This window comes from Colossoma macropomum, unplaced genomic scaffold, assembly GCF_904425465.1.
Source record: "Colossoma macropomum unplaced genomic scaffold, Colossoma_macropomum, whole genome shotgun sequence".
NCBI classification, from domain to species: domain Eukaryota; kingdom Metazoa; phylum Chordata; class Actinopteri; order Characiformes; family Serrasalmidae; genus Colossoma; species Colossoma macropomum.
Window position 1 is genome coordinate 1 of NW_023495988.1, and position 57,266 is coordinate 57,266.

General features: G+C 38.3%; 2 protein-coding genes across 3 annotated transcripts; one reads left to right on the plus strand and one right to left on the minus strand.

The window, feature by feature from the left end:
- Nucleotides 1–23,053: 23,053 nt before the first annotated feature.
- On the plus strand, nucleotides 23,054–35,821 carry si:cabz01074946.1. Of its 2 annotated transcripts, XM_036564429.1 has the most exons (5): nucleotides 23,055–23,331; nucleotides 26,536–26,841; nucleotides 27,022–27,300; nucleotides 32,654–32,760; nucleotides 35,530–35,821. In XM_036564429.1, the coding sequence occupies exons 1-5, from the start codon at nucleotides 23,277–23,279 to the stop codon at nucleotides 35,593–35,595; spliced, it is 813 nt and encodes a 270-aa protein (XP_036420322.1). In that variant the 5' UTR covers nucleotides 23,055–23,276; the 3' UTR covers nucleotides 35,596–35,821. The 2 variants fall into 2 exon arrangements, with proteins under 2 accessions (XP_036420321.1, XP_036420322.1); XM_036564428.1 differs by lacking the exon at nucleotides 35,530–35,821 and having other exon boundaries at nucleotides 23,054–23,331; nucleotides 32,654–33,022.
- A 2,656-nt stretch (nucleotides 35,822–38,477) lies between these two features.
- LOC118803895 (SLAM family member 8) lies at nucleotides 38,478–49,027 on the minus strand (the record flags this gene model as incomplete). The annotated part of the gene is given in 5 exon segments (XM_036564427.1): nucleotides 38,478–39,121; nucleotides 44,688–44,759; nucleotides 46,576–46,643; nucleotides 48,478–48,597; nucleotides 48,764–49,027. Coding segments are annotated over 5 exon segments (611 nt in total), but the record flags the coding sequence as incomplete, so codon positions are not given.
- Between the last annotated feature and the right edge of the window lie 8,239 nt (nucleotides 49,028–57,266).

A 57,266-nucleotide genomic window follows, 5' to 3' on the forward strand; every position in this document is an offset into this window, starting at 1 on the left:
ACAATTAAGCAACAAACAAGTCACAAACACACACCATCTGTATGCGTAGTCTGTTTGTGCGGAAAGTAATAAGTAAAAATGTTCAAATGGCTTGAGCGTCTCCTACAGCTGTCAAACTCGTTGCTTAGCAACGGTGTCTTAGCGGAGTGATACAGTGTTTGTCAAATTACAGAGCCGGTTTATGAGGAGTCTGGCCACTTACTATTCCCCGCGTAATATCAAAAATTGATTGATTGGCGAGCGGAGCAGCTCACTATAACTCGAGTTTAAAAGCTCTTAAAAATATAACAGCACTGTTAAAATGTTTTATGCGGTTCAGTGTTCAAGAAATGATCCCATTCTTTTACATAAAAAATCCCTCCCAGAGGTTTTATTTATGGTAATACCTGTAATTATGCGCTATGGTAGAAGATTTTGATAAAGTAGCACAGCTCGTTAGAGCACCGACACAGCCCGCCTTAGTTTCGTGTAGCTTAGTGACATCAAATTGATGCACAGTAGCTTTAGCTCGCATGTATCAATATTAGTATTAAGGCTCTTTAACAACCTCGTAATTTCGGAGGATCCAGTGGTATTCGGGAGAAGAATGTTCACAGGACAAAACGTATCGGGTTCTGCACATTTTTATTGAACACGGTGCGATAGAGGCGATTTTCCGAAAACCCTATTCATTCCGGCCATAGAGAAATGGGGCTTAGACCCGGAGTTCCTAATATGGGCATAACGAGGACTACAGAATGACGCACGACTACAGTGGTCTATTGAAAAATATACACCCATTTTGAATTGGATGCCAGCAGCACGTTCTAAAAAAAAGTTGGGAGGGGGCATGTTTACCACTGTGCTGCATCACCTCTTCTATTAACAACAGTGTTTGGGAACTGAGGAGACACTTCTGTAGTTTTAAAAGTGAATTTTTTCCACTTCTTGTTTGATGTAGGATTTCAGCTGTTCAACAGTTGGAGGTCTCCTTTGTCATATGTTTCATTTCATAATGCCCCCAATGTTTTCAGTGGGTGACAGGTCAGGACTGCAGGCAGGCCAGATTAGCATCTGAACTCAACTTAATACAGAGCCATGCTGTTGTAGTATGTGCAGAAAGTGGTTTGACTCTGTCTTGCTGAAATAAGCAAGGCCTTCTCTGAAAAAAGATGTGGTCTGGATGACAGCATATGTTGACAGAATAGCCTTAACCTGTTCAGCATTAATGGTGCCTTCACAGATGTGCAAGTCACCCATACTATGTGCACTAATGCACCCCTGTACCATCACAAATGCTGGCTTTTGAACTGTGTGCTGATAACAAGCCGGTTGGTCTTCAGCCCAGAGGACACAGTGTCCATGATTTCCAAAAAGAATTTCAGATTTTGATTCACCGGACCACAGGACACTTTTCCACTTCCACTCAGTCCATCCTAAATGAGTTAAGGCTCAGAGAAGCATCTTCTGGTTTCTTCTTTGCATGGTAGAGTTTCAACTTACATTTGTGGATGCAGCGATGAACTGTGATCACAGGTTTTGGAAGTGTTTCTGAGCCCATGCAGTGATTTTCACTGCAGAATCATGTCTGTTTTTAATGCAGTGCGGCCTGAGCGCCAGAAGATCAAGGCCAGGGTATACTGGTTTTCGGCCTAATCCGTTTCTTCAGATTCTCTGAATCTTTTAATATCATGCACCGTAGATGATGAAATTTCCAAGTTCTTTGCTATTTTACATTGAGAAATGTTATTCTTGAATTGTTGCACTGTTTGCCTGTGCAGTGGTGACCCCCTCCTCATCTTTACTTCTGAAAGACTCAGCCTCTCTGGGATGCTTTTTTATACCCAGTCATGTTCCTGACCTGTTGACAATTAACCACCAGGTGGTTTAATAAAGTTTTCAAAAACCAATACAATTTTTCAACATTTGATGTGTTTTTATACTGTTTTCAATTAAATATAGGCTTTAAATTATTTGCACATCATTGCATTTTTTAATTTACATTTTGTACAGCGTCCCAACAGGTTTGTACGGGAAAAAGTGACAAGAATCTTGTTTTCAAAAATATAGTTGATATTTTATGAATTAGATAGAACATACGTGTGTGTGTGTGTGTGTGTGTGTGTGTGTGTTAATTTATGCAAAGGTTTGCGTCCCCCTGGACAAATGATGTTTTGTTGAAATATATATCGTCGCTATACACAGAACCTCTCCTAGACGGAGAAGGAAACAACATTCAAGGGTTTTCTTGAGTCTTCTTGAGTTTTCAAATTACGCAAAACATTCTTGAATTCTTTTCATATAACTTTGTCCTTTTGCTTGAAGTGTACCTCTTGTTGATTTACTTTGTAACTAGTTTTGAGTGTTTGTGGGTGGGTGGTATAAGTGTCAGTATTTCCTTTGCATGTCACGCTGTCTGTCATGAGGAAGCATGTGGTCCACTAGGCCTCGATTTGCTTCCCCATAATGATGCTCTTATCAGATACCATTCAGTGTACATATGAGAAAGAAACAGATGGTGTAAATTGTTATTTATATATTGCTACTGTCGGAACAAAACCTCATATCTCCAAAATGTTAACTTTACAGGAGAAGGAAAAAAACTACTTTACTTTAAATAAAATCAATGGAACCAGACTTTTTTCCAAATCATTTTGCTTTAGTCCATTCATCATGAAATTTACACACAACGTAAAGGGTAACAGGTGTTTTCAAATTATGTCAAAAACTGAAAAACATCAAAAATGGAGATTTTCTTTCGTCAGCAGCTATATACATATATATATATATATATATATATATATATATATATATATATATATATATATATATATATATATATACAGTGGTGTGAAAAAGTGTTTGCCCCCTTCCTGATTTCTTATTCTTTTGCATGTTTGTCACACTTAAATGTTTCAGATCACCAAACAAATTTAAACATTAGACAAAGATAACACAAGTAAACACAAAATGCAGTTTATAAATGAAGGTGTTTATTATTAAGGGTAAAAGAAATCCAAACCTACAGGGCCCTGTGTGAAAAAGTGATTGCCCCCTAAACCTAATAACTGGTTGGGCCACCCTTAGCAGCAACAACTGCAATCAAGCGTTTGCGATAACTGCCAATGAGTCTTTTACAGCACTGTGGAGGAATTTTGGCCACTCATCTTTGCAGAATTGTTGTAATTCAGCCACATTGGATGGTTTCCGAGCCTGAACCACCTTTTTAAGGTCATGCCACAGCATCTCAATTGGATTCGGGTCAGGACTTTGACTAGGCCACTCCAAAGTCTTAATTTTGTTTTTCTTAAGCCATTCAGAGGTGGACTTGCTGGTGTGTTTTGGATCATTGTCCTGCTGCAGAACCCAAGTGCGTTTCAGCTTGAGGTCACGAACAGATGGCCGGACATTATCCTTCAGGATTTTTTGGTAGACAGCAGAATTCATGGTTCCATTTACCACAGCAAGTCTTCCAGGTCCTGAAGCAGCAAAACAGCCCCAGACCATCACACTACCACCACCATATTTTACTGTTGGTATGATGTTCCTTTTCTGAAATGCTGTGTTACTTCTATGCCAGATGTAATGGGACATACACCTTCCAAAAAGTTCAACTTTTGTTTCATCAGTCCACAGAATATTCTCCCAAAAGTCTTGGGGATCATCAAGATGTTTTCTGGCAAAACCGAGACAAGCCTTTATGTTCTTTTTGCTCAGCAGTGGTTTTCATCTTGGAACTCTGTCATGCAGGCCATTTTTGCCCAGTCTCTTTCTTATGGTGGAGTCATGAATACTGACCTTAACTGAGGCAAGTGAGGCCTGCAGTTCTTTGGATGTTGTTGTGGGGTCTTTTGTGACCTCTTGGATGGGTCGTCGCTGCGCCCCTGGGCCACTCCTGGGAAGGTTCACCGCTGTTCCATGTTTTTCGTCATTTGTGGATAATGGCACTCACTGTGGTTCGAGTCCCAAAGCTTTAGAAATGGCTTTATAACCTTTTCCAGACTGATAGATCTCAATTACTTTGTTTTTCATTTGTTCCTGAATTTCTTTGGATCGCAGCATGATGTCTAGCTTTTGAGGATCTTTTGATCTACTTCACTTTGTCAGGCAGGTCCTTTTTAAGTTATTTCTTGATTGAGAACAGGTGTGGCAGTAATCAGGCCTGGGTGTGGCTAGGAAAATTGAACAGATTTCCAAAGATGTGATAAACCACAGTTAATTTATGTTTTAAGGGGGGGGGCAATCAGTTGTTCACAAGTGATTGTTGTTTGGTGAAACATTTAAGTGTGACAAACATGCAAAAGAATAAGAAATCAGGAAGGGGGCAACACTTTTTCACACCACTATATATATATATATATATATATATATATATATATATATATATATATATATACACACACCTCTTCTTTTAACAAGACTCTGTACGCGTTTGGGAACTGAGGAGACCAACTACTGTAGTTTTGAAAGTGAAATGTTTTCCCATGTTGCCAAACATGTATATATAGTTCAGCATTAATGGTGCCTTCACAGATGTGCACATCACCCATGCCATGTGCACTAATGTTACTACTAACTGCTACTACTGTATATGTACATACACTGATCAGGCATAACATTATGAAACATTCCTTGTTTCTACAATCTAGTCCAGATTGATGTGAAAAAACTGGGAAGGTTTTCTCTTACTCACTTGCTGAGTGAAGGCCCTTGTATCTGATTTTAGTCGTCCCCTTACCATAAATTACAACATACACTGATCAGGCATAACATTATGACCACCTCCTTGTTTCTACGCTCATTGTCCATTTTATCAGCCCCACTTACTATATAGGTGCACTTTGTAGTTCTACAGTTACAGACTGTAGTCCATCTGTTTCTCTGCATACTTTGTTAGCCTCCTTTTACCCTGTTCTTCAGTGGTCAGGACTCCCAAGGACCCTCACATAGCAGGTACTGTTTGGGTGGTGGATAATTCTCAGCACTGCAGTAACACTGACGTGGTGGTGTGTTAGTGTGTGTTGTGCTGGCCTGAGTGGATCAGACACAGCAGTGCTGCTGGAGTTTCTAAACACCTCAGTGCCACTGCTGGACTGAGAATAGTCCACCAACCAAAAATATCCAGCCAACAGCGTCCTGTGGGCAGCGTCCTGTGACCACTGATGAAGGACTAGAGGATGACCAACACAAACTGTGCAGCAGCAGATGAGCTATCGTCTCTGACTTCACATCTACAAGGTGGGCTGACAAGGTAGGAGTGTCTAATAGAGTGGACAGTGAGTGGACACAGTGTTTAAAAACTCCAGCAGCACTGCTGTGTCTGATCCACTCGTGCCAGCACAACACACACTAACACACCAACAACACGTCAGTGTTACTGCAGTGCTGAGAATGATCCACCACCCAAATAGTACCTGCTCTGTGAGGGTCCATGGTGGTCCTGACCACTGAAGAACAGGGTAAAAGGAGGCTAACAAAGTATGCAGAGAAACAGATGGACTACAGTCTGTAACTGTAGAACTACAAAGTGCACCTATATAGTAAGTGGAGCTGATAAAATGGGCAATGAGTGTAGAAACAAGGAGGTGGTCATAATGTTATGCCTGATCTGTGTATGTTGTAATTTATGGTAAGGGGACGACTAAAATCAGATACAAGGGCCTTCACTCAGCAAGTGAGTAAGAGAAAACCTTCCCAGTTTTTTCACATCAATCTGGACTAGATTGCCAGACCCTGCAGCTGACAAGCATCCCCCCTAACATGATGCAAACTCCTCCCAAAACTGTGGCTCCTCCTCCTGCTTTTCTACATATAGGGAAAAAGGTACATGGTCGATGATCACGATGACTAATACAGGAGAATAATTATTCTTGACAGCCATCTTCTTGGAAACTTGAAGTGTTCATGTCACTTGTTTTCTCTGGAGTGCTGGCAGTTTGCCTGACCTGTTCTGAGTGGCATTTTGGGCGTTTTTGCCTTTTTGGACTCATTGGAGCCTCAAGGGATGCCCTGCGAAGGCCTCTATGTCTCTCTGCGCTGGAGCATCACCCCAAACTCTCTGGTATGATTTCAGCATTTACTGTGCTTTTGAGAAGCAGGGCTAGTAGCACTTTAAGACTTAGTTTCTTATACAGAGCTAATTTGCATGTTGTGTCCTTTTCATACATCGGTGTGAATTCACTTTCTGTTGTGGTTGTTAGTTTAATTCTGCCATTTTGGGTTAAGTAAGGTTATGACTGGATGTGGTGTCACCCACTACCACAGGGGTGCACAACTTCAGCACGGTTAGGTAGTTCCTCTACTCAAGCACAGCCACTAAACCTGCCCGTTAACAAATGAGTTCAGTCACGTGTTTCAGAGCAGGTAAATCACCAAACTCTGCTGGACAGTGCCGCTCCAGGTCTGGAGATGTCCATCCCTGCACTAGTAGTTTTTTACTGATGTTTTTATTTTTTTTTTAACTCATAGTTGTAATTGCAGCTTCACTTTTCTCTATTGGAGGTCTCTGATACCACAGTAATGTCCCAGAACATCAAGAGAATGTAAAGAATGCCATTTAATGTGGATTACAGTAGAGTCTTAGACACATCTAATGTACGATAAGGAGGAGGAGGATGATTCCAGTATGCTCAATCTCCCCAAGTCCATCCTCTCCAAAAAGATGTCTGGCTTCAAGTCTACTCCCTGGGTGAAGGTAAGCTACTGTCTGCTTCCTTATACACACTCAGGCAAGGACCGCTGCTGACCAGACATTCTGCTGACCGCAGGCCATGTCTCCAAAACACCTGTACAAGGTGATGGACCCACGGGAAGCAGCTCAGGCCATCTTTGCTCCGATGGCCCGGGCCATGCAAAAGTACCTGCGCACCACATGGCAGCAGCCCTACCACAGCATGGAGAGCATCATTGCTCATCTGCAGTTCTGCATCACTCACAACATGACACCCAAGGTGAGGGACTAAACCCGTTTAGCCTTTTAAAGCAACAGTACAGCAAAAAATCTGATTTATACTGTTGTAGTTAATCAGCCAAGACATGCTTGGTTTTTGTTTTTGAGGCTAATGTAGCGAAACAGCAATTGAAGCTTATTTCCCACCAATTAGCATTTTGCACACTGCATCACAAACTGGCCACAAACCTCACTGGGTTGCTGTGTAGACTTGCATATGTGGTTTCTGGCTGTGAAACTGGACAAAAGTTCAGACAAATTCCGCTCAGACAAAAGTTTAAACAGGGCTTCAAGATGTCTGCTTCTACTCTTTAGCTACGCAACTTAAAGACTTTAAGGCTACAGATGGCATCAGTGTTGATGGGTATTGATACTGGGCAGATATCAGCAGAAAATGCTTAATTGAATATCTGAAGAAGAAAGAGTGAACCTGATCTAATCTTGTAATAACTTGTTTTATTCATTTCCTGATTTTTATTTATTATTATTATTATTATTATCTAAATCTATATGGGCAACTCTAGCACATTTCCAGTACTTTCCAGTACTTTCTATTAGTCAAAGTTGTAAATTTGTACACTAAAAAATCTGTTGTCTATTTAAATAAACTAAATCAAATGAAGTAATGTTATTTACTTTACAAATTATGCCTCCTTTGTATCAATTGATACTCAAGGTTTCCACTTCTGTATTATTCATCTCTAATAGAGGCAGAAAGCTGCACTGGGTTTTTCCACTTTTGAATATTTTCCCCTTTTGCCTGTCACTTTTCAATATAAGTGTCACTGTATGGCTTATGTAGCAAAAGACTAATACAGTGCAAGTGCTGTTTGCAAAGGGACTTAATGTTCAGTGTTTGTGACCTGATATTCTTATAACATGTGATGCAATTCCCTGTCTTGAGCTAACTGATATGCTTTTTGATTTAAGGCATTCTTGTAGCGGTACCTGACGCCTGGCCAGACCATATAGTACCAAAGGGAGGATGACAGGGGTTGCCAATGGACCCTGGTGAATGCGGAGCCTGTGACATCAGCGCTGCATCAGGGCCTTGTGTTCACGTTTTGCCGGCTTCATTTTACCCTTCCTCAACCTGGGAGAAGAGTTCATCGACCCGAAGAGCCACAAATTTGTCATGAGGCTGCAGTCTGAAACGTCAGTGTAGGGAGAGGTAACAAAAAAAGCTGAACATGCAAATGACAGAAATAGAGAACAATAGTGAATGCCCATCCCTCAGAGACTGTTTGTTTTGAACTGAACGGTTCTTTCTACATTTCTGACTGAAAAGACTGTTGGCATTCCCACCTCTACATAATTCCTACAGCTGCAGGCAGGCAGTGCTACACTGTGTGTACAGTTTGTATCAGTCTCTTCTGGCTCCAGTTCTGGAGGGCCACATCACTGCTCTGAAACACCATATATGTCTCTTTCAGATAACAGTCAAAACCTTTGTGTTGAACTCTGAGTAAAAGGAAGTGAAACTGTGCAGTGCTGAAGCACTTTAACACTACAGTGGAGAAGTGACGGTTTACGTAAATCACTTTTATGGAAGAGTCCTCGCCCAGGAAGATGTATTTGGTCAGAGCTGTAACAACGGTCACTTTTCTGTAGAAGTTGACTGAGAGATTTCATGGAAACCCGAACGATGTTTCTTTGATGAGGGAGGAATTTCCTCTTTTATAACATATGTGACCACTATCAAGTACAGCAACTGTAAAAGCATGGAGCAAGAGTGACCACCAGCCTGGCATGGATCGATTAAAGGGGAATTCCACCAGTTTCTCAAAAATTCTGCATAATTTATTTGAGATGTAAACATAGTCATTCAGAGTGATTTGATTTAAGATGGTTAATTGTAGAGAAGCTTAAAGACTCAGATATCTTTACAGGAGTGGTGACAGGAACCAGGGATTGCAATGCTTACAACACTAATACAGCTAATTTATTCAATATTCAAAGTAACCACTGAACATGTGTCTTTTGAATTTTTATATGTAGTGTTTATAAGGTGACAAACACTAATGTTGCTCCACGTTGGCTGTCCGATTGCAAGTATCAGGTGACGGCTGCTTCAGAGACCTCAGTACAAATCATTAACCTTGTCGACACTACTAGAATTTTGAGAAAAGAACTGGACCACTACACATCTCTGCACAGAGAGGTTATTGCTTATTTACAATCAGCCTTTCTCTCCATATCATTTCCTCCTAAATGTATGTAAATAGGGACCCAGATTGCAAGGGCTCATGTGAAAGCATATCCTTTATTCTTTGTGAAAAGGTTTTGCCTTGATCTTTGGATCTCTCTCTTGAATGTTTTGAAGCAGTTCACACAAAAATGCTGATGTTGCTGTTAAAGAAGAAAAAGTTAGTGAGGGTCTGTTAGCATTATACAAGTGAGATTGTGCTAACTAGGCTGTATTAGCTTTTATTTCTGTTAATGTTCCAGGGTGAACTAAATCTTGGCTGTTTTGTGTTCTGCAACTAATTTTTCTAAAAAAATTCAAGGGGCATTTTTAATGTTTGTTCTTTTACATTGCGTTCAATAATAATAATAATAATAATAATAATAAAAAATTTGGTTCATATACCAGCAAAGGTGCCTGTTCTCTAAATCACGCATTTCATCAGAATGAGGACGTGGGAAACCAGTTGCCTATTTTTATGTTGAAGTGTAACGTGTGTCAGAAAAAGGATGCAAAACCAGAACGGTTTCAAATTGAGTGTATGCCAAAACATTTCATTCCAATCATAAAGCAGATCCACTTCCAGACCTCATGTTCCCTTCATGCACTCATGTAGCGTATGGTATGATATTTCAGTCAGTTGTGATGAGCCTTGGGCACCAGGGGGCGTGCTAACACTCACTCCCGTAGCACTGATGGAGCTTTGCCTTAGAATATATGTGAATACCATAGTTCAGACCCTGGTCTCCATAAGGAGAAGTGGTTTCAGACACTTCTGAAGTCATTCTTTGTTTTGGCAGCTTTGAGTCACTGTAGGTTTTTCCTCTGTGCAGAACTCTAATCCTCATGATTGTTTTTTAAACCTGCATCCTAACCTGCCACACCAGAGACAATAAAATACTGGATCTTTTTTATGCCAACACCAAGGAGGCATATAACTCATCACCCTTCCCTCCCCTTGGAAGATCAGATCACTACCTGGTTCAGCTTCTGCCTGTGTACAAACTGCATGTGCCCAGGGAGTCAGCTGTCACCTGCACAGTGAAGAAATGGTCTGAGGAGACTGAAGAGGCTCTAAAAGACTGTTTTGCCATAACAGTGTGGGAAGAACTGTATGATCCTTATGGAGAGGACATTGACGGTCTCACATGCTGTATATGCGTAGGGAACACTGCCCCCACCAAAACAGTTTGATGTTTCTCCGATAACAAACCTTGGATCAACCATGATATAAAGGCTCTCCTGAGGGAGACAAAGAGGGCCTTTAGATCATGAGACAAGGAGGGGCTGAGAGCTGTGCAGAGGGAGCTGAGAAGGAAAATACAGGAGGGGAAAGCCAGCTACAGGAAGAAGATGGAGTAACAGCTGCAGAATAACATCAGTAGGGTCTGGAAAAGAATCTTAAAATTTAAATCTCTGGCCACAAGAAGCCTGACTCCCAGGCTGTAGGGGACCAAAAGTGGGTGAATGATTTTTCAATAGATTTGATCTGCTACAGTTATCTCTGCTGCAACTCCCCTCTTCTGCATTACCAGTGCACTGCCCTGTCCCGTCTCCCAAAATGACCCCCTCTTCACAACTCTCATTTCACAGCCACCCTCACTGATTTCTCTGCTGTCAGCCCAACCCCACTACCCATATACTTCAGCACCCAGCCCCTCTGCTCCAATCTGTCCCTTACAACAGCCCAGGTGAGAAAGGAGCTCAGGAAGACAAGGCGAGGAAGGCTGTGGGTCTGGATGGCAGCAGCACCAGACTCCTTAAGTCCTGCTCCGATCAGTTGTATGGAATAGCTGGACACATATTCAACATGAGCCTGAAGCTGAACAGCTACCAACCTGGCATTGGAGTGGATGACATGGTCAGATCTGAACTGGTCAGATAATATTAGTGCCCTTTACAGGAAAGGCCAGAGCAGACTCTACCTGTTTTGGAGACTGAGGGTATTTGGAGTGCAGGGGTCATTCCTGAGGACCTTTTACAACACTGTGGTGGAAGCAGCCATCTTTTATGGAGTGGTCTACTGGGGCAGCAGCATCTCAACTGCAGACAAGAAGAGACTCGAAAGACTCATTAAGAGGGCCAGCTCTGTTCTGGGAAGCCCCTTAGAGCCATTGCAGATGGTGGGAGACAGGAGGACGTTAGCTAAGCTCAGAAGGGTACCACAACTGTGGAAACTATGTTGTGTGGTACTGATGCTGAAGATGCAGCTACAGGCAAGTGGCGCTGACGTCGCACCAGATTGGTTGTTCTGGAGCAGAGATTGTTTAATACAATATAGAGTCTAGCATTACTAACAACTGAGTGACATTGTAACAGTCACCGACCATGCCAAGATTAATTCTGTCCTAAGTGATTTTTGTGTGGAAGTGACTAGTAGTGACTAGGAAGTGACTGACTGTGAGAGCTCATGGCTGCATGATAGGAATATCAATGTTACACTGTGACTGGTTTTTCTGATGAATTGTGCTGCTGTAAATTTCCCACTGTAGATGAAGCTGATGGCAGCCTCTTGTTTGGATTTTCCCGTTCCACCTTAAATGGTGCAGTCTGAAGTGCCAGAACATAAATGCTGCACCATTTAAGGTGGATCAAGAAAATGCAAACAAGAAGGTGGTAAATAATTAGCTCACTTCAGCTTTACCTACCATAGCACATATTTATAGGTAGCTCCCTACATAAAACTCAGGGCAGAGAATCTTAGGACTGTCAGAGTACATGGACAGCCAGTGATGGATATCCCTATTTAGGAGGTGGAGGGAGGTGTGGGTTAGTGCAGTGTTTCCCAAACCTATTTGCTTAACAGCAGGAACTTAACAATAAGGTGTTTTTTTTGAAAACCGGGCCGCCCAGCTTAATAACAACCCCTGACTGTTTGTAATGGGTGTGCTACAGCAGTGAAAGCACTAAACTCATGGCAGTGTTTCTCCGTCAGTCCTGCAAGGTTCTGGTCACAGTTACACTAATGTTATTGTTTGTGTAACCACAGGGTTTCTTAGTCAATCAAGAATCACTTTCACATGAAAATTATTTTATTTTTTAGTGAGTGTTAAAATGTTACTAGCGGTTATTGCTATTGCTAGCTCTGTACTGTATTAGACCAAAGACCTTATAAGAAAATCTGTTCACTCGGTGGTCATCTTTGCAATGCTGCCAGGCACTTTCCAGCCATACAAGACAAGATTCCTCTCTGTCTTTAAATGGGGAGAATAACAAAGAATCTTGTTTTCAAAAATGTAGCTGATATTTTATGAACTAGATAAAATAAATATATATTGTTGCTATTTTTCAAATTAGCAAAACATTCTTGAATTTATTTTTATATAACTTTGTCCTTATGCTCGAAGTGTACCTCTTGGTGATTCACTTTGTAACTAGTTGTGAGTGTTTGTGGGTGGGTGGTGTAAGTGTCAGGGTATTTCCTGTGCGTGTCATGCTGGCAACAAGGAGGCCTACAAAGAGGAGGTCAGCTTTCTGACACTCTGGTGCCAGGAGAACAACCTCTGTCTCAATGTCGACAAGACCTAGGAGCTTATAGTGGACTTCAGGAAGCAAAAGAAAGTGCACACCCCATCATCATCAATGGAGAGAGGGTCAGCAGCTTCAAGTTCCTCGGTGTTCACATCTCAGAGGAACTGACATGGAGCGACAACAACGCCTCTTCAGCCGGTTTGGCATGAACCCCCACATCCTCAGAACATTCAACACATGTACTGTGGAGAGCGTTTTAACAGGCTTCATCACCACCTGGTATGGAAACTGCACTGCCACCGAGTGGAAAGCTCTGCAGAGGGTGGTGCAGACAGCCCAGCACATCACCGGGGTCCAGCTTCCATACCTTTTGGATTTATACAAAAGCCACTGCCTAAAGAAGACAAGGAGGATTTTAAAGGACTTCACCCACCCAGCCACTGTCTGTTCTCACAGCTGCCGAGCAGGAGGAGATACAGAAGCATAAAGTCCAGAACCAGCCGGTTACCAGGCTGCTGAACAACCAGTAGTGCTGGTATATCGGTCTATAGGCCTGTCACTGCACCTCTGAGTCATCATCTCCATGGACAATCTACACCTCATCCACATCTCATCAGTCTGATCCTCTGCACCTTCAGTCTAGCAAATCTGTACTTACACATATAGATTGACATCTTGTACATCTTATATCCATATCTTGTATAATCTGGAAGATTTCTATATCAGTATTCTATCCCTGTGTACCTGCATGTCTTTTATTATCTACCTCAGACTAACTGCACATACAGAATGTGTACAACAGCACATTTCATAGTTTTATTTTATAGCTTATTACTGTACAACTGTACATTGGAATAGTGCAATACTAGTGTATATTGTATATATGTGCGTATTCAGAGTCGGTGTATATACATATTTCTTTTTCTTCTTAAATATTTATATATATTTTTTGTATTTAAATTCTATAAGGGGGCTACACACCTAAGATTTTCACCCACTTTCCACCTGTGTAAATGTGATGTGACAATAAACGTGATTTAATTTGATTTTAATTTGATATATATGTACACACACTTATTGGACAAAAGTATTGGTACACACTCAACCATCTATCCATGCAGTCTACCTTTATAAACATTTGTGAAAGAATGGGTCGTTCTAAAGAGCTCACTGAATTAGAGCGTGGTACTGTAAAAGGATGTTACTGTTGCCACAAGTTAGTTTGCAAAATCTCTTCCCTCCTAGATATTATATCTGCGATCAACTGTGAGTGGTATTATTGAAAAGTGGAAGAATTTAAGATCTATAGCAACTCAGCCACAAAGTGTTAGGCCGCGTGAAGTGACAGAGCAGGGTTGTCGAGAGGATAGTGCATTAAGGTCACTAATGTTCTGCTGTCTCAATAACTGCAGATTTATAAACCTCCTCTAGCATTAACATCTGCACAAAAACTGTACACCAGGAGCTTCATGGCATGGGTTTCCATAGCCAAGCGGCTGCATGCAAGCTTTACATCACTAAGCACAATGCCAAGTGTCAAATGGAGTGGTGGAAAGCATGCTGCCACTGGACTCTAGAGCAGTGGAAATGTATTCTATAGATGAATCACGCTTCTTTATCTGGCAGTCTGATGGATGAGTCTGGGTTTAGCGAATGGCAGGAGAACGTTACCTGCCTGACCGAATTGTGCCAACTGTAAAGTTTGGTGGAGGAGGGATAATGCTATGGGTGTGTTTTTCAGGGGTTGGCCTAGACCACTTAGTTCCAGTGAAGGGAAATCTTAATGCTTCAGCAGACCAAGAGATTTTGGACAATTTGGGGAAGAACCTTTTCTGTTCCAGCATGACTGAGCCCCAGTGCACAAAGCAAGGTCCATAGAGGCACGACTGGGTGAGTTTGGTTTGGAAGAGCTTGACTGGCCTGCACAGAGCCCTGACCTCAACCCCATCAAACACCTTTGGAATAAACTAGAACAGAGATTGGTGACTGACTTGACTAATGCTCTTCTGAATGAATGGCCAAAAAGTCCCACAAACACACTGCAAAATCTTGTAGAAAGCTTCCACCAGAAGAGTGGAAGCTGTTATAGCTGCCAAAGGGGGGCCCAACTCTCAACTCAATGCCTATGGATTTAGAATGGGATGTTCTAAAAGTTCCTGTATGTGTAATGAGTAGATGTCCCTATATATATGTTATAACAAAGTGGAAGCCATTGGGAACGACAGCAACTCAGCCACGAAGTGGTAGGACACGTAAAATGACAGAGCGGGGTCAGCGGATGCTGAGGCGCATAGTGCGCAGAGGTCACCAACTTTCTGCAGAGTTAATCTCTACAGACCTCCAAACTTCATGTGGCCTTCAGATTAGCTCAAGAGCAGTGTGTACAGAGCTTCATGGAATGGGTTTCCATGGCCGAGCAGCTGCATCCAAGCCTTACATCACCAAACACAATGCAAAGTGTCGATTGCAATGGTGTAAAGTGCCGCCACTGGACTCTAGAGCAGTGGAGACGTGTTTTCTGGAGTGACAAATCACGCTTCTCCATCTGGCAATCTGACGGATGACTCTGGGTTTGGCGATTGCCAGGAGAACGGTACTTGTCTGATTGCATTGTGCCAGGTGTAAAGTTTGGTGGAGGGGGGATTATGGTGTGGGGTTGTTTTTCAGGAGTTGGGCTCGGACCCTTAGTTACAGTGAAAGGAACTCTTAATGCTTCAGCAGACCAAGAGATTTTGGACAATTTCATGCTCTCAACTTTGTGGGAACATTTTGGGGATGGCCCCTTCCTGTTCCAACATGATTACGCACCAGTGCACAAAGCAATAATTACACTTAAGTGCTCTTCATCAGCAGATAACGTCACTCTCTCCTGGACACCTAATGATGGATTCAGTGAGAATTTTGGAGCAGGAATACTCATAACCCCACAGAGTCAGTACTGTGGATGTCCTTCACAACTTCACGTGCATGGCAACTGAGGGCAATCGCAAACAGTCAGATCATCTTAATGTGCCCCCCCTGTGTATCAAAACTAACACAAATGTTCTATTTGTTTCTTTGGAAGTTTAAAGGAATAATACAAACTGTTCTTGTAGTTAAATGGTATTTCATTGCCTGGTTATAACAAATTAAGTTTTGGATGTAAAGGGAGGGTGAAATTCTTGGGGAGGCACTCAAAGGTTATGCACCACCAATCAGAGATGGAAACAGTGAATAGCTAATTACCCTTTAGGTGAGAATGACCTATCAGTACCCTGGCTCCATCTCCAGAGGGGAGGGCCTACAGCTGGACAAAACCAAAGCAGAACGCATTTTTAGAGCTCATTTTGTTTCAGAGCTCAGAGAAGAGAAAGCCGGCTAGAAACTAGGTCAGAAAATAAAACATTTATTACAAGAACTGAGCAACTTGTCTTTCATTTGCCCTTGTACTTTGTTCATTAGTTTGTGTACACCTCAAGTTTTAAGCCACAATTAGCGAAGGAAAGTGAAGCAGTTTGTTGACCGGGTATCTCATCAGTTTCATCTCAGCCGAATAGAAGGAGTTAGTTAAGTTAGCGCCAGATAACCTCTGAAACCTGATTGCACCCAGAACTGTCACTGGCAGAGTTAGAGCATCTCAACCCATCTCATGGACGACAAAGACTCACCTAAAGTCACAAACCAGTCTGCGAGTAGACTAAACACTGGAAGACTATCAAAGCTCTCCATTCTTGTGCAGCATCAAGACGCCTTTGCACAGTTGCTGACTGAAGTTTCTTCTGCCGTCCGGCTGCTGTCCGGCTGCCGCAACAGAGCCACCACCAACAAAGAAAAAGACCCCCCACCGAGACGACCCCTCTTGAAGTCCATCCATCTGCAGCTTTATTAAAATCACATAGGCTGTTTTGTCATCAAAAACATTTGTCCTAAACAGTATCTTGTTGGATTTGTTTATTAAAATATTTATTTATAAATGTAGATTTGACAATTAGCATGCTTGCACAAATTTGATCATAATGTCACATAATCTAGTGCCATGTATAAGCCAATTTTTAGGCTAATATCGATTCACTTCCAATTGACGACCCTTCTCTGTATAAATGTCAAGTCCTGTTGGACATACCAACCCAGTGCAAGCATACGGTTCAAGTTCGGGAGTGCCTGTTCCTACATAAATGATGGAAGAAACTCCTGAGTCTAACCAAACTTTGTGTAAACAGACCACAGTATAGAAATATGTACGCATATGCAGTTGTGACTGACGTGTCTTTTTTTCTGAATTTATGCAAACACTTTCATTTTATAGTAAATTTGTTTTGGCTGGTTTATGTTTATGAACAGAGACCTGCAGATGCAGTATAGTAAAGGAAAACTCATTTGTGAATCTGTGATTAAAGCAAGTTTTTATTCAACTTAAACTTGTAACTAATCTGCAAATAAATCTTTAACCGAAACTTTGCTTGTTCACAAAATGTTATTTCATAGTTCTACCTAATGGAAATTGTCTTCAGTGTTTTGTACATCAGTGTCAGACTAATTAATGACATTCTATTAAAAGATTGGTTTACCAAGAGTGACACAGAGTATATATATAGAGAAGAGTTCATCGACCTGAAGAGCCACAAATTCATCATGAGGCTGCAATCTGAAACATCAGTGTAGGGAGATGTAACAATGACAGAAATAGAGAACAGGAAGAGAATGAAAGAATGAGGAGAATAAAAGGGATTGTTGGTATAGAGCTGGAGAGAGGGAGAGAACCACTTCTTCTTTTATTCTATTTATTATCATTCGGGCTTTCCATTGGCCTGTTTTTATACTATGTGAATGAGACTGTTTGTTTTGAACTGAACGGTTCTTTCTACATTTCTGACTGAAAAGACTGTTGGCATTCCCACCTCTACATAATTCCTACAGCTGCAGGCAGGCAGTGCTACACTGTGTGTACAGTTTGTATCAGTCTCTTCTAGCTCCAGTCCTGGAGGGCCACATCACTGCTCTGAAACACCATATATGTCTCTTTCTCTTTGTTAAACTTTCAGTAAAAGGAAGTGAAACTGAGCATGCGCAGTGCTGAAGCACTTTAACACTACAGTGGAGAAGTGACGGTTTACGTAAATCACTTTTATGGAAGAGTCCTCGCCCAGGAAGATGTTTGGTCAGAGCTGTAACAACGGTCACTTTTCTGTAGAAGTTGACTGAGAGATTTCATGGAAACCCGAACGTTGTTTCTTTGATGGGGAGGAATTTCCTCTTTTATAACATATGTGACCATTATCAAATACAGCAACTGTAAAAGCATGGAGCAAGAGTGACCACCAGCCTGGCATTGATCGATTAAAGGGGAATTCTACCAGTTTCTCCAAAATTCTGCATAATTCACTCTAAATGGTCATTCTGAATGTTTTGATGCGAAATGGTTCAATGTAGAGAAACCCGGGGGGGGGGCTTGGGGGCGGGGTGCTTGATAGAAACCAGGGGTTCCAATGCTTATGACACATATAGGTTGCTTATTTAATATTCAAAATAACCACTGAATATGTGTCTTCTGGGTGTTTATATGTGGTGATTATAATGGTAAAACAGTGCTAAAATTGAAATTTTTTTTCTTTTTTGTCTTACTGTGTGCTACATGTACTGCCATGACTGACTGGATCTTGAAAAGTGTTTTGCTCTAAATCTATCATAAGACAATGTGTCAGACTGCAAGAAAGCATATTCATAATCATTCAACTCTTTAGATGTCTGGTTCCTATCACCACTATTATAATAAATTCTAGCTTGCTGCCTTTCTCTAATACAAAAAGAGTATTTCACATCAAAGCACTCTAAAGTGCTATATTTACATTTTAACCATCTAATTATGCACAATATAGGCATATAATGAAACATAGCACATTATTAAGGCTAATATATATATATATATATATATATATATATATATATATATATATATATATATATATATATTAATCTTGGCTTGGAGTGGGCTTCATCCATGCTGCTTGAGCAATATAGAACGTATCGAGCCAAATAGTGCTCAAACTGTCCACACAGTGCAGTCATATGTGAACACTATCATCCTAATATAATGGAAATCTCTGATATGCAACTAATGGTATCCACTTGTGATTCAGGTGACATAAACACTAACATTGCTCCATGTTCGCTGTTCATTTGCAAGTATCAGGTGACGGCTGTTTCAGAGACCTCAGTACAAACCATTAGCCTTGTCGACACTACTTGAATTTTGAAAAAACCCTTTGCCTTAGAATATATGCGTATACCATAGTTCACACCCTGGTCTCCAGTGAGTGGCTTCAGACACTTCTTTGAGTCACTGTAGGTTTTTCCTTTTGTACAGAACTCTAATCCTCATGACTGATTTTTAAATCCACACTGAGGTGTCAGACTGAAACACTACTTCATGTAGGTTGTTTTTAAAATGAACCTGAGAACAGCTTTTCTTCCTTAGGCCTAATGCATGCACATAGCTAATGAAGTTTTGTAAAAAAATGAAAAAACGATGTAAAGAGATTTGTAGATTTGTTACTGTGTGAACTTTTCTTTTGCATTTGATAATTTTAGAACTAAAAGTGATGCAGCCTTTTTAATAAATCTCAACACAGCAGTCTTCATGTTTTCTCCTTCACTGTTATTGATCGTCATAAGTAGTGGTCATACACATGTCTGTAGTTCCCTCAGCCTTTTCTTCAGCTCCAAAAAGCAGGTCCAAATCTATATGCTGCATCTATACGCATACATTCACTTAAGAGGAGTGAATTCAATGGTTAAGATAAACTCAATTGGGATGGTTAATTCTATAGAAAGCAAGAGTTTAAAACCTCTAAAAGCTACATCACAAAAAGCTGTTACATGGTTAAGAGTATGAGACATATGATACCTGAAATGATGTTTCATGATTGTTTTAAGATTATTATGTGTTGTAAGACAATGTACTAGGTTCTCCGGTGGTTTTGTATAGAATGTAAAATTTATATAAATAAATTGTATATTTGTGTAGACATCGTGCGTTGTGGCATATTCCAGACTTTATTCAAATTCAAATTTGACAATTCACATGCAAATTTGAAGATGTATTTGCAATTGCATTTCCTTGACGTAATGCTTTAGCCCGCCAAAATAAAAATGCAATTACAATCCTATTCACAATTGCATTTCACTCTCAGCAAGGCACTCTTGTCAGTCAAACACTGTGGGCGGGACATCAGAAGGGACTATTTGGTGCAAGGCGTGGTTTAAAAGGAAGTGATGAGTTTAAACTTTGGTTGTTCTGGAGCAGAGATAGATGCTTCTTTGATACAGTACAGAGCTAGCATTACTAACAACTGAGTGATATTTTAACTCTCACCAACCAGGCCAAGGAGAATTCAGTCCTAGGTGATGTTTGTGTGGAAGTGACTAGTGGTGACTAGGAAAGCTCATGGCTGCGCAATAGGAATATCAAAGTTAGTGAGACTGTTGTCACTAATTGGTGTTCTGACAAATTCTGCTACTGTAAATGTCCTACTGTGGACAAAGCTTATGGCAGCTTCTTTTTTGATTTTCCTGTTCCACCTCAAATGCTGCAGCCTGAAGTGCCAGAATGTAAGTGTTGCACCATTTAAGGTGGAATACAAAATTTCAACAAGGAGCTGGCAAATAATTTGCTGACTCCAGCTTTGCGTACTGTAGCAATATTTATAGGTAGCTCCCTGCATAAAACTCAAGGCAGAGAATCTTAGGACTGTCGGAGTATGTGGATGGCCAATGATAGATATTCCTATTTAGGAGGTGGAGGAAGGCGTGGGTTAGTGCAGTGTTTCCCAACCCTGCTTACTTAACAATGGAAACTTAACAACAGATGATTTTGGAAAACTGGGCCGCCCAGCTTAATAACAACCCCTGACTATTTGTAATAAGTATGCTAAAGCAGTGAAAGCACTAAACTCACGGCAGTGTTTCTCAGACAGTCCTGTGAGCCACCCTAATAATATAATATAATATAATATAATAAACAGCCCCTGCGATGGACTGGCGACCTGCCCAGGGTGTATCCTGCCTTCCGCCCAGTGACAGCTGGGATAGGCTCCAGCACCCCACCGTGACCCAGAAGGATAAGCGGTTTAGTTGATGGATGGATGGATAATAAACAGCTTTCTTAGTTGATTAAGAATCACATCCACATAAAAATCACTTGGGCAGAATTCTCTTCGCACGGTTATTGAGTGTTAAAATGTCACTAGCAGTTGCTGCCACTGCCAGCTCTGTGTTGTATACCTTATATATATTATATACCATATAGGAAAGTCTGTTCACTCGGCAGCCATCTTTGCAACGCTTATTTCCAGCCATACAAGACCAGATTCCTCTCTGTCTTTAAATAGGGAGAGAGACCAAAATCCTCAAAACTGAAGGTCAAATTAATATTAAAAATATTTGAACATATTGGTAAAATCTGACAAAAACTCCAAAAGTCTGTACCATTTGGCTCGGTGATACACAAAAAAATGTGTGTTGTTCTGGCTACTGTTCTTATATGGCTGTTCACAACAATGCTCGCGGCATAACCAGCTAGCTGATTGACACTTTTTCCTGAAGGTGGGAATTTCTCTGCAAACAAATGCCGTGTTGAGTGTTTTGAGCTTTCCCGTTCATATTTTATCCAGTGACTAGTCTCTTCATTTATAACGTCACTGATTACATTTACATTTACATTTACATTTACATCATTTAGCAGACTAAATGATGCTTGATTAAACAAGCATCTATCTCTGCTCCACAACCACCAGAGTTTAGACTCGTCACTTCCTCTTAAAACATGCCACTGCACTAAAAATTCCCTCCTGATGTTCCACTCACAGCGTTTGATGGACAGAAAACCTCTCTCTCAACACAGTTGCTTTTAGCAGTCTTCATGTTTTTTGCTTAATGGTTTTTGACCATTGTGCACAGAAATACAGATACACATTTTACATCTGAACTTGAATGTCTTTAATAATGCAGCCTCACAATTTTCAAATTTCAAAGTCCAGAATGTGCTGCAATAATCCTGAACCCTGGTTCCCATTACCACTACTGCAGGTAGCGCATACACAGGTAATGTATATAATTTTGTACGTAGCAAGCAAGCAAGCAAAGTTTATTTATATAACAGGAATATTATGTTTTAAATTGCTATTAAGTAGTTGCTATTTTGTGATGTGGACAGAACATATGTGTGTGTGTGTGTGTATGTGTATTTAGTTATATATACACATACACACATAAACCATTTCTACAAAAGAAGAAGAAATCACTGAAGGGTAACCAGACTTTTCAAATTATGCAAAAATTTTAAAATGTAATTCTTTTCATGTGAGTGTTTGTCCATATGCTTGAAGTGTGACCCTTGTTGATTCAGTCTGTAACTAGTTGCGGGTGTGTGTGGGTGTGAGTGGGTGTAAATGTCAAAGCATTTCCTGTGCATGTCAGGCTGTCTGACATGAGGAAGCACATGGTCGACCAAGCCTCCATTTGCTTGCCACTCAGTGTACATACGAAAATATATATATATATATATAGAGAGAGAGAGAGAGAGAGAAAGAGAGAGAGAGAGAGAGAGAGAGAGAGAGAGAGAGAGAGAGAAAGAGATGTGGAACTGCAACTTTTGTATTTCAGAATGTACTTCACTTGAGCTACTTAATAGATTAGCCCTTAAGATGTCACTGGGCATTCCCCTGAGGGGAAATGACAAGGCAAAGTGAATAAGGGCTTGTTAATATCAGTATTATAACAGGTGGTTAGCCTTTTTCCCCAGCTACTGGGGTATTTCAGTGAAAACTAAATTATATATTGTATACCTAACTGGGTTGCAGAGTTTTGACTAAACTATGAAGTTTGAGTTGAGTCAACCCTATTGTTCTCAATTTGAGTCAACTCATGAAGAGCTGTGTTATAAGTTAACTCATAATTTTACATTCAGTGGACTTTTTAATTTTTTATAGTGTTTGTCAGCACTTATTTCACTGCATCACGCATATCCTTAAGACTCTTAAACTAGCTACATATATTCTTTACAAATTTATAAATCATTGATGCCTATTCATGACCAGCACAGCTTGGCTATTGTCATCGCCACCAAGTTAAAGATGCTTTCATGTGATCAGGATTGTTGACACATTTATTTGTGTTTCTTGTGTGGTCAGTCATGTGAACATTATGACTCATGTTATTGCCTTAAATTTTAGTGCTAGGAAAAAAGATGTCATGAAGCAAAGATGGTGTCATCCATGTCATGTACATTTCCTTTTTTTGTGTTTGTGGTTGTTTTTCTGTAGCTGATCTTTAAGTATAGAGTTTAATGACCTGGGAGTTGCATTGTATGCAAGCAACAACAGAAAAGGAAACAACAAAACATATATCAGCAGACATGCAGTTTCCTGTAGTAGTGCAGCTGATGAAAACTGGTCCTCATTTGTGACTTACTTTCATACTAGATCTTTAAACCCCAATATCCTTTCTAAATAAGTGGACTTTTGATTATGTAACCATAAGCTAGTGGTATCACTGAAATTAAGTTTTAATATTCACATGTTCTAATGTGACTGCAGTTTCAGAGAACAACTTCCTCAATGTGCTCTGTTTCAGCCTTCCGTGTGGCAAGTGTGTAGGGGGTTGAGAAGCTCTGGAGTTTTCACCATTATTTATGTTGTTTTATTTTTCCAAAAAGTGATGAATCAATATATGGGCGTTCTAATAACCTGTGTAGTGGCTTGTTTTCATCAAGGTATGTCCATTTTTTGTACATTTGTTACCATCTTTGACATGAAATCACTTTTGCTTTTCAGTGCCTAACTTACTAATACTCTTCTACATTAATATAATCTGGCAGGATGCTGAGTTCTCATTGGCTATAAATCAAATAACTTGGGGAGATAAACATAATTAAACACTGTGTTGTGAAAGATGTAGTTTGGTATATCAGCAGTGTTGGTGGTTAGCAGCTGTTAGAGACTTTTTATATAGGAAGTACATGTTTTCCTTTGTCTAGAATGCATGACTATACACCATTTGGTAACACATTACATTAAGGGTACATCATAAGCCAGTAATTTAGGCATTCACTAATGAAGAACTAATCAGAAAGTAATGAGTCATCAATCAAGAACAAATTAATAAGTCATACATTAACAATCATTACTTCGCATTAAGTAATGCACATATTAATGAATGAAGATGAAGGTAATAAAGGTTTTCTTTAACATCTGAATTCATGAGGAATTTGTGTGTTAATTAATTAATTAATTAACACATGTTGTCACAAGATCCCCCTCAGACACAGTGCTCTGGAATATTGTATCTATCAAAGTCAACTGTAGCTCCATACTCTCATCTTGTTGTTCTGCTTCATCATGCTGTGTAAGCAACCCTTGTATTTGCCTGTTTCTATCTGTCAGGTCTTGAGTTTATTGTTTTTGATTTTTTTATGTTACCTTGTCTTTTTCTACCTGCCTAGTTAGTGTCTGTTTATTTAACAAAATTGAAACAAATGAATCTTAAGTAATATGACATGTTTTATTCATGGTTCCTATGTTGATATACAGAGCCTATGGTTAATCCTACAGTGACCACAGAACTCAGAAATTAGTTAATAATTAATAGGGAAGATGCAGTGCCTTTCTCCTAGGGTCATAAGAATCCTTAATTCTATGCACATTTTTGTGCTTTACCCTCATCTAGTACACCTGATTGAGCTCAAATGCTAATTTGCTCCAAGCTCCTGTTGTGCTGATTGAGGTGTGCCAGAGTGTGGAAAATACAATACTATAATATTATGTCTGTGGTCTAAATTGCATATATAATCGAGTATGCATATGCATAACTCCCCTGTAGAAGAAAGGAAAATGCTTTCATTTTGGACTTTTTTTATTTTAATGGTTTTCATTTGCTTCTCTTAAATGGTTTTCATAGAGATATTTACTCAAGACTATGGCCACTTGACATATACACTATATTGCCAAAAATATTCGCTCGTCTGCCTTCACACGCATATGAACTTGAGTGATATCCCATTCTTAATCCATAGGGTTTAATATGATGTCGGCCCACCCTTTGCAGCTATAACAGCTTCAACTCTTCTGGGAAGGCTTTCCACAAGGTTTAGGAGTGTGTTTATGGGAATTTTTGACCATTCTTCCAGAAGCGCATTTGTGAGGTCAGACACTGATGTTGGACGAGAAGGCCTGGCTCGCAGTCTCCGCTCTGATTCATCCCAAAGGTGTTCTATTGGGTTGAGGTCAGGACTCTGTGCAGGCCAGTCAAGTTCTTCCACACCAAACTCACTCATCCATGTCTTTATGGACCTTGCTTTGTGCACTGGTGCGCAGTCATGTTGGAACAGGAAGGGGCCATCCCCAAACTGTTCCCACAAAGTTGAGAGCATGAAATTGTCCAAAATCTCTTGGTCTGCTGAAGCATTAAGAGTTCCTTTCACTGTAACTAAGGGTCCGAGCCCAACTCCTGAAAAACAACCCCACACCATAATCCCCCCTCCACCAAACTTTACACCTGGCACAATGCAGTCAGACAAGTACCGTTCTCCTGGCAACCACCAAACCCAGACTCATCCATAGGATTGCCAGATGGAGAAGCGTGATTTGTCACTCCAGAAAACACATCTCCACTGCTCTAGAGTCCAGTGGCGGCGCTTTACACCATTGCATTCGACACTTTGCACTGTGTTTGGTGATGTAAGGCTTGGATGCAGCTGCCCGGCCATGGAAATCCATTCCATGAAGCTCTCTATGCTGTTCTTGAGCTAATCTGAAGGCCACATGAAGTTTGGAGGTCTGTAGCAATTGACTCTGCAGAAAGTTGGCGACCTCTGCGCACTATGCGCCTCATCATCTGCTGACCATGCTCTGTCATTTTACGTGTCCTACCACTTTGTGGCTGAGTTGCTGTCGTTCCCAATGGCTTCCACTTTGTTATAATACCACTGACAGTTGACTGTGGACTATTTAATAGTGAAGAAATTTCACGACTGGACTTGTTGCACAGGTGGAGTCCTTTCATGGTGGAATTCGCTGGAATTCACTGAGCTCCTGAGAGCGACCCATTCTTTCACAAATGTTTGTAGAAGCAGTCGGCATGTCTAGGTGCTTGGTTTTATACACCTGTGGCCATGGAAATGATTGGAACACCTGAATTCAATGATTTGGATGGGTGACTGAATACTTTTGGCAATATAGTGTAGCAATTATTGCAAATAATGCCACCCACTGGCAAAGAAAAATAGCTATAATTTCCAGCTATGGAAACATTTGAAGAGTTTCATTCCAAACTGCTGTGTTTCCATTACAAAAAAAAAATAGATATAAGCAAATTTTTTAAAGAATAACAGATGTATAATGGGAAACACATTTTTATCTTGTGGTATATATTTTTCATAATAATGGTGGCATATATTAAGATAATTTACAGTTTTGATTTAAGCCTTTTTTCACTAAATAAACTAAATACAACAGTTTATGTTTATGTTGTAACAGTATGACATTGCAGTGTGACATAGGTAATCATAAAGTGCATGAATAGGATAAAACTAATCAGAGCTTCTAGCAGTTTACCAATGTGTACTAACATTCTTTTTGCAGGCTTAACTAACACATAAATTCCTGATACATTCAGATGCTGAAGAAAGCCTTTATTACCTTCATCCTCATTCATTAGTACATGTGTTAGTAATTTAATCTTATGGTTGTTAAGATATAACTTATTCATCTGTTCCTGATTAATGACTTATTATCTTTTCATTAATTATCAATTAGTAAATGTCTTAATTACTGGCAGATCATGTACCCTTGTAAAGTGACCATTTTACACTCATATTGTTGGGGTGGTATGTTTTGTGTTGGAATTATTTGGTCTGTGATTCTCATGTTAATGTTTCATAAAATGAGCACATGCTGAGTGACACCATATTGTTTTTCAGTGATGGGCGAAAATCAAGTTACTGGTTACATCGGGCAGTCTGCGACCTTGAAATCAGGGTTGAATGTGTCATGGGAACTCTCAAGAATACGGTGGTCCATCTACACCAACACAACATATATTGTAATTTATGAAAAGGGGAGAACCAAAATCAGGTTCTGGAGATATGAGGGCCGTCTTTTCCTCAACGAGTCTACAGGAGATTTGGAGATCAAAAATTTAACAGCGGATGACAGCATGAAATACACTGTGCTGCTGTATAGTGGTTCAAAGCAGCATCAAAATCACATTTTTCTCACAGTTCAGGGTAAGAGAGAAAGGCCAAAAACCTTGTAAAGCATTTTTTTTGTCATCATCTGGCTTGTGATCCATCCAAGTGATGAATAAAGTTCACAAATTGCTTTCACTGTAGCTTATGTCAGTACACTGTTGAATTTTCTCTCCAACACATAGCTTTAAAAAACACAATACCTATTTTTTCCCCCAGAACAACTCAGAAAACCAAAAATAACAGTGCTGCATAGTTCTCTGGTTCAAGATCACTGTATAATTGCACTTAAGTGCTCTTCATCAGAAGATAACGTCACTCTCTCCTGGACACCTAAGGATGAATCCAGTGTGCCTTTTTGGAAAGGAAATACGAGTCATAATTCCAGAGAGTCAGAGCTGTGGACGTCCTTCAAACCCAACAGAAATGTAACCTTCACCTGCACGGCCACTAAGGGCAGTCGCACAGGGTCAGATCATGCTGTTGTACAATGTCCAGGTATGTGTCTGGTTTATCAGACTTGTGTAGAACTAACACAAATGAGATATTAAATATTTTTTAATCATAGCAGAACATAAGGTTCCTTTTTCACATAAATGATTAAAGTTTGATGAGAATCTCTTATATCTAGGATTTTTTAAATGTTCCATCAGTAGGGTGACCATACATCCTCTTCCAGGACGTCTTCTTTTCGAGACCTAAAAACCTAAAAAGCATCTGGATTTCTAAATGTCCTAAAATATCTGGGATTTGGCTTTGCTTTCATTTTGGCATGTGCTTTCTACAGTCTGCCCCATGCAGCTCTCCTGCCCTCAGTGTCCTCTTTTTTGAAAACCAAAATACAGGTCATATTATTCATGGTCATCAGTGATAGAAACATTGTGAGGTTTACCACATAAAAAAGCAATATTGTAGCTTCACTTTGATCCATCAAAGTTATAAAGTTAGATATAGCCTGCAAATTGTCCAAGATAGCAAAATTATGTATTTGTGTGTTTGTTTCTTTGTTCATTTGTTTGCTGTCTACCTTTAGGTTTGGTAAAAAGTGTAATTAGGCTAAAGCTAGTTATTACCTTTGTACTCTTTTCATCTGGCCCTATATAAGCTGAGCAAAGTATATGAGTAAGTTATACAATTTTCTTTTCATTGGCTTCACATTGGATTGGAAATAACATAAATTCATCTGTGTGTTTAGAAGTAGTAAGTGTTTTGGGAGGGAATGCATGCTTTATAGTGAAGGGTGCTGCTGTGTTAGTAGCATTTATGTGAAACCAGTCTGGAACCCAGTCCGGAACCCAGTCCAGGGTGATGACTGTACGGCTATCAGGAATAGGCCATAGTCTGGTGTAATGATATTGTAGGACTTTGGCGCATTTGTTAATTGATTCTACTATGTTGGGCTACCCACTTTTTCACAGGCTTACCCAAACATTTATGTTTGCCTACCCTACTAATGTGCGTATACAATTTTTAGATATATGAATACTTGTGTATGCATGCACATGCACACTTTCACCCTGGAATGCACACAAAGTTTTATAAAAGAGGCCCAACGACTCTGTCTGGGTCACTCAAAGGCCATCAGTTTTATTTCATTTTTCATTTTTTTGCCATTTCATGTCAGTGTTGCTGTAGCAGTGTGTTACACCACACATACCACTTTGTATTCAAGCCAAAATATTCCGTTTTAGTCATTACAAAAGAAGACCAATTTTTTTTTTTTTATTTGACTAAACTGAAAAAATGAAATAAATGTAAATGTATCTTTTAAATGAAGATTAAACATTAAACATAGAGTAAAAGGACTGATTAACTGAAATGAGCTCTGAGATATTTTCATTTCCATGAAGATGATCTCATTTCTTACTTTGCATCTGTAAGTAAGTAAGTAAGTAAGTAAAGTTTATTTATATAGCGCTTTTTACAACAGGTGTTGTCACAAAGCAGCTTTACAAGGAAATGAGCATTACAAAAAGAAATCCGGGTCCGAGCCCCCATGCGCAAGCCAGTGGCGACAGTGGCAAGGAAAAACTCCCTAAGATAAACAGGAAGAAACCTTGAGAGGAACCAGGACTCAAAAGGGGAACAGATCCTCCTCTGGTCCACACCGGATAGTAAACATTGTTAGTATAAAGTATTATAGTACAAAAACAGGGTAAAGGTGAAGGAAACAATTAATTTGAATAGTTTAGTTCATGCTGCAGCAGCAGCAGCATCAGCAGCATCAGTGGGGTCAGGTTGTGGGGGTGGGGTTTGCACGGTGAGCAGTGGCACCCGATCAAGGCAGCAGAGGCAGCAGCATCAGCATCAGGATGGGCAGCTGTTCAACTCGGCAAAGGAAAGAGAGGAAAAAACACACAGTCAGTTCTACAATGGGAGATTGATTAATTTGAATTAGTTTGAATGATTGGTTCAAGTGAATAATTTTGATTAGTTCATGTAGCAACAGCAGTAGTATCAGTGGGGTCAGGTTGTGAAGGTGAGGTTTGCACGGCGTTGTACAGCAGGAGGCTCAATGTTGGTAAGCCGGTCCAGAGGGCTGGCGAGCAGTGGCACCCGATCAAGGCAGAAAAGGCAGCAGCATCAGACGCACAGGATGGGCAGCTGTTCAACTTGGCGAAGAAAAGAAAGGAAAACACACAGAGAGGAAAACACACAGAGTCAGTTCTGTAATAGGTGACCGATCACAAATTACAGTGTTAGCAGAGACTCTTGCAGGTATAGAACTGACAGGGAAAACTAATTACCAAAGGCTTGACTATACAAGTAAGTTTTTAGCTTAGACTTAAACACTGGCTGTGTCTGAGTCCCGAACATTAACAGGAAGACTATTCCAAAGCCGGGGGGCTTTGTATGAGAAAGCTCTCCCCCCTGATGTAAATTTATTAATTCTAGGTACTAATAGTAAGCCAGCACCTTGTGATCTAAGTAGGCAGGATGGTTCATAGTGAGAGAGAAGTTCACTCAGGTACTGAGGGGCGAGTCCGTTTAGAGCTTTATAAGTCAGTAAGAGAATTTTATAATCAATCCGAAATTTAACTGGCAACCAGTGTAAGGCTGATAAAACTGGACTAATATGGTCGAACTTTCTGGTTCTTGTAAGGACTCTGGCTGCAGCGTTCTGGACCAACTGAAGCTTGTTAATGCTTTTGCTGGGACATCCAGCCAGCAGGGCATTACAGTAATCTAGCCTTGAAGTAATAAATGCATGAACTAACTTTTCTGCATCCTGTAGAGATAATGCACTTCTCAATTTAGCAATATTGCGGAGATGCAGGAAGGCTGTTCTAGTAATATTAGTTATATGTGTGTCGAAGGACAGATCAGGGTCTATAATGACACCAAGGTTTTTTACAGATGAGCTTGATGCAACTGAGAAATTGTTAAGTTTAAGTGTTAAATTAGACAGTTTGTTTCTAGCTGCTTTTGGACCAATAAGCAGAACCTCTGTGTTATCTGAGTTTAGAAGGAGAAAGTTACTCGACATCCAGTCCTTTATGTCTTTTATACAGTCTTCAATCTTGCTAAGTTTAATTCTATCATCTGGGTGACTTGCTAAATATAACTGAGTGTCATCGGCATAGCAGTGGAAGTTTATGCCGTGTTTACTGATAATGGTGCCCAGTGGTAGCATATATAATGTGAATAATACTGGTCCTAAAACAGAGCCTTGTGGAACACCATATTTTACTTTTGTGAGAACAGATGATTCACCGTTTATATTAACAAACTGATACCAATCAGTGAGGTAGGACCGGAACCAGGAAAGAGCTATTCCTGTTACCCCTACAAGGTTTTCTAGTCTGTCAAGTAAGATAGCGTGGTCTATTGTGTCAAATGCTGCACTAAGATCGAGGAGGACTAACAAGGACACATGATCTTGGTCAGAAAATAATAATAGATTTTTACTAGTGCTGTTTCTGTACTATGATGTGGCCTAAAACCAGATTGATGATTCCTATGCAAATAGGAGCTTAATTGTTTTGCTACAACTTTTTCCAAGATCTTCGATATAAAGGGGAGATTCGAGATGGGTCTATAATTTGAAAGTTCGCATGGATCGAGGTTCGCTTTCTTAATCAGCGGTCTAATTACTGCTAGTTTAAGAGATTTTGGGATGTACCCAAGGCTAAGAGAAGAGTTTATTATTGACAGAATAGGCTTGGTTATTTCTGGCAGAATTTCCTTGAGTAAACCTGTAGGAATCGGATCTAGCATACAGGTAGATGATTTTGCGGAAGAGACTATTTTAAATAGTTCATTTTCTTGGAGTAAGGTAAACGATTCCAGCCTCTCTGCAGGAATTATAATATTTTCAAGGTTGAGGCTGGCATTATGGGGAAGCAGGTTTCTAGAGTTTAATTGCGTATTCTGAATTTTCTGCCTAATTTTTTCAATTTTATCACTAAAGAAATTCATAAAATCATTGCTGTTATAGGCTGATGGCATCTGGGGTTCACTAACTGTTTTGTTCTCTGTTAGTTTAGAGATTGTGCTGAAAAGTAATCTAGGATTATTCTTATTGTTTTCTATGAGAGAGGAGAGATAAGCTGAGCGTGCTGTAGCAAGTGCTCGTCTATAGTCTATAAGGCTCTCCTTCCAGGCGGACTGGAACACTTCTAGCTTAGTCAGGCGCCATTTTCGCTCAAGTTGTCTGGCGTTCTGTTTTAAAGCCCGAGTGTGGTCATTATACCAAGGGGCGAGTTTTTTCTGCCTTACTATTTTACTTTTTAATGGGGCCACACTATCTAGAGTAGATCAAAAACTATCCTCTAAGAGCTTGGTCATAGCATCTAGCTCAGTAGGATTAGATGGACAGCTGAGAGCGGCTGATAATTTAGGAAGGTTTCTAATAAAGCCACCAGCTGTGGAGGGAGTTATTGTCCGCTTGACACAATAACATGGTGATGAACGCACATTACCACTAAAGTGAATTTCGTAAGAGATTAAGTAATGGTCAGAGACTGCTGTGCTCTGTGCCATCTGTGCCTCTCTATAATTAAATCACTGACTTGCTCCTTTGTCTTCATGTTGGTTTGCTCTGTTTTCATTCTCTACCATGTTGTTAGACCTCACAAAGAGCTAATATGTTTATTCTCATAAAGTAATTAAAATAATTAAAAACAGGTGGTCTATTAATTTCTGACCCAGGTGCTAACCATCAACAAGTTATTATTATTCAAATGACTTGCAATAAGAAACCTACTGTTTATTTTAACTCTATAGTCTGAGACAGTGAACTATGAAAATAATTTTGATGGCTGAATACTTTTTCAATGTACTGTATCAAAGCTTAAGGGGAGAATTGTTGTATTCACATATTTTTAAATAGTGAAATCTATAAATCTATTATTCTGTACTATGCTGTCATGGGAGCCGGTCTTGAAAAAGTAAAAATTACTCAAAGTTGTCTTTTTTGTAACCTTAAAAAAATTCATAATGAGAGCTTTAGTATATTATACAGTCATAAAAGTTTGAACAACCCCAATGGACAAAAGTATAATGACAATGGTTTGACTAGAGTCTTAAAAATATTGAAAAAAAAAAATGTAATATGACCAGGGTGCCCAATTTTTGTATTTAATTATACAAACAAGCTAAAATCACAATTTACATATGTAAAATCACATTTCTCATGAAAGGAATTCTTTTAGATTTCTTATTACTTCCCCATTTGAGATACTGTATTTGTTTTTACTTTTTTTATTTTGAGGGCCTTAGTCCAGTACAAATGTACCTGATTCCACTCAGCAGACTTTTGTGGAAAGCTATTATAGAGAGTATGACAATGCTGAAACATCAGAAATTACACATCACTGTGTTAAAACTTGTCATGGTTCCTCTTTTCTAGATGTGAAGCCCAAGACAAACCCCTCTCCAGAGCGCTTAAGAAAACACTTTGGGATTATTGCATCTCTAGCTTGTCTAGTCACATTTTTTGCAGTATTGCTGTTAAAGGTAAGACAAATGCACCTTCAACACTTCCATTTTATGTATTTGTTCATCATCAAATTTTCTTTAGTCAGAATAACAACCATTTCTGTTTGATTTCTCCCTGGCAACTTTTAAGCAGCTGCTAATTATCTCAAGTTTATTTTCAAACCAAGCTAGCATATTTTGCATTATGATTTTATGGGACAAAATACAGTGCAAAAGTTGCAAAAGTTTAAACACCCCTAGTCAAATTACATGTTTTGTCGACTTCCTAAATAAAACTAAGTTAACACATCCTCTACAGGAAACACCCGTTGCATTTTTCTACTAATTTAAGTGCACAATTTCTATTTATTTGCTGAATTTAACGTATTGGGAAAAAAGCATAAAATATAAAACATGCTTTAACTTTTGCACAGGCCAAGTTTTGTTTTATTTGTATGTAAAATTCATTAATTGTGCATGAAAATGTGGAGAGGATGTGTTAACTTATTTTCATTTAGACAATCAGCAGAACATGGCGTTGACCAGGGGTTCTCAAACTTTTGCGTACAAGTGTAAATGACTATATATTTGTAGTTATTTTTCATGCACAAGGAAAGTACAATATTCCACTGGACGAAGCATCATTATTTTGAATATGAAATTCTTAAACTGTGCTGGTCCAGATGTCCATTCATCTGTCTCATAACGATATACATTACATATAGTTTCATAAGCCTTAAATGAATAATGAGTTTGCAGTTTAAAGGGTTAAAAGACAGAGTATAAAATACATTCATATATTTGTCGTAGAAATAACAATAAAATAAAAATAAAAAAAACAAAAACACTTTTGAAATGACCTGTAGAAGAAAAATTAAAAGCAATTTTTTAAAAACTGACAAAACTACCAGGAATGCCAGGAATTCCCATTATGCTTTGAAAATAACAGCTAATTACTGTAAAATCCAATATTTAACTTCCTTGAGAAGATGCTGGGCCTGTCTCTCCCAATATGCAACATTTTTACAGCTGCTGTATGTAAGGAATACAGTAGATTACTGCAGTATTTATGCAGTAAATTTACCTCAGTTCTTTACAGTGTAACTTTTTCCACCTCATAAATGGTGTCAAAATGCCTATATTTTACATTATTGCTAGGATGCTACTGTATAACAATTTGAAGGTTTATAACTAATAAGTGACTGGGTGGAATAATTTCCAATCATTGAACTTGAAATCTGCAATACTTAAGTATGTTACCAGGGACGCGGGAAGCACCCCCAGATTTCAAGATTGTGTAACTGCAACTGCCAAAACAATAAGAGAAAAATAATAAAAGAGAACTAAACTGTAAAATCAAAGACTATGTGTGCTTTTTGTAGGGTGGAGTATTTTTTTTGGTGTTGCTTATATATTGTGGTGTCCGCCATGGGCCATATTGCTGTGGGGATGTGGCCACAGAGTGTTAAAAGGACAGTGGAGCCTAGCTGGAGCATGGCAAAAGGGAGGTGTGTTTTCGCTTACTATGCTTCGATGGCAAGGGTGCCTGGGAGCCATACTCTGCACAGCTGCAAGTGGTTGCCAGGCATCACGGCTGGACAGCAGCCGTCACGGCAACACAGCTGTGTCTGCGCTGGAAGGGAAAGCATTACAGGTGCTTGTGTATAATGGCATTGGCCATGGCCCTTCAGTAACGCTTCGGGCAGATGCCGGCGGTGTGGTCAGTCAGATGGTGCTTCCGGAAAGGTGGAGGCTAAAGGGAGAACAGGCAAGCTTTCTGGTGGCAGAGCTGAGCACAATGGTTTGACAGGCATAGCCGGAATTTGAGAAGGCTGCAGAGGAAGAGTTGGTGCTGAAACATTTCTTGTTTCGATACTGCCAGAGGAGCTGAGACGGCACATGCAGCTTGTTGCAACGGTCAGCCTTCAAACTGACACTGCTGAGGCAAAGAGTCAGCGCAGTGGCAGCTGAGAGGAGTGCTGCTGCTGCTGTTGTCGCCCCCCAGAGGCACCAGACTTCACACTAAGCTGTGGAGAGTTGTTTGTGTTTGTGTCTTATTATGTGCTTAACTATTGTGTTGGAAGTGTTTACCATCTTCGCGTGGTGTTTGGCTGTTGAGTAGACTCTAGGTCTTCTGTGCTGATGCTACAATATGTTTAATTTCTGTAGTAGACGTGCACTGTTAAAGTTAACGCTGCATTTTGAAGTGAATTGCTTCCCTCGCCACCTGTTTAGCGCTTGGGATTTTAATATGTGTGGATGTATCTTGACTATAGGAGTGACACAAGCATGTTCAGGGCCTCACAATCTGATCGTTCGATGCTCAGCTCACTTGCATAAAGTTGGTCCTGCAAGAAACATCAGGGTAGGTGTGCATCAGTGATTGCTGTGTTGGTTGTAAGTGTACAGCTTTATTGTCATCTCTCAGCATGGTATAACATTTTGCGATATGTTCTGTTTCATGAACATTTATACAAACAAATCATATGGGTAAAAAATGGTTCGTATTTAGCATGTATTTAGCACTTATATGATGCTAAAAATCACAGTGCCCCAAAGCTCCTTCCCTCGTCCTTATCTTCCGTCATTTATAAAATTGCTGGAAAATCTCTCTCTCTTTGTAAAGAATCACAAATCACACATTTGTCATTTGTTGTTTTTCAAAAGATGTTGTTTTTCTACAATGTAATTTCCTCCTGAAGTGATAAACATCAGGGCCTGTTCTGTGTCAACATAGCAAGAAGGTTCAGCACAGTGAAGAATAGAATTAAGCCATGCTGAAATGTTGAACTGTTTATTCTCTTTCAGAATAATTCATTGGATGTAAATTTGAGTGAAAGAACCACACTGGAAAAAGAAAAGGACAGAAGTTGAAATGTTTTTACAGTTGGAGTTGATACAAAATATATCTTATATATATCTTTGCAGTGTTTCTACTGGAACTGAATTAAACCAGTTAAATTGCTTATTACCACCGGACATAGATAGAACTTTATATACAAACAGCCATTGTTTCATGTACAACTGCACTTTTGTAAGCAAAGTGGAAATCTTCTAGACTTCAAAGATGTACAGTGTCTCAATCAATGTTCCATTTTACTGATGCATGTTTGCTGTTCTGCACTATAAAAAAAAATATATTGTTTGCCACACAGTCTCATGTCTGTTTTTTTATATATTTGATTTGATGCATGTGTGTGTGTGTGTGTATCAGTTGATCTGTCTGTCTGTCTTATAGATAGATAATATATAGTGCAGTCTGGTTGGAAAATATCTTTGTGTCTTAAAACATAGAATTATACTGATTAAGTTTGTTTGCACTGATTCATCAGACTTTTCTAGCAAGTGTTAGAACTAACTGTTACAATCAAAACTAACTGTTACAATCAACCCCACCCATGGTGTAAATTGTAACATTGCACTTCCTGTCATTTTCAGTGGAATTGTACATGATCAAGAGGTGCTAGAAACAAAGTTCATGTGTTTGTAGCAGAGATGTATATGTTGCTTGTATAAAAATATGATCATTCCAAATTAAATATTTTATAAATTATTTAACAAAAAACAAAGTATTACGTTGTGCCCCATAGTCTAGATACATGCAGATTTCAGTACAGAGAAGATTCAATATTAAGGCTGTTTTCACACTTGTTTGTTTACTAAATCTTGTTTACTAAAGTCAGAACCAGAGTTTGTGTTTTTGTAACATTGTGTTGTTTTTTTTTTCATTTGGTTCAGTTGGTTTCACACTGCAAAGGCTAAAGTGCACCAAATTACACACGTACTTGTTTATTGGTCAGAGATTTTGCAGGGATACAAGTGCTCCATTACTCTCATATTTGCTACCATTTGAGCCAAAAACTCAACTTTACATGAGCTTTACATTTTATTTGCATCACAGTCAAAGCAACAGTAATAAACCTTATTTGACATCTACTTTTTTATAATTGTTTTGTCCATTTGAACGTAACCAATAAGATCACTGGTGTCAAAGTTAAAGGCATCCCTGCTGAAAAAAAAAAATCATGTAAAGCATTCAAATTTTGTGTTCGTTACTGCTGGTGTAACAAGCTATTAATCTTCTCCCTGTAGGGTTCTTCTGGACTTCAGCCAGCTCTAAGGTTGTAGCTGGTGATGAGACGAGCTCTATCAGAGCACAGTCAGAGATACAGCTAAAACATAAAATGCGTGCAGGGCGGATAAGTATGTGCAAGGTGCTGCAAGGAAAAAATAGTACCCAAAGAAAATGTATTTTTTCGAATTTAGCACTATTTTACCATTATCAGCGTGACATAAAAAACCTTAGAAGACACTGAGTTCACTGGTCACTTTGGATAGCAGATAAAATGGTGATATTTGTAGCATAGATATAATGATGTCTGGTTCCTAGTACTATAAGGGTGAACAATTTAGACTTTCTCTAGAAAGCCGCATTTCACATCAAACCACTTTGATTTTGTTTACTTCTAAATCATTCAACGATTAAGTAATTTTGCAAAATTAGTAGAGTTCACCGTTAGCTTATTTCACGTAGAAAATCAACAAGACACGTTATTTGAGGGTGTTTTAACTTTTGTAGATGATTGTATTTTTAGTGGTTTTTATTTTATTTTTTGTGTGTATTATGAAGCACCTTGTCTGGAAAAAATGCTATACAAATAAATGTACTTTTTTCAATATTGTGCAAATCATTTAAACCCTATATATAATTGAAAATAGTACATAGACAACATATTAATTGTTGAAATTGAGAAATTTTATTGTTTTTTGGAAAATATGTGTCAATTTTGAATTTGATACTCGCAACATGTTTCAAAAAAGTTGTGACAAGGGCAACAAAAGACGTGTAATGCTAGAAAAAATACCTGGTGGTTGATTGGCAACAGGTCAGTAAAATGATTAGGTATAAAATAGGCATCTTAGAGTGGCTGAGTCTTTCAGAAGTAAAGATGAGGAGGGGTTCACCACTCTGTGAAAGACTGCACGATCAAATAGTGCAACAATTCAAGAATAATGTTTCTCAACGTAAAATGGCAACAAACTTGGGGATTTCATATGCTATGGTACATATCATTAAAAGATTCAGAGAATAAAAAAAAATGGAAATCACTGCATGGCTCAGGAACACTTCTGAAAACCATTCTCTGTGAAAACATTTTGACACTGCATCCACAAATGCAAGTTAAAACTCTAACATGCAAAGAAGAAACCAAATATGATGCTTTCTGCTTGCACAGTTGCTCCAGTCCGCAGCCTCCAAAATTACTCAAATTTATATGTCCAACAATTACTATTGATGATGTTGCAGAACATTTTATATAGTCATTCTGTATATTGTGTGTGCATGTGGTCATGTCTGATGCAAGAATGCTGAATGCATTGTTGGCTGCTGCTTTATATTGGGTTTTTTGTTTGTTTTGTTTGTGGTGTTTGTGATTTGTTTTGTTTTAAACCTTCCCTGGTGGCCTGGGAGTTTTTGTTGATGACTGAGAACCAGCAGAGAAACTTTGCACTTTGAATTTAACTTGGTTTTGCATCACAACAGAGGAGTCTGACTGGGCCAAGAGCCAGGGAACTATACATCAAGGTCAGAAGGTTTCCCCCTGCCAGCTAACACACACTGTGTGTGTGTGTGTGTGTGTGTGTGTGTGTTTGTTTGTTTGTTTGTTTGTTATTACTGAGAATTGTAAAGCAGGTTGAGACGGCATCCACATGATAAAACAAAACAAACAATGGTTTAATATTATAAAAAAACATATATAAAACAAATATAATACTGAAAAACATTAAATAATTTCTTTTTGGAGTGGGTAAGTGCATTCTTAATAAAAACAATACTTTTTGTTGGCATTAGCATATATGACTGCAACTTTGAAAATACAGGTTGCACTCCATATTAATCATTGTATCAGCTTATGATTATTTCACTCACATAAATGAAAACTACCATATTTTACAGGCTGTCTTGGTGACTGACCGTATAGTGGTTTCAGTCAGATGTGGTCACTTTGTTCTTTCACACAGTACATAAATGGCTTAAAATGTAATTTCATGACACACTTTGCATTGAATCTTTGACGCAACATACAGTTAGGTTCAAAAACATTTGAACACTGATAAAGTTATTGTCTATGGGCTATGTATGAAAAATTGGTATAATTCCCACACTGTTCACTGGATTCAGATGTAAAGAACCTTGAATTAAAGCTAAATAACAATAACATTGTTGCATCCAAATATTTATGGACCTATCTGTAGCAATCAATTCTCTTTCACTAAACTATATACACAAAAAACCCTTAAAATTATATCTTTACAGCACAACTTGGTAAGGTGAGGAGGTAGAGGGGCCAAGAGGAGTAGGACGTGCAAATGTCACCTTGTCATAAAGCGTCTGAGGCTGTGGGGTGGGAAAAAAAACATGGCAGGTTAACAAACACATTCTTTATGTAAATTTGCTTTTATATTTTGCCATATAAACCTTTTTTTTTACATTTACAAAATTCAGGCTGCAACCTGTCTGTCCATTTACACTGTTTCTGAGACTGCTAAATTCAAAGCAAAATAAATTACTTGCAAAAGCATAGAGCAGCTTATGTAAGCTAATGAATTTATGATATAGATGACTTTTCGAGTGTGGCTATAGCAGCATCATACATCAGGCTGCCTTAAAATGATAAAACTCACTTCAAAACTTTTTGAGACAATGTGAGGACCCTAGTCAACTGGTAATGAAGCTGACCTGTTTATTTTTGTTTGTTTGTACATTTATTTTTTTTCTAGTGTTTAGAAACAGCAAAGCAAAATATTACATTAACCCCCCTTTCATTGTCAAACAACAGGGAAAAAAAAGGATTAGGAGTGGGTGGTGTTAGAAAAATATAAAGTCATTATATAAAGACATTTTGATCATATACAACACATCACAATATTCAGGTTCTATAATCTTAGGGTTGATAAGTGAAAATACATTAAAACAATATCTGCATGGAAGAAACTTGACACATATTTACATATTTTAATGCACAGTAATCTACATATTTTAATGGACAACAATTACAATTTATTGTAATAACAATTTCAATGTATTTGCTGAATTTACTTTATTGGGTCAAAAAACAAATATAATGTGGCATGTGCAAAAGTTTGTGCACCCTTTTAGTTGATTCACTAGTGTTTTTTTTTTTTCACAGAGCTTATTTGACTCATTAGGATTTAATCCAAGTCAGGCATAAATAATTCCAATAAATTATGTGACCATATAAACAATATAAAGTTCCACCTTGCATAGGAAACACATACATTAAGTTTGGATTTAGGCCTCATCCTAGTACAGAGACAGCACTAGTGAAAATTGTAAATGATTTCTTATTATTCTCGGGGAATAGTACATACATCATAGGGAAACATAGCTTTGCTGGTTCTGCTTGATCTTAGCGATTGATATGATAGACCACTCTAGCCTACTAGACAGGTTAGAAAATTTAACAGCTCTTTTCTGGTTCAGATCTTAATTTAAACTTAATAAGATTGAAGACTGTGTAAAAGACATAAAATACTGGATATTAAGTAACTTTCTCCTACTCTGACAAAACAGATGTTCTTCTTGGTCCAAAAACAGCTAGAAACAAACTGTCTAAATTAACACTAAATCTTAATAGTCTCTCAGTTTCTCAGATACATCTGTGAAAAACCTTAGTGTCATGATAGATCCTGATCTGTCCTTCGATGCACATATAAGTAATATCACTAGATTAACTTTCCTTCATCTTCACAATATTGCCAAATTAAGAAATGCACTGTTTCTATCTGATGCAGAAAAAGTTAAGCCTTAACAATTAGCCTTAACAAGCTTCATTTACTCCAGACTGCTGCAGCCAGAGTCCTCACAACAACCAGAATGTTTGACCACATCAGCCCAGATTTATCAACTCTACACTAGCTACCAGTTAAATTTCACACAAAATTCTTTTACTGCCAAGGACTAGTGCGTTGTTGCTGGACAAGCATAATCTATGTGGGAGGGCCATCAGAAGGAAACCTTAATTGTTAACTCTTCACAAAAGTCAATGTCTTAAAGCAACACTTACAGAAACTAAATAATGGGGCAGATCTATTGTGCTTTGGAGCTGTGTGGCAGAAATGATCTGAAACGATTCTACTTAATATCAGCAAATTCTGGAAGCTAATGTCCCACAGTCAGTGAAGAAACTGAATATGATAAAAGGTTAGATACAAGAACAAGACAACGGGCCTCATTCATCAACCATTCTTAAAAAAAAAATATTTTTAAAACTCACTTATACAGTTTTCACACATTCTGACATTCACTATTGTCTAATTCACTAATGATTTTTCTCAACGACAAATTTAAGAAAAATCTTGGAAAGATATTGGTGAATGAGGCCCAATGGCCCAAAACTGACATCAAAATCAATCTTTTCAAAGTTTTATAAATGTATTGTATTTAATATAAATGACCTTCACAGAGCAAAGATGATTATATATTGAATATTAGTGGTTGGCTGATTAATCAGGCCAATTAATGCTATTTTGAGATAATCGGCATTGACTGATGCTTATGAAGCTGATAATTTAAAAATGCCTGCAGGCACATTCACAGGCAGCCACACTGACTAGGCTGCCTGTAATGTTAGGGCACCCCTAGTGTTAGTTTAGCCATTCCACATGCAAGGGTCAGTGGGTGCTGTGAAACAGTGGCCTCTATTCCACTGCAGGGCTGAATGGTTCTGAGCATGGAGGGTAACCATTCCAGTGGCTTTTTCACATGGATACGGTTAGGCATGGAACGCTTAAAAACTGGGCTCAGCATGTTTTTTTTGGCATGGTTAGCTGACTGTATTCGGGGCCACAGAACAATTCAGTGGGATGATGTAATTGCGTAGCTATTCACTGATTGGTTCTATGTTTATGTCATTATTGGGCAACTGCATCCTGCTGTACTATTTCAAACTGGCAAATAAATGAAAGCAGTACATGATTTTAAACCCACCATTCAATAATTGTCAAAGCTTCAATCTAACACCAATTTCTAAATGTTAAATGGCACTGGTAACCAGGAGAGAAGCTGGTTAATATTAGCTAAGCTAACAGCTAGCATGTTGCCTGCTCATCTCAGGCATCCAAAAGCTTTACTGAAGCTAATGCAAGTTTGGATGATAATAAGTCAAATGGCTGGTGTTAGAGAAAGCCAAAATTTAAACCTGAATTTTGAACTGTAGCTTCCTGGCTAGGCTAATGCTGGCTGGCTCCTCTATCCTAGCTAACGTAGGTTAGCTAAAAAGATCCAAACAGCCCGGTACAGGTTTGATTTGACTAACTGATAACCAGCTGTCATAATTATATAATTATATATATATATAAAATTAGAATTATATCACAGTTATATATCAATAAAAGCTTACAACATCGAGAGCAAAATGTACTGATTGTTGTAGTGTCAGAAAAAAATGAAATTGAACTTGTTCTGTGTATTAAGCTGTAGCCTGCTAAACTAAGCTAATGCCAGTGTACGGTGCAGTACAGACTTGGTTTCAGCTAACGATGCTTAAAAACACCTGCTTAGAGGATAAAGACTCATATGAACATGCAAATTCAAGTGACTGCCGTTGAAGTGACAGTAGGATAAAAAATAGATTTGTTCTGTGGTGCTTTGAATTGTACCTTGCTGGGCTACGCTAATGCTAGTGTAGTTAGCCAGCTACAGGTTCATGCTGTGTGTGTGTAGTTATTAGTCTGTTAGCAGTTAGCCACTTGTTTTTGTAGTTTTTCAGTATTTCTTCATTCTGATTTAGCAACACAACGGAAACCGTAACCGGTCTCACAAGTCTGCACCAGTTGGCACAGTTTGGCTCTGAATACACGGCTTGAAAGTGGAAAAGAGGCCAGTGGGAAATGTGCCAATGCTGGATGTAATGTTTCCTGGTAGAAAACAGTAAGACTTGAATTCCTAGCTTATAAAACACAATATGTTTACACTCTTAATTTCATATACAGTGTTTACTGTCTGTAATTGTTTTCATCTCATTTTGGGGACTGGATATTATGGGCTTCTCGCTAACATAGTTTCTGCACTTTTGTGTGTGTCTTTCTCCCTCTGTGTGTATGCGCTTCAACACAACAAGCTGGCATAGTGTTTAATGAGAGATAGTGTAGTGAGAGATAGAGTAGTGGATTAGCGGGACAGAATCTCTGCTCTATCACATTGTTATCACCTCTAGTCACTAGATGACAGTGAGCAGGTTGTGTGAGTGAACAAAGCTATTATTTCTAATGTGTTTTATCACTTAGATGGCTGTCTGTAATTGAATCTGTCAAACCTGAACAAACATACAAATATATGCTTCCGGGCAGTTCTGGGAAGGTGGTGAAAAACTTGTACTGTAACTCTCATGCACCCTGCTAAAACATTTGCCTAAATTTTCTCAGCCACCGTCGTCTTTTCTTAATGTTAACACGTTTCTGTCATCCCAAATTACAGCAAATCTAGTCTAGAACTGTTAGTGGATTGTGTTAAATATATCTACAGAACAACTAAATGTATTTTTCTATTTCATTAATTAATAAAAAAATCATTTAAAACAACTGGACAAGATAACCACGTATATTAGACTGTAATGTGCATGGAATAATAGTTTCAAGCACAACTTTTCTATGTTTTTTATTTCATGATGTCAGCATTATATATTGGCCATCGGCCGCCCTACTCTGTAAATATCAGCATTGGCATCAGCCATTGAAAAACCCATATCAGTTGACCACTATTCAATATATTCAAACAATAAGAGAATCTGTGGGTAGATCTCAAACAGGCTGTGCATGCAAGATGACCTAGGAATATTTCTGAACTAGAATCATTCTGCAAGGAAAAGTGGAAGAAAACTCAAAAATAAATCAAGGCTAGAAAGATTGTTACTTGCAAGAGAGTCTGCAATTTCAGACAAAAGGAGTTTCCTAAAAGGGTGCCTAAACTTATACGCAAACCATTTTATGTTTTTATTTCAACCAGTTTAATTCAGCAAATAATATGTGTCATTTGACCAGGGGTGCCAAAAACGTTGCATACAACTTTACACACTATAGTGCTGATAAAAGAGTATGTATAGAATTAAATACAAAACTTTTTAAGATCTTTTTAACCTCTGTCACAGATATTTCCATTTCAATGCCATCTGCTTACTACAAAAGAACAATGCAAATGAGTTATGATTAAGTTGTAGGAGAGCAGAATGGAAAGCAGGACCTGCAGGTGGGTCGTTGAATGTTGAGGGGTTTTAATACTAGTTGTAATGCAATTTGGCACAACAAAATGAACACCATTGGGTCAACCAAGATAGAATCTTGGAAACCAGTTTGTGTGCATAACTTTGACAACAATAATTAAATGGGCAACACTGCTTTTTCAGTGTAACAAATTGTGGATAAATACATCAGACATATTATAAACAGGAAAAAACAAACAGGAAACAGGAACAAACAGAAAAAAATATATATAAATTTTCCAGTTTTTGCCACATCATCAAAGTGTTGAATAAATTTTATGATTCTGGAGGAGGGGGCATGGCCGAGCGTCACATGCAGGACAGAGAGCCAGTTATGTCGAACCAGTGGGCTAAGTAGCTGATAATGTGCACCTGTGCCTCGTTTCTGCTAGCCATCTACTAGCTATCTCTTTTCTCAGTAGGTGGCAGAGCCCAGAGAGAAGGAGACCAGTGGAGACGTGAGAGCAGAGCAGAGCAGAGCTAGCAGAAATAAACCTGAGCAGGAAAGACTGAAAAGTCCCAGGGAGTGTGTTCTTTTATTTTGTATGTGGGCTGAAAAGCCGATTGATTTTGTGTTTTGTGCAAATAAACAGAGCTCTCGGTCTCCACATCTGCTCCCGGTGTCCTCAGTCCTTGCAAAGAATGTTACAATTACTTAAAAAAATACATGAATAAAGTACTGACCTTATCTGATGTTACTCGGAGTTCATCCACTGTTTCATAAATGGATGCCACATTTATACTCTCTGATCTTTTCTGTAATACAGAGGAAAATCTTTAATACATTTGAATTAATTTATTTTTTAAAGTGCCTGTCTCATACACACAGCTGCTTTACAGACGTAACTTGCACAATAAGTCTTACCCATTAAAACTGTTAAAGAAAATCAACGAGGATAATAACCATGGGGGGGAACTGAACAGAAAGGTTTTATCTGGGCTTTGATGGAGGAGTGTAAATTCTAACAGTGGCATAACTAGGAACCTATGGGCCCCAGTGGAAAACAGGTAATGGACTTCCCTACCATACAAAAATTGCATGTTTATTCAGTATTGTTATGTCTGAAACAAGCTGATGCTCTCAAGGCATGCCACTGCGTCCTTTGCCATCTAATGTATTTGGTTTGCTATGTAACATTGGAATAAATAGAAATGAACACAAATACATAAAATTAAAATATTGTTTGGTAGTGAACTTATATATTATGTAGATTTGGTTCCTGACTTCTTGCTGCAGCACCTTGATGATTTAATTTAATGAAGGACTGATTAGACAAACTAGGTGTTGGATTGTGACTGTAAATACTAGGCTTCACCCAGGAGAGATTTAGAAAATAGTTTTGTTAACACATCAAATCACAATGGATTTTTATTAGTTTATTTATATTTATTTATATTTATACTGCTAGTGTTTCTGGAACAAATAAATACTTACAATCTAGATAAATAATGTTACATATCATTTTCTAAATTGCCTGTTATTGTTTGTTTACAATAAGAAGTGACTTCAGACTTAAAATGTGATACTAAATAGCTGAATAGTATTATACCCATTCATGAAGTATGACAGTACCATAATAAGCTCAGTCACCTAAACATTCCAGTGTAAATATTAAAAATATTAAATACTTGGACACGTGATGTTAAATGACTGAAGACTGAAGACCATGACATAATACAGTTCTGTTGGTTCTGTTTGTGTAAAATCAGTGGAAAGTTGGCTAAGCTAGGAAGCAGAACCAGGACTATTTTTGTAAGCAATCACTCAATGTGCAATCGTTGATGAAACTGGTTAACTGAAAATCATTCATCTTGGAAGGTGGTGGATTAATGTGATATTTCCTGATGAAGGCAAACAGTCTACAGCACTAGCAGCTAGCTGAGACATCAGGTGAGTAGAGGAGGCTAAAGACTGACCTGTCCCTCTTTTGCTAAATTAGTAATTCTGAGCACACTCTCTCTTCCCCTTCTCAACACTACTTTTCTCTAATCCTCTTATCCATTTAGCACAGTTGAGATCATGTAGGCTAGTTAACTAACTAAACTAGCTAGCCTGGTAGTTCTACTGCACATCTCTGATTTAGTACCATTTATTGCGCGTATATAGTGTATGTGCTTTAAGATGACTAATAGTGTGAGAGATCAGGGGTCAGAGGGGCAGGGGATGGCTTTTTCACACATATTAAAGGGTGTGGTGGCACTGTTTAGTTGGCTGTCTAGTTTAGTTCATTTTTGTGCAACTGACATGTGTCCAATAAGAAAAAAATTGGGGACTGGTCGCTGTGGGCCCCCCTTCACCATGGGCCCCTGACTGCCCACCTGCTCCTCCTCTAGTTACGCCAAAGTGGGATTGTGGTAAGGAACTCCATAGTTCAATGACAAAAATGAACAAGAAAATAAAACTTCAGCACACTTGGATGCAACATGAAATGCATTTAACAAAATTAGTATTTATTTATTTATCTACTTTCTTATCATAATCAGCATTGTGCAACTCAAGGTTAAAGCTGAAATATGATTCAAATTAAAGGTACAGATGTTGCTTAACAAACACATATAAAGGCATACTTACATCTTTTCTTACAGTGATGTCATTCACGTCTGCATAGACTGTATTTCCAGAGTCAGGGGAGCATCTGTCTGTTTTATTGAAAGAAACAAAAACTTCCACTCATTTTTTTTATCTCCATTTCCATTTCCAAAATGTGGATATTCTTCCTTAAACCCTTGTATCAAATTGAAGACAGCACTAGCTCTTCTTAGCCACAGTCCATGGACACCTCCATGAGAGGGCCCATGTTTTGTATGGACAGATGTTATCATTTTGGAGGGGTGTGCACCTGAGGTAATGCCTTCAGAACTTTCTCACTACTTCTAATAATAATAATAATAATAATAATAATAATAATAATATCATAATAAAAATGTATCCTTAATAAAGACAGAGATATAACATTTTATATAACACTGCCATATTCCTACTGGATTATTTTTTAATGAAGGTCACTGATGGAAATGTTTCACAATCTCTGAAACAGTGATGCCCAAATATTTTGTCTTGGAGTGCAATGTTGAAGGCAGGAATTTTTGATATATTTTATAATAAAAACACAATAAAAATAAATAAACAATAAAAATAAACAATAAAAATATAATAAGTTATATATACTACAAAATATCTTTGTTCTATCTTTGGGTGAGGGGTTGGGGTTAGGACACCTTTCTGGCACACCAAAACAAATGTCCTCACAGTCCAACTTTGGGCAGCGCTGCTCTAGAATAATAACTTCAGTAGACAGTAAGTGAAAAAGGTCTGGCTCCATTGACTTAAATTTAAAGTAATTTTTTTCCTTCTCCTGAAAAGTTTTGTATATAAACGAAAATGAAAAAAAAATTAAAGCTTATTAATGAAAGATAGCTATTCTAATTGTCAGTTAATATAGTCATAGTTTTCATGCTGTTACACTGGCTTTGGCAAACCAACTCAAAACGTTCTTCACAAACTTTCTAGTTGTTGTTTTCTATTTTTAACATATAAATTTAGATTTTTAAGGGGTCTTATGATCAAATTATAATAGAAATCTAATAAAACAATAATTATGATCATATTTATAAGGAAGAATGTTGAAGACATTATGTTGATTTAAAGTAAAATTTCAGTATTTATAAGTATTTTGCTAAAATTTTAAGAACAATTTAAGATTAAATGTTTCAACTTTTTTTCAACATTGAAACAACAACTGACATTATTTCAGTGCCACAGGAATTCATGAGTTTGTTCATGCTGGGTGCCAGCTCAGGACCTAGAAAATGGATCACACATCCATCTTATATGGACCAGGTCAAATTATCACAGGTCCACTTTAGATGAGTTAGATAAACACCAAACCAATTTACCAGTTCTGTATTACCAGCACATCACCCCTAATCCTCATCCTGCCTCAGACCACCTAAAGCCTAGCAATAGAGCTGTTCTACATAGTAACAGACAAATACTGCTTTTGCCATTCATTTTAAACGATTAAGCTGAAATGATAAAATCAACATAAACATCTTAAATAATGTCAGCCGTAACTGGGCTATATTTGGCCCACTTTCTGCTCAGATGAAAGCCATTGTATAAAAATGATTTTTGAGGTAGGACTTAAAAGTTGACAGAGATGATGATCTAATTTCCTCTGTGTGAAACCAGTACCCTGACAGCAAAAGTATGATCAGCTTTCATTTTCATCAGGGATCTGGGGATGGCAAGCAGTGTAGGGTTGTAAAAGTTCAAAGATGGCGATTAAAATGTTTGACCTGTGGTTAGCTAGTGTTTTACAAGTATACATGAGTGACTCATCATAAAGAAAGAATACATACAGCTTAATCTTGTTAAAACTAAAGATCAGGAACTAGTTTAATGTGTACAGTGCATGTGAATGTGTATATTTATGTGACAGTGTAAGTGTACTTGTTGTATATCAGAACACACCTTTGTGTGACTTCCACCAGCAGCTGACGGCAATAATAGCAAGAAGCAGAAACAGAGCAGCACCTCCTCCTGCTGCAATCCAAATGTACTGATCTTTTAAGACACTACTGTTGGTCGTACCTTAGAAACAACCACAAAACATTTCTATTTATTTAGTAACCGTAATCACCATCATCTTAATCATCACCATCATCATAATAATCATTATTAGTATTTTTATTAGTATTGCACTGATACCATCCAAAACTGTACTGCACAGTTGCCTAGCATAAAAAGCAAAGAATACCTGTTTGGGTCTTGCCTGGATTGCAGGTGACTTTTGTTGTTTTATCATTGTTACTGTAATTGTTGGCTGCAGTGCAGGTCAGTGTAACATCTCCCTCTGCTGGTGAGAGAGTGAAGTTCAGTTCAGCTCCACTGTCAGTCTTATAGCCGCTCCATGTGTAGGACACCTTCTCAGCTTCCCGCGCTTTGCAAAGAAGATGAACTTCACAGCTGTTTTTAGCCTCCACCCAGATCTGATTGCTCTTAATCTCAACATTAAGCATGCCTGTAAAAGAAGAAGTTTATGTAGTGTAATCTTTTGTAGCTACAGGATGGCATACAGTACAGTGCCATAAGCATTTGGACAGGAACCTTTTTGTCGTTTAGGCTCTGTACCCCAAAACAGAAATGACCCAATTAAAGTGCAGAATGTCAGCTTTTTGTCAGCAGATTTGAACATACAGTGGCCTCCAAAAGTATTTGGGTGTTTGTGCCATACTTTTCAGCTGTGTGTATTACAATATGCAATCTGGTTGGAGAACATCTCCAGGCTTTCTCTACACAAGGAGTTAGCAATCAGGTTGATGTTGTGCTAAAAGTGTTTTTCTCTGAAATAAATCTCATTTTGTTAAATATTTTATGAAGTAACCTATAAAGAATTTAAAGTACGCCAGTGGTTAAACAGTTAAAGTGGCCAAATACTTTTTGGGGCCACTGTACATATGCATAGTTCCTTGGTTGTTTTTTGGTCAGCTTTGTGTTGTTGCATTATTAATTTAGAGTCAAAATAGCAAATCAAAAGTATATATCTAAAGATTGGGGCTAATCAGTCATCATTGCGAGTGAAGTAGGTCATCATCAGGTGCATTATTATGAAGCCACAACAAACTGGTAAGGTTAGCAGCAGCAAATAACTTGGTAGTCAACAGCAGACCTCAGTAGTAAAACTTGTTGAGATGAACACTAATTAGACATAGGTGTGTCACAGATTACTTTAGCCTGATGAGTACATTGGAACAGCATCAATTCACTATAAGATGATAACCACTGATAAAAAAAAAAGTTTACACATCCATTTGCCTTAATGACAGCTTCAATCCTTCCAGGTAAAGATTAATCCAGTCTCTCCTGCCCATTTTAGCCCACTAACTTTGTTCTTCATGTCCAAGCAAAACACAACACTGAAATTGGCACATTTCAGGAACTGTGTCTGTGTATGACTGCTTCAACAGACGTGATGGAACACTAGGGCAGTCTGACTGACCAGCAAAAACACCTCACGTCAATCATGATTCCCAGTTTTGAACAGGAGGTGAAAATCTGAAACAGGCACATATGAATATAAATATAAACAGGCACAGCTCTGGCTGCTGAAATGTGCACCTATTAAGTGGACTACAACTTGATGCTCTCAAGGCATGTGATTCCACCCATTAGCATCTAACATTACCTAAATTTTACCTAAAAGTTTATGTTAGACCACCTGTTTCTTCCAAATAACTAAAAAAAAAAACAAGTAGAAATTGTCAAAAGTAGCTTTCCACAACTTATTATTTAACTAATAACTTTATGCTCTTTTTGTCTACTAGGAATTTAAATAAAAAAGAAAATGGTATAGAAAAAATATTAGCACCCTTCTTGAAGATGATGTATACAGTAGACACAGGAACATTGAGATCTCTGCAGATGGACTTGTAGCCCATGCTTTTCTACAATTTTGTTTTTAATGCTCAGCCACTTTTTTCCTTTTTCATTTGTTTCTCCATGCTTGGTGTTGTACACAAAAAACACAGGTTGACTCAACTTTTCTCTATTGATCACTGTACCGGTAATAACACACTTCTGTCAAATACTTCCATTTTTTATACATAATTTTTATGCATTGATTTGTCCAGCAATACAGTAATCCAATGTATCGTTAGAAGGCTTGAAATCTCATGATTTCATTTCCGGAAACCATTTTATGATCTGTTATTCACAGCAGTTACAGTTGTCTCATTTGCAACCTAAGCACTGAATGAGAAAGCGTTGACAATTCTGCAAGGTAAAGGTTGTGCTGTGGTTCAGTTGTTTTTGTAAGGTGAAGTAAACTAGCTAACCTAGAGAAATAGGCATTGATCAGTTTAGAGATCTGTGAGTTGGGCAGAAAGAAACCCCTCCACTCTAGCCACTGTTACTTTGTGTCAGTAATTCAGACAATTATTCTAACATATGTGAAAAAACTTGAGAGTGTTACCTTTCAAATGAGATCAAATCAAGATGGTAGCCCAAAGTACATGAGAACAGTACTACATTTACTTTGGGCATGCCGTTTCAGGCAACAACTTGAAAAAAAGGGCGAAAGTTAATTAAAATTATTAAAACTATTATTTCTACCTTGCCAGTGATGTTACTGAGGCTACATGTCAATTACTTAAGCCTTTCATAGCAACTGACATAAATCTGCATAAACATTTATGAAGGCTTATTCCAGTAAATGGCAGTTGTCATAAAGGCTGCTTTTGTCAACTTCAATGCTAAAGTGACCTAATGCCTCATTTCACACTGACCTAATGTCAATGTGAAAGGTTTTTGTTGACATTAGGTGTGGTCAAAATTTTTCTGAGGTAAAATGACAGCACATTATGACTTTTTAGTGGCATTGTGTGGCATTTCACAGTTCATCTCATGTTTCTAATAGTGTCTATTTTACAAGCAATTGTTAGTCCATAATGGACATTATAATCCTGACTAAATGCCTAAATACAAAAAATAGCCTGAAGCTATCCTATATCAGGGTACTTTCTCAGTGAGAATTGATTTTTGTTTACAGGAAAGCAATTCCCTATAGAACCACCACCAAGAGAAAAGTGTTTAAGAGCATTTTATTGAGTAGTACCAAAGACACACATCATCTATGGTCTTGCAATGTTGTTCACTGTTTTATGTCATTACTGTTTAGATGTTAGTATTTTTTCATGTATTTATTTGTCAATCTTGTGTGCAAAGGTTTATTTGTATGGTGTCAATTCCAATTCAAGATTCACAAATGAAAAAGACCGTTCTTGTTCAGTAATCATGATTAATCACTCTGAGCCAGTCTGAAGCTCTTAAATGCAAAGAAGAAACCAGATATAAACAGGATCCAGGAATGCTGCCACCTTCTCTGGGCATGAGCTCATTTAAAATGGACTGAGAGGAAGTGGGAAAGTGTCCTGAGGTCAGATAAATCAACATTTGAATTTCTTTTTGGAAATCAAGGACACTGTGTCCTCCATACTAAAGACCACTCAGCTTATTATCAGTACATGTTTTGGCAACATATGCTGCCATCCAGATGACATCTTTTTCAGGGAAGGCCTTGACTATTTCAGCTAAACAATGTCAAACCACATTCTGCATGTATTACAACAGCATTTCTCTGTATTAAGAGAGTCCAGGTGCTAAACTGACCTGCCTGCAGTCCTAACCTGTCCCCACTGATAACATTTGGCGCATTATAGAAAGAAAAATACAACAAAGGAGACCCTGAAATGTTGAGCAGCTGAAATCCTATGTTAAGAATGGGAACTCTCAGAACTACAGCAGTCGGTCTCCTCAGTTCCCAAGCGCTTACAGAGTGTTGATAAAAGAAGAGGTGATGAAACACAGTGGTAAACATGCCCCCGTCCCAACTTTTTCGGAACATGTTGTTGGCATCAAATTCAAAATGGGCATATATTTTTCAAAAAACAATAAAATTTCTCAGTTTCAACATTCGATATGTTGTCTTTGTAGTATTTTCCTTTAAAAATATGGTTTACATGATTTGCATATCATTGCATTAGTTTTTCATTTACATTCTGCGCAGCATCCCAGCTTTTTTTGGAAACGGGGTTGGATTATATTACATTATTCTTATAAATGATAGAATAATTATGGCTTAATAGTTAGTCATATTATTTTTGAAAAGGGCATGTAAAAATGTAAACTTGTTTAACCTACAAAATAAAGTTCATAATATTTTAGTGCAAGTGAAGCCTTCTCAACGCTATTCTACAATTATAACAAACACTATATTACATATAAAACTGACTCATCACTACCAACCACTGTCAAAATATCCTCTGTAAAAACCCGAAGTGGACCAGAGAATTCGCATAAGAAGCTGAAAATAAGAAGCCAGTTTCAGCCCACCCAACTCTACAGCCCGCTCAACTTTGAAAAATGCTCAAAAATGGGAGGGACACGCTGGGAGGGGCACTGCAGTGACATACAGGTTTGGAGGTGGGGCTGCGAGGGAAACTGGGTGGGCTGGGCTGGGCTGCTGTGTTTTTAGAGCTATCTTTTCAGCAGGTCCATATTCAATAAAACTCACATTCTGATTTCTTAGATGCACTGAATTCCATATGAATAAAGTGGATTTCTTTGAACACTGTCTAAGTTTCATTCAGTTTGACATCAAGGTCGCATCACCGGTCAGCCAGGATTTGCTTCAGTGGCCCTAAATCCTTATGTTCTGCAAGCTGTTCATTGCGCTGGTGTTACATCCTATTCCGTTCCCATTCAAATTTACATTTCCTTCCCCACTCAAACCCAAGGGCGCGAACATTCAGTGAACAGAAATCAACAGCAGGCAACACTGGAACTATGGACAGCAGAAAAAATTTCAAGAAAGGCTTTACAGACAAAAGTTTAACACAGTCAGTAACAATGGGCATTTAACGTTAACCTTTCCTGAACTGTTTCGTTTTCCGTAGTTCCAGTGTTGCTTGCCGTTGATTTCTGTTCAGTGAGTGTGAAGGGAAACATGAATTGGATGCAACACCGGCAGGTTTATGGAGACTTACAAGAATCCTCACTTAATCGGCCTAACATCTTTATTACAAACTAAACTTTAAAATGTAAAATTAATTGAGCTATTTACAGTTGGTACAGACAGCTGGTGAGTTGGTGCTGGGGGTGTTTAGCTCAGCACGTGAGTGTGGTTATGACCTTGCTCTAGGCTCTTATGCTTTCATATTTATGAGTGCGGCAGGAGTTGGGCACCCCAGGGGGTAGTAACATTGGTTGACTGAATTGCATACTGTGACGTGTTATGGTGCTGTCATGTGTGGAATAAGCAAGGTGGCTGGATATAGGTGCGAGCAGACTTTAATGAACAAAACACATACACATACACACACACACACAATGAACAACACTTTAATGAACAAAACAGACTAGCAAAAATACAAAGTACAAGGTAACAAACTACAAGGTCTAAACAAGCAAGCAAACAAAACACAAGGTAGGCACACAAACACTACATGTGACAAGCGCACCAGACAAATACTGACTGAAACAAAGGGCTTGATAAAGGCTAGAACAACTGGGGAACACCTGGGAGAGGGAGGAGACAGAGACTACAGACAGGTGAGGATACTAATAGGGAAGGTGGGGAAAGGGCGGAGCACAAGAACCAAAACAAAAACACAAGCATATTGCAGAAAGCACATGGCTACAAAACAGAGCAAGTAACAGATACAGGAACAAAGGGGAAACCGTGACAGGTACTGTGGAATGAAGACAGGTCATCCGTGCCTAAAGCAGAGTTGAACAGAGGGACCCTGCAGAGGCAGAACTGACCACGATAAAAATTATATTTTTACAGTTTGGAAAGATGTTCACATTTTACGCAAGGCTGGTATATTTTATTATTATAGAGCAGTACATTTCAGCTATTAATGAAAAAAGGTCTTAGGGTGCAGTTACTCTTTAAGTAACTACCACATTTCTCCCGAGCTCAGTAGAAAATCTAGTCTAATTTCTAACTGTGAATAAATAAACTATTTTACCCTATTTTTTTCAGGAGTGACAAGAATAGCTTAACCTCCATATGTACCTATTTTCCTGCCAGTTACTCAAAAAGAACACTGCAAATTGTTGTGTATATTAAGCACTTCATATAACAGCGATTACCTTAGAATAGGATTTTCTAAAAGTTTAACGGGATCTTTACCTTTAAAATATTTTGTATAAAACCTTTATTGTCTGATACTATGTAGTAACCACGAAACAAAGGGTTAAACCACGTTGGGCCTGTCAAAGTCACGTTAACCTGAAAGAAGAGGAGTTCCTGAATTAATACAACTTGGTTTCAGACTGGCTCAGAGTCATTAAGATCAAGATTACTGAACATTCACAAAGACAAAATTCTGTACAGGGAGCATTTCAGCTAATGCCATGGTACTCGTGTGTTCTGAAGGTCATCATCCAGAGTGAAAGGCCTGTTCCCGGTTTTTCATGTGCAGCAACTGACAGCCAGCCAATCACAACACAATTCCAGAAATCAGTAATAACCAATTAATTTTGGGACCTGTCCACAACTGCCAAAAACGAATTAAACTCAAGAAGCTCAATAGTAAGCAGAAAAAAAATTGCTGAGTGTTGGGCTAATTTTCCTCGCTCGCAAGTGCTTCTCCTTCCATGGGGGTGCTTTTCCTCACACCAGCAGATGCACATAAGAGTAGTTTTCCTCATGCAAGAACAGTCTTCCTGGCTTGCGAATTTTGAATTAGAATTGACACCATAAACTGTTATCTCATTTTAAGATTTAATGACATACTTTTTAACTAATGTTCATGGAATATTGAGTATTTAATATATTTTTCTTACAGTGGAGACAGTAGAGAGTACCACACATTGCTACAAGTCAGCCCTGAAGTGTTAGGAAAGACGTGACTCCATAAAGTAGGTGTTTTGAGTGCCAGAACACTTCCTCCTCATTTTACTTAAGAGCCAAATAAAATAAAACATACATAACTCATTTCAGTGTTTTGGTATTACTAATGGGATAAAATCTTGTAAACAGGCAAAATGAAACTCACTTTACATAAGGGGCAGAGAAAACATACATAACTTTGTCAGTGCAGTATCATGAAATTGCCATAGTGGTTTAAAAAGATTTTTTTATGCATACATATAATACTCACTTTACCAAAGAGTCAGAGGAAAAAAAAAAAACATAAGTCTGTCATTAGAGTTTCAGTATCAAAACCTTCACAATAGATCTACAATACTGTAGATGAATATTTCAGTGCTTCCACAAAGTTTCATAGCATCTGTTTAGAAGCACTCATCTTAGTTTTATTTTGCAATCAGTTTCACTAATCAAGTTGTGCAACATAATCATCATTATGCGTTTGACATACTAAAATGCACTGAACAACAAAGTCAGTTGTCATAACGTGCTGTCATTTCACCCCAAAAGTGTAATGACACCTAAAAACAGTCAATTAAAACAAGTGTTTTGTTAACTTGACATCAAAGATGACAAAAGCAGCCTTTATGACAACTGTCGCTAATTGAAATAAGCCTTTTTAATTGTTATAAAGGTTTATGTCAGTTGCTATATCATTAAAGGCTAATGCAATTGTCATGTAGCCTTATAAACTTGACACCTTACCAATCATAGAGTGTTCTAAAATGATCTCTTACAATTTCTAAATAGTGCCAACAATGTTGAATCCATTTTCAGAGTTTTGTGTGGAAGATCAGATTCAGCTTTTTTCTAAGATTATTTTTTTGGGGTAGTTCCAGTACAAACAAAGGAAATACACATGTGAAAAACATTTAATTTTAGCAAATTCCTGGAATAACTGGTGCATTATGCGGAAAATTGTAAGGGTGCTAACATTTCTGGCCATGACTGTAAATCCAAAATGGCATGAAAGAGAACTTTCCTTTATCTTTGTTATTTTGGAGTGGACCTTCAGAAACTCAAAACACAAAAATTGGTATTCACCAAGCTGAATAAAAAAAGAGCAGCATAGCATTTGAGACAAACCAGTGCTGAACATTTAGTTATTTAGGAAAACTCAAAACAGGAACAAGTAAAGGAGGTAAATTTAGAATAATTGAAATAGCTTGACCTTTTTTGCCTGAATTTTAAGAAGCTGAATATGTTTTTCTTTTGTGAACACCATATCTTCTTAAGATTTATTAGTCTCCCTCACCTCCCCATGACCCCAAAATTCCACAGCGCAGAAGTTGTTAGTCTTTGCATTTAATAAAATAGTTCGGAGAACATCAACATGGACCATACTGAGTTTCTGGTGACGTCTCTGAGTCGCACACTTCAGCCAATCATTCACTGAAAGGATGTGCAACACAGCACAAAACCTGACATGTTTTCATTTGTCCAATTAATTTTTGTAACCTGTGGTTCACCCAATATAGATGTAAACACCTTTACATAAAAGCTAGCATTGTGCATCTCCTGCGTAGCCTTGAGAATGTTTCTTTTTCAAATCCAGTGTGCTTGTCTAATTACTTATAGACTGCATTATATACTTGTTTAATATTGTGTTGGGGCAGCAGCACTTAAAGTATATTTCTGCTGTCTGAACAAAATCTTCTATGTCCATTCATTCATTCTTTTATTCATTCTTTCATTCATTCGTTAATATGACTTGAAAACACAAGCTGTTCTTTACACTGTGTAAAAATTTAATGAAGACACATTTTAAATGACTAAGTGGTTGGATCATAAGCATCTTTTGTAAATAATGATCATAGAGGAAGAT

Coding starts and splice junctions, on each gene's coding strand:
- si:cabz01074946.1 (XM_036564428.1), top strand. CDS start 23,277: ATGAATCAATATATGGGCGTTCTAATAACCTGTGTAGTGGCTTGTTTT. Junction 23,332..26,535: donor AGTGGCTTGTTTTCATCAAG/GTATGTCCATTT, acceptor ATTGTTTTTCAG/TGATGGGCGAAAATCAAGTT. Junction 26,842..27,021: donor CATTTTTCTCACAGTTCAGG/GTAAGAGAGAAA, acceptor TTTTTCCCCCAG/AACAACTCAGAAAACCAAAA.